At 31.3% G+C, this 72,089-nt stretch overlaps 3 protein-coding genes across 3 annotated transcripts; all 3 read left to right on the forward strand.

Moving 5' to 3' along the window:
• Positions 1 to 374: 374 nt before the first annotated feature.
• On the forward strand, positions 375 to 9,925 carry LOC134711753 (uncharacterized). The gene is made up of 4 exons (XM_063572610.1): positions 375 to 504; positions 5,659 to 5,776; positions 8,050 to 8,070; positions 8,489 to 9,925. Exons 1-4 carry the CDS (start codon positions 441 to 443, stop codon positions 8,637 to 8,639), a joined length of 354 nt encoding a protein of 117 aa, XP_063428680.1. The 5' UTR covers positions 375 to 440; the 3' UTR covers positions 8,640 to 9,925.
• Positions 9,926 to 18,730: 8,805 nt separating this feature from the next.
• Positions 18,731 to 21,548, forward strand: LOC134709515 (uncharacterized). The gene is made up of 3 exons (XM_063569676.1): positions 18,731 to 18,907; positions 20,782 to 20,970; positions 21,333 to 21,548. The coding sequence occupies exons 1-3, from the start codon at positions 18,833 to 18,835 to the stop codon at positions 21,399 to 21,401; spliced, it is 333 nt and encodes a 110-aa protein (XP_063425746.1). The 5' UTR covers positions 18,731 to 18,832; the 3' UTR covers positions 21,402 to 21,548.
• An 8,663-nt stretch (positions 21,549 to 30,211) lies between these two features.
• LOC134709516 (uncharacterized) lies at positions 30,212 to 41,733 on the forward strand. Its single transcript, XM_063569677.1, has 3 exons — positions 30,212 to 30,314; positions 40,882 to 41,043; positions 41,375 to 41,733. Exons 1-3 carry the CDS (start codon positions 30,240 to 30,242, stop codon positions 41,465 to 41,467), a joined length of 330 nt encoding a protein of 109 aa, XP_063425747.1. The 5' UTR covers positions 30,212 to 30,239; the 3' UTR covers positions 41,468 to 41,733.
• Positions 41,734 to 72,089: the final 30,356 nt, after the last annotated feature.

Below are 72,089 nucleotides of genomic sequence, written 5' to 3' on the forward strand. Positions count from 1 at the left end.
AATATCCAGCCAATGTCAAACACAATGTAACTCAATTATAACTAATTTGCAATTTATTTTTAGATCAGTCTTACATTAGCAACATGAGATTGTTTGAGGCGAGTAAAACATTTGCAAACAAAACATGGACACAAAATAGTTTGTACGAAAAATCTAAAATAGAATTATCAACATGGCAGGTGATTAAATGCATAAATGAAGATACTAGTACTGCAATCTTTTTGTGTAAAAAGAGAGAAAGAGACACCTAGCGTACATATCCACTAAACTACCAAAATAGACCATTTAACAGGTACATAGCATATAACACTTAAGTTTTCTATTGATGATTGGTGTATGCAATGATGTGTTCAATACTTCCTTAACTAATTTATAAAATCCTAGTTTAGTTTCCCTGTCCAGGAACATATTTACAGACGTTTAATTTATATTAGTTGAATATGACGACTGTGGGATTAATTTTTGTTTTTTCATTTGTGGCCTTGATTTTTCAGCATATAAATGGTATGTAAATAAACCACATTACGCTTTTAAATTGTGATTTTTATAAACTGAGTTATTTTTCAAATATCAATCTAAATATCTTGTTTAATCTTAAATGGTGCAATTTAAACTTTATTTGTGATGGTGGCCAAAATTGGATTATATGATTTTAGACAATTCTATATGTATATATATTTGTAAACCATTAAACAATTTATCAACATCATGAGAATTGTAACAGTTTGAGATTTGGTATGTGTTGAAGGCATCAGGGTCACATGTTCAAGTGTAATTTTATTTGTTAATGAATAGTTGTTTCATTTGCTGTCATACATCATCTTCTTTTGTTTATATCAATGATCATGAAGTAAATATTACAAGTCATCGGAGTTTCTCTTTTTCAATTGTGATGTCAGTTTTGTGGAATGTGGCGTTCACACAATGTCGACTATGACTCCCGTTTGAAATCAGACAGCGATAAGACAGGAAAAGTGAAAAAGTCGGATTTCAATCCTCAATAATTTCGATATTCTATCATTATCTGAACGTAGTTGCATACATTCGTAACAGATTCCTACAGATCGGTAATGGTCCTGAGAGGTCGGCCAAGCACCCCGAAAGTTAGGTGCGGCCCGTAACATTCGAGAAGACTTGTTTGTCTAGTCGGACTACAATCCTGTCGTTATCGCTCTGCTCAGCTCTTAATACACCGTATCATTATCTAATGCATTCTGGGTAATATTTTCAAAAACGTTTACCAAAACGTTGTGATATGTTTTAAATGTTGCAAACAATTGCCTATTACGACTTTGTGACGTCAAATACGCCTTTTAAATAACTTTAACCACGACATAATGTTTGAACCGACGTTGATAAAGTTGATCCGATCTTATAAAGTCATCTTCAGGTTTGCTGGTGAAAGAAGAAAACACTTCCAAAACACACAAATATAGCCCCATAACTTATAAGTCGATTATCAGGTTATCTGCATATTGATATTGTACATATCAGCTGCTCGACACATTATGAAAACTTTTTTATCTCGATCGATGTACTCACTCGACAAAAAGCTTCATATTGCGACTCGCAGCTGATATTTAACAATATCAATACGCAGACAACCTGATTGCTACCAGATCATGTCTAAAGCGAACCGTCTTTGCCGAAACCGTTGCAGAAAAGTCCCGTTATTTATACGAAAACTGGCAATAATACCTATATGTAAAAAAAATGTGGTATGATTGCCAATGACATAACTCTCCACAACAGATCGAAGTGAAACAGAAATTAACAACTATAGGTCACCGTACGACCTTCAATAATGAGCAAAGTCCATACCAGCTATAAAAGACACTGCAATGACAACATAAAACAATTTTTAAACGAGAAATCTAACGGCCTTATTAATGTTAAAAAAGAATGAACGAAAAACAATTATGTATTTTGGATTTTTTGTCTATCTGATGAGTTAAGCCTTTTTCAACTGATTTTTATAGTTCGTTCTTATGTTGTACTGTTATACCACTGTCCCAGGTTAGGGTCAGGGTTGGGATCCCGCTAACATGTTTAACCCCGCCACTTTATTAATGCATGTGCCTGTCCCAAGTCAGGAGCCTGTAATTCAGTGGTTTTCGTTTGTTTATGTGTTACATATTTGTTTTTCGTTCATTTCTTTTTTACATAAATAAGGCCGTTAGTTTTCTCGTTTGAATTGTTTTACATTGTCTTATCGGGGCCTTTTATAGCTGACTATATGCTGTATGGGCTTTGATCATTGTTGAAGGCCGTTCGGTGACCTATAATTGTTAATGTTTGGGTCATTTTGGTCTTTTGTGGATAGTTGTCTAATTGGCAATCATACCAAATCTTCTTTATATGTAACATATAAACAAACGACAACCACTGAATATCATGCTCCTGATTTGGGACAGGCATATACATAGAAAATGTGGCGGGGTTAAACATGTTAGCGGGACCCAAACCCTCCCCTAATCAGGGACAGTGGTATAACAATACAACATAAGAACGAACTATAAACATCAGTTGAAAAAGCTTAACTCATCAGTCTCAACAATGACAGAACCCAATGCGACAGAGTCCAAACTAAGCCGTTTGCAATGCGATAGAGCAGACTGTGATAGGATTGAGTTCCGATTAACCCCGACCATGTGGACAATTTACTAATCACGAATATCTTCCATCATTGTCGGTTAATTGTCTGGTCACTGTCTGATCTCTGTCGGATCACATTGGGTCTAACGAGACTCTGTTGGAATAGAAATGTCATTTTTTTTATTATGTGAGGGATACAAATTGGATTAATATCGGATTGATCGGGACAAATTCTGCTAGACGATTCCTCCTTAAAAATATCTGATTGTTGTCGAGATTAAACGTTTTTACAAATATTTGCTAAAGTTTTAATGTCAAGCCACGATTTACAGGCTCTTGGTCAGACTTTGGACAAATTCTTATCTGACATGATCTTGTCAAGGACGGCAGTAAATATTGTGAATGTGTGACTCCGGCTGAAAACTGTCATCTTTTTCACATCAACAGCTGCAAAAGACATGTCCAGGTTTGCTGTTACCAACGTTTTCTTATATTCTTGACTTCGGATTAGGTTCGTGAAGAGGAATTCTAAAAATCTTTCATAATTACAAAGAAATTCTATAAAAACTACAAATGGATTTGTTTTGTTTCTTAAACACGAATTCAATCGTAACAATGAAATACAAAATACATTTATGTTACAATTTTAAAACGTTATTTCAATTTCTATATTTTATGATCTAAAAATTCAAATTATATTTTATGGAGGTTCTGAATTGTCATCCGTAATTAAATCCAGATCCTGGTGCAAAGAGTACATTTATAATAGTTATGCTATTTGAGTATACTTCGATTGCATCTTTAAACGAACAAGGATGACTTTGTTATTATAGAAGGTTTATCATGCATGAGCAGGCGATGAAATTAATAACTTCTCTAGTGTAAAGTAATGTTGAGATAACGAATCTGAGGGATAATTTATCTCAGGTATTTTTGTCATTCGTCGTCACAGACCACAGGCACTTGTCTCAGAAAAAAATTCCTATATATACCTTAATATATTAACATTAAGGTATATAAGGGGGGTCTGAGAGACAAGTACCTGTGTCACAGACTCAATTTCTACAGATTGTTATGATTTGTCATTAAATAAGTATCTCGATTTCTCAGGTTCGAGATGTCGTCATATTTTATCCGTGAACACGATTTACCAAAAAAATAAATTCCTTTGATTTGCAAAATGAATCTGAATGGTACATTTCGTGATACCGATTTGTTAAGGTTCATATTCTTCTGGCAAGTAAAGCGATTATGTTTTATGTTGTTGAATTATTATACCAAACATTTAAACAGTGTGATAAGACAATAAATTAGACACTGCCCAATTTAAGTTTTGAAGATGTTTTTGATGGTGAATATTTTTAAAGTGGAGCTGTTTTATGTTATTATCGCCGACATCTTGTTTAGAATGTTAACATAAAGTAGTTCTGCCAAAGTCGGCTATTCAAGAACAAATAAATTCAAGAGCCACTACCGGAAGCACTCTACTATACCAATCATATAGACGAAGTTCCTGATATGCAAATAAAACAAGAATAGATTGTTACATTCTTATGTTATAACAATGAATATATAAGGGGTTAAATTAAACTTTTCGTTTTTTTTCCCTGTACATTCAACGTAACGTCATTTTGATGAACACATCATCAAAGCAAAATATTATTTGAAAATAAAACATAATTTTGCAATCAATCGTGATTGTTTCGGCAAATAAAAGTAATAGAATCCGTTGAAACATAAAAGATATGCATTTTCTATTTGTATGGCTAGCCGGACGAATAGTTCAATGTCTATTTGTCCGGCCAATACAATGCGAATGTCACTATTTGTGTTAGCGTGAAATATAATCTTCAGCGCCACCAGAGTGTCGCAAATTATATATATGGACATTTAATAAGTTATGTTCTGCAATCTTAAAGTGTTAGGCGCCAATCTTGTAACTGGCAATTGGAATTATGTTTTTCTTCAAATATAGTCCAACATGGACAACGTATATTCTTTTTTATAATCCTATATTTTTAATGTATGCATTTCTTTATCTATAGCTTCACATCGTAAAAAGAGGGAATAAATTACTTTTAAAACTAATTTAAGACGTGTTATAAAAAAAAGAAAAAAAAGACGTGTTAGACGCATTTTAAGTTAACGTACGGATTATGCCTGAAGCTCTCAAACAGAAACATAAACCTATTTATATTGAGAGAGTTTTCTATACCTTACTCCCGCTTTTCCACAAGTAAACAACCCTGTAATTCTTTTTTATCAAAATAATGCATGCAGGTGAAATTTTATTTTTTTGTTTGATTGAAGGAGTTGGGTGACAAGGGGTGTTTTTTCCGAAATCCCACCTTTATTGATCCTTATATTTCATATGCTCATTTTTTATAATCCTCAGTTTATCTCACTTTTTTTTTTACCACAACCCCATATCCTACTTGCAAAAATCCGTGTATTTCCCCTTTATTGGGTTCGCGGGTTATTTGCAAGATGTATTTTCGTAATATAATCAAAATCTATTAAGTAAGAAAAGCCTAGGTTTTGATTATCTTTTCCACCCTTAAATAAAGCTATAGCGAGTCAATTATTTTGTGAAATTATAGTTCTCCGATGAATCCTTTTCCTTGTGATTTCAATTATTTGTGAGTCTCTAAAGATGCATATGAAAATTTATGTACAACTGTAAAGATGTATATAAACTGTACATCTGTTAAACTGTATATAAACTCTACATGTACATCTGTAAAACTGTATATAAACTGTACATTTTTAAAGCTGTATATAAACTGCAACTCTGTAAAAATGTAAATTAACTGCTCATTTTAAATTTGTGTATAAGCTAAACATATATATTCTACCACTGCATCGTGCGTGATACGATATATGTCCACAGTTTATATACAGTTTTAAATATGTACAGTTTATATACAGTTTAACAGATATACAGTTTTATTTACAGTTCTACAGATGTACTATTCGTCTAGCCGGACAAATAGCCACTCCGTAAAAGTTAATACAAATATTTGACAGCATTGGGTTGTATGTTTTATAATAATTCACTTGTAGGTGAAATATGCGGCGGAGATTATGCTGCTGAGTACGTGTGTGATATAGGAACATGTTGTAAAGTAGATGGTAGATGGGATTGTATCACTGACGAGCAGGACTCATTTATGTGTGAAGAGTAAGTCAAGTACATTATATGCACCTTGGGCATTTTTTTAAACTTGTAATTTCAAAATGTGTATGTTGTCAATAGAATGAAAAACAATTTAAATACAGAATTGACATGAAGATGATTTATATTTCACAGCTTTGATCATTTTGGTAGCATTCAGAAATACTCCTGTAAAACGTTTTCTATGAGATATTTATGGGTACATGTACCTGAGTTACTCAGAAAACTCTTTCTTAATTATTAACATCTATTTTGTCAGCAATCTTAGACGGGCTTCAAAGTTATTGTGAAACTGCCTATTCTAGAGATGGCGTGAATCAGCTGTTGATACTTAAAAATTCCAAAGATTTTTTAGAGTACATACAATCTTACTCTCTTTCATCTTGTAATGTATTAAAACGTTTGACTTTTCTACATTTTACAGAAGTATTCCACATTCCAAAATAAAAGACAAATTGAAAGAGTTGGTATGGCTTTGTTACATAAAAAAAAGAATAGCCAACGTAGATACAAGTATCTTGTCTTTGGGAGGGATGCATCATACTTTGTTAAGGATCACTCTGATTCAAACAAAAGATTCTCTGAAACTTACATTATCAAGATGCTTGATTCCTTGATAGACGACATATTTTTTACGTTCGGAGGACGTGTTTTTCAACAGACTTCCGATATTCCAATGGGAACAAATTGTGCCCCTCTTTTTGTCAACTTGTTCCTTTATTATTATTAGGCTGAATTCATACATGAACTTCTCAGGAATAAAGATAAGCAGTTAGCAATATCCTTTAATACTACTTTCCGCTATAAAGATGATGTTCTTTCGCTTAATAATTTGGTGACTATGTTGAATGCATCTATTCCATTGAACTAGAGATAAAGGATACTACAGATACAGTTAAGTCGGACTCATACATTTTGACTTACATCTAGAAAATGAAAATGAGGGTCGGTTGAAAACAAAACTTTACGAAAAAAAAGATGATTACAGCTTTCCAATTGTGAACTTACCATTTCTAAGTGGCAACATTGAAGCAGGACCTGCATACGGGGTATATATCTCCCAATTGATACGATATTCCCGTGCTTGCATTTCCTATCATAATTTTCCTGATAGAGGATTGCTGCTCACAAGGAAGCTATTAAACCAAAAGTACCAAATGGTGCAGTTGAAATCATCACTTCGTAAATTTTACGGACGCCATCACGAGTTGGTTGACCGTTATGGAATAACCGTTTCACAGATGATATCGGACATGTTCCTTAGGTCGTAACGACAATCCCTTCCATTTCATGAATGTAACCTATCGAATAAGACTATTTACTGGATTTGTTATCATATAAGCAACACGACGGATTTCACATGTGGAGCAGGATTGCTTACCCTTCCGGAGCACCTGAGATCACCCCTAGTTTTTGGTGGGGTTCGTGTTGTTTATTCTTTAGTTTTCTATGTTGTGTCATTTGTACTATTGTTTTTCATGTTTGTCTTTTTCATTTTTAGCCATGGCGTTGTCCGTTTGTTTTAGATTTACGAGTTTGACTGTCCCTCTCGTATTTTTAGTCCTTCTTTTTTTACAGTTTCAGATGATTCAAATCAATGTTTTTGATTGTGTTCAAATTTATATTTTACTGCATTTAAGAGTTTAATAGAATGAAAGGTACAAGGTACAACTAATTTAAAACTGATTTGTTTTCTATGTTATGATGGGTCTTGTTATCATTATATTGAAAGCAGTCAAACATGGATATTTATATATTAAGTACGATTTTTGAACAGTATTCCTGTGATTTTATTTTTGGTATCAAACACATTCGTTGGGGGTTCAAAACCGATTGCGTGTTGTTTTTTTTTTGTTTTTTTTTTTTTTTGTTTTTTTTACTATTTTAATATTTCCGGTTATAATGTTTTTCAGAACCACACTTTTAATATTCTCATTATATTAAAAAAAATCATTTTATTACAGAAGGCTTGTCACTTATAATTTAAAAAAGTTTTTTTTGTCTTTTTCTTTTTTTTTTATTCAAGCACTTAATTGTTTATTTTCTTTAGTCTTCTATGTTGTGTCATGTGTACTATTGTTTTGTCTGTTTGTCCTTTCCATTTTTAGCCATGGCGTTGTCAGTTTATTTATGATTTTGATTGTCCCTCTGGTATCTTTCGTCTCTCTTCTAATTGAAATATTCTTACAAGCATATGGTATAAACGTTTTTTTATGTATTACTTGTTCATATAAATATACAAAACACTGCTACATGTAGTATATCATTTATATTTTCAGAACTAGTGAGACTTCTGGTTGGTAGGTACATTTTTATGTTTATTAAAGATGAATAATCTGTGTCAAACAAATGAAATAAAATATGTTTTAGACTTAGTTTATAACATGGAGCGTACACATCAAACACAATGCATATAGCTTTCATCATTCTGTTATGGGTATACCTCTTTTTACGTTAAGCATACAGTAATAAAGTATATAGTTTAACAAAAAATATCGAACTCTTAGAAAATTGAAAACGGAAAGTCAGTAATCAAAGGGCAAAATAAAAAGGTCAAACAAATCAAATAAATGGATAACAACTGTCGAATTCAAGACTTTGAACAGGCAATTTCTTATGTAGAAAATAATGGATTAAACCTGGTTATACGGATTTTTCTGAATACGCATCAATTTCATATGCGTGTATTTACTTCACAAATTTTGAAATATATTTTAGGAAACACTGGCACACCATAATCACTGTAGTTGGTGGTATATCTATCTTTGTGTCAATTATCGGGTGCTGTGTACGAATGAGCCGCCATAATAGAGCAGTATCGAGACGCGATGACGAAGAACGTTTTGTCCACCAGGAAGTGCGCTCATAAAAACACTGCGGATGGTTCAAAAACTGACAGACACTGGGGACAAGCAATAGTAGCCAAAAATGTTAACATCTTCCCCTAAAAAAAGTTTGTTCTATCACAATTTTTATTATGTGATTTGAGATATAAATAATCAACGATTGAACAATATTGTATAGATATGTGAGATATTTTACTAATATATTCTTTAAGGCAACCACTACTTAAACTAACTCGTTAATTTAATTCACTAAAATATAAGAACGTAATTGTATTTTGAGAATATGTGTCAAGGAACATGTAGCAGCAAACTTGTCTAATTTTAGATTTATTGTTGTATACGCATTCGTACCAAAATAGTTTTTAATGAAAACATACACTTCACATGTACTTCGAAGGGATTTTTTATTAGAACAGTAAAGACTTAAATCAAGTTATATGACGTCTACATGTATGTACATTTAAATTAAAATTCGATAGAAAATATAATTAAATTAGATTGAAAGTTAGGATATGGAACTCCGAGGAAAATTCAAAAAATGAAATGCCAAATCAAATGCTCAAACACAACACACGAATAGATAACAACTGTTATATTCCTGACTTTGTACAGGCATTTTCTTAAGTAGAAATAATGAATTAAACCTGGTTTTATAGCTAACTAAACCTCTCACAATTGATACTAAAACATTAACTGATTTGCACGCCTTCATATGTACAGTTGTTTGAAAAAACAGGCATTTTCTTAAATATAAATAATGGATTAAACCTGGTTTTATAGCTAGCTAGACCTCTCACAATTGATACTAAACATTAACTCATTTGCACGCCTTCATTTGTACAGTTGTTTGAAAAACAAGGACATGCTTACGTTTCCTCGTGTATATCTCACAGAAATGTTCATTATAGGATTAAGCACATTTTTTCTAGAGGTTATTGATGTGTAAACCGGGGCGGTTAACTCAAGTTTGTGAGTTAGAGACCCGGTTTACACATCAATAACCTCTAGAAAAAATGTGTTTAATCCTTATAATTCTTCAGCCAAACATACGCGATTATTAATTTACATTATTACTCTGATGGCTACTATATGTACCATCAGAAGCACAATGGCATGTCGTAACTAAAGGAGTACGCCGCCATCTTGACATTTTTAAAAACTTAAATGTTCGATAAATGCAACAGAACCTAAAATGAACTAGCACCTACCTCAAAAACTTTATTTTAATTACATACTATCCGAATTTGAAGCGTACAAGTAACAAAATAATGTTCCGTCTGAAAGTTTTTAATCGTATGACGTCGTGTTTTGGCATTTAATTCATTTCTTTTCTTTTTTTATATATGCATTAAAATAGAAACAACTGTTATGCAATTGTTTTATAATCTCAACTTGCTGAAAATCCCAGTATCCCTGCAAGAATGTGTATCGCGCATGAATAAATTACAAAAGTAGTTCCGGAAACATTGTTTATCGAAGTGTAAATCAAGAGAAAAATTCTACTTGACCAATCCAATTCAAGTATTTATAGATATGCAAATGATATAAGAATTATTTGGTTTTTTTTTGTTTTTTTGTTTTTTTCTCTCTACAAAGATCTTTATTGCACTTTTCTTTTCTGAAACAAACAAAAAACATCGATCTACAGCAATTGACCAAGTACCCTTGTGAATTATTCACTGAATAACCAGTGAATTTATCTAATAGTGAATTTATACTTATAAGTAGTAAGTTAGTTTTACAAAATAGAATAAATTGTTTGCAAAGTATATTCATTTGTAAAGGATTGGTGTATCATTTTTTAAATGGTGAGAAATTAGTATTTTGTTATTTTCTTTTTTTTCTGTTCATGAACCATTATTTACAGCATAAAATAGAATTCTTACAAATATGTCTTTTCTTTCGTTTCTTATTTTTTTAATGTGTTTTCTTTTGTGACTGGAGATCATGTTTACAGTTTGTTTTAACATTGACATTGAAATAAAAAAAAAGTGTATCTCATAACTGAAATCAAGAAAGGACTCTATTTTTTACATAAATCGTTTTACATTTCGTAATATAGTGAAGTGGCACTGATTATATCTTACTTTTAAAAACATGTGTATTATGTAAAATAAATGTGCTTCAGTAACAGGATATATTTGTACTAATAAATATTAAATCTTGTGTTAAATTTATATCAGTGTTATATTTGAATACAGACATGAATTACATGTTCATCTCTATCGTATCTGTTATTCATAACACATTTTAATTCATAAATATCATATTACAGTTGCCAATATTAGTTAACAGGTCTTTGTATAACGTATTGACTAAGTGAAAGTCCTTAATTTACATAATAAAAAGTAAAATCACAAAAAAAATGAATTTAGAGGAAAATCAATTATATTTTATATTACACTAGTAACGCATTATAAAAATGTACGTTGGTATTCTTTATGTGTATTTTACATCGTATCAAACTAGATTGTCAATGTTGAAGATCAATATAAATGTAAGGCTCTGAACCATAATAGAACTCCAAACTGCTATGGTCATTCTGAAGTGTGATGATTGGACACTGAAGTGCGTTTTTGATCACGCTGAATAACGTTGCCAATAATCTGTATGATTTTTTAACGTAATTGCAGTATACTTAAACTGCACATCAATAAGTAGCTCCCTATCGTAGGCAGATGTATAAATGAATGTTACAATACTAATCAGCTCTTCATTAATTCATCCATAAAACTTTGGTTTATCCTTTGTTAAAAAAAATAAAATTATTTGATATTTCCGTCTGTAGGTACTTTCTCGTGATATCGGATGCTTTATTTTCTGTCAAGTGCTTTCTTTGTTTCCATTAAACAAATGTCAAAAATTAAGTATTTCCGACAATTGGTGTGAAACTGTGGAAAAACATATCATTGGGAAAAAGTAACAATTACTTCCTCACCAATTTGAATTTATTGTTATCAATTATTTCATGTTGTTTGACTAGATACGATGTAGAGCTTCACACATTGTATAGTTACCTGGCTATTGTCGACAATATGTTTCCCTTTTCCGGGTATGTGTTTTGCTCGGTTGCTGTGTCGTTGGTATATACCTTATATCATTCAAATAGATAGAGACAATAGTAGTATACCGCTGTCCAAAATTCATAAATCGATAGAGAAAAAAAAATCCGGGTTAAAAACTAAAACTGAGGGTAACGTATCAAATATAATGGAACTACGATACAACACAGAAACGTAACACATAGAGAAACGAACTAAAATGTAACAAAGGCCATTTTCTTGACTTGGTACAGGGCATTTTATGAAAAAAATGGTGGGTTGAACCTGGTTTTGTGGCATGCCAAACCTCTCGCTTTAATGGCATTGTAAATTATTACATTAAAATTACAACATAACACAACATGGTTACAACAAATAAACAGATAAATGGGAGAAAATATAGGACAGAGAAACACGAATAATAGCCATTCAAAGGTAACAGATTAAAAAGTATTTTTATATACCAGACGCGCGCTACGTCCACACAAAACTATGCTCAGATGTAAAAAGTTTGAAAACCATAACTACCAATTTGAAGATCGCCGAGGACCACAATTCCAAAAAGTTGTGAGGCCAGGGTTAGCAGCCTGGGAAAAGACATCATTACTATTAAGAATAATACATAGTTTTGCTCACAGTAAATTTTATAAAATGACTGTATAATTATAGATATACATGATTAAACTGAAGTGATGACTAATTATAGAATAAAAAACGGATAAATTACAAAATCACAGCCCTGTTAGCCATAGTCAATGCAACGCCCAATAGTGTCATTTGTTAGCTAATGATTCAAGAAATCAAGTCTCAAACTAACACTATGAGTAGGAATATGTGCAATACAGTTCGAATAGGTATCTAAACAGACGATTAAAACGAGAGGCAACTATGAAACAAATATGTTGTATATTTTTTGTGTTCCCTTGTGCATATAGGAATGTTGTTCAGTACATTTAGGATAATTCAAGATTTATGAGCAGGTGTGTCGAAAAATTATACAATCTTCATAATAAAAATACAAATTTTTTGCAATAGATTTTGCTGCACATCAAACAGTAAGTTACATTAAGACTCCATGTCCGTTTTCTTCATCTTAGCTATAAAAAAATGAAGTTAAAGTCATTCATTTGTATATATAATTATCTGTTCTTTCAAACCAAACAGTTTATAACTTAAAGTTATTGTGCTCATAACAAGTCATTACTCTGCTACATTCCGTAAGTGCCTTTTCATGTCAGGAGCCTGTAAAAAGTAAATTAACAAATACTCCATACAAATTCAAAACGGAAAGTTCCTTATCAAATGACAAAATCAAAAGCTCAAACACACCAAACGAATGGAAAAAAAAATCATATTCCTGTTTAGAATATTCATTTCTTTATGTAGAAAATTATGGATTAAATCTGGTTTTAGAGCTCGCTTAACAAAAATCTTCCATTATATTAAAATTAATAGGTTAAAAAAACACAGAAATAACAGGTAAAATTGTAAAATAAAGTCATCATAGATAAAAGGATTGACATTTTTTTTTTTACGCCAGAAGCTAATTTTTTCTACCAAAAAAAGTCATCAGTAACGCTAAAATCTAAAAAAGAAGACAAAAAGGCAAGATAAAGCAACATAGGGTCGGGTAGGGTACAACAGTCAACATTTTATTATAATCCTAATCACTTTAAAAACAAATAAATATGTCAACAACCGCTAGTTTTCTCAATTAAATTGCTTTGCATTTGTCATTTTTGGCATGTTATAGATGACTGTGCGGTATGCGCTCATTTATCATGGCAATTTATTTCTGATAAAGTATTATCAAAAAGCGGGATTTTCAAACAATTAAAAATGATTTGTTATTTTACCAGTTTTGAGCTTTAGTAGATCATGACATTTTTACTGAGTGTTGATTTGCACGGCGGATGATACATGTATAACAGGAGAAGCTCATCCTGTCGGTGTTTCCGGTGTCACTCATATAGGTTCTTGTAATTTCATCAGATTGTTATTGTTGCCTTGATTTGTTTTTACTATTGATAAACTGATGTCGCCTGAATTTGAACAACATTTGAAATTTGGCATCACAATAATACGTTTGTCTCAATGTTACAAAGTTTTCATAATTTGAAATTAATTATTTATAACCAAATTATGTTCAAACCGTTCAAGTCTTCTGAGAACATTCAAGTCTTTTAAAGAATTTATACAGTTTGCATTTTTATAAACTTAAGTACAATTTATTATGTTTAATTGATTTGAAATCATCATTTAAGTGCCTAACAGTAATATCAATACGTGAACGAACATTGATAATAAAGGTGAATTAATCAATCATTTGTATAGAGAGCAGTTTAAGGAAAAGTATAATTTTTTATTGAATTACAGTTATCGCTACATAGCACGCATAGACGGTTGTCAAAACGGAATTTTACGCTTGCTGTTATGATAGTCTCGAATGGACATCTGCACATTCGTAGCAATTATATCGTTGGTTATATGATTCTTCGAAACACTTACTTTGAAATCGTCTATACATGTACTTTGTAGAATAATGTACATTGTCATGCCTTCCGTCATAATAAAGATCTCTCAATCATTACATATGGTTTATAGAGAATAATACATGGCAAAATCCGTATCATATGTCGTATCATCCCGAGACAATAATATCAGCCCGAGGGCCTTTAGGCCCAAGGGATGATATTGGTCGAGGATGATACGGCATGTGATACGGATTTTGCCATGTATTATACGCTTTATCATATATTTCAACAGAAGAGAATGTTATATGAACTGTTTTCTGATCCATAGCACCGGCTTACCTTCAGTTCTGCTGTTTGTCTGGTTTCAAAGCCTTAAAATAACTGCTCAGTTATTTATACGAAGCACCTGGGTTCTCTTACAATCTGTTGTTTTGAAAATATTTTGTTTATTTTTGCATTTATTTGAGTGTTTTGTATATTTTATAGTTGCATTTAGTGCGCCAAAAAAAATTTGTTGTAAAAACTTGATGTTCGTAACGTCACATACAATATGAAAACTTGATGTTCGTGACGTTACATACCAAACAATGACGTCATTCAAAAAATTGACCTATTTTAAGGAAAATTTTTCTTAAGCAAAAAAAAAAACAACAACAGACGATGTAAAAAAAAAAAAAAAAAAAAAAAAAAGGGTATGCGATACGGGTTTTACCATGCGATACGGGATATGCGATACGGGTTTAGCTATGCGATACGGGGTATGCGATACAGGGTATGTGATACAGATTGGAAAAACGAACCTTTATTAGATATACAAAATAGCTGTATTTTGTACTAAATATATGATAAAGATTGTTATATCGAGTATACTTTTCATATTCGCTCTACTACGTATTGTCAAACCATATTTAAGTTTACACATTGATCATATTAATATCAAATACAAAACTTAACTGTAGACTTTTCACTGACGTAAATAGTATAATAACAAAAATACCGGTAAAATCAAAATTCAAAACGGAAATTTCCTGTCTAAAAAGTCTAAATATGCAATGCAGTATATGAAACATAATGATGTTGCCCTGAATTTCAAATAGTTGTTAGTTTATACAAAAATTTGATACTAAAACATCTATAAAAACTGCATTCTCATATTTTCTCATAAAAAAAACTACTAGATAAACCTCAATGCGACCACATGAATGTATCAATTTCATATCATTGCCTAACTGTTGTGTTTACTAATCATGATGTCTCCGAAATTTATAATTATATATTGTAAGATGTTTTGATTTTATAATAAACGATAACAATCGTAATATTCAGGCATTCTTCAACACATAACGTTTTAAAAAATATTTAGTACATTTACAAATCAAATTTGTTTTAGATTTTATTATACTTTTGTATGATCTTAAACACTGAAAGAAAATTGGTGAAGATTGGTCCGATCAGAGGTCTTGTGGATACATTGTATATTCTACCAGCAAAATTTTACCCAATAACACTGCAAAGCCTTTCTATTGAATATCAACCCATTTAACATTTTAGGCAAAAAAAGCCTGGTTTTCAAAAATATCGTAATGAAGATATTTCTTGTGAAAGAATTGATGACTCACATTTAACTCTCTTAAGATATTTTATTATATAACTGTCTTTATAATGTTTGAGTTACCTATACGCTTTCTCATGATTCAATTACGACAAATGGGGACAGAATGATAGTTCACAAAATGTATAATGTCATCGCAACAATTGTTCACAGCAGAATGAAAAATGAGGGTTCAGAGAAAAAATCGTTTTCAAAAATCGACTTTAATTTACCCAAAAAAAAATTAAAGCGAAATTTTTACATTTATTATGCATGAAACATAATTTAATAGAAATAAAAAATATTTGTCTCTAATTACTTGTTTGATATGATATTAGAATTATCATTATTATTGTTATTTTTTTTATGGTATTTCGAATATCATTGTAATAACTCATCCATTGTGATCCCTGAAAGCATATTTATCGTGTTTTACATATCCTAAACACTACTTCATAAACAAAGGATCTAAACATCTGACAAAAGTTGATGTTTATATAAAAACACAATTCGGCCACATTAGTTACATAATTAATTTCGTTTACTATTGGACTAAAAGTTATCTCGGAGATGGAAAAACCTATGATGACATTTGATGGCCATTTGACGTTTATTTTCTAGTCACGTTCATTCATTGAATCAAATTACCATAAAGTGGAAAGTTTGTTTCTTTATAATTTCACTTCTCCCCACTGTGATTCCATTAAAAGAAGAAATAACTTCAGGTACATTTGTTCCATTGAGACATTTAAAGAATTAATAATAGAGGTTTACCTGAAAATGAATTAAAATTTGAAAAATATTCATCATGCTCATTGTAATAATCATAATAGATATATATTTATTTTTTATTTACCAATACGAGGAAGATATTTTTTAAGACATACAGGTAGATACATGGTATAAATGACTCACTATGTATTTAAGTCGTGGTGATAAACAGAATCTGCTGTCTTAAATTATCTTATTCAGCTTAATTTTCAATAAGCAAAACAAAAAAAGTTTGTCTAATGCCCTTAATTATGTATCGGCATCTTGTAATACACCAGGTTGTATTAATAGGACTACACTGCATAAAATGGAATTTGTCACGACTGATTAGGGTCTTCCGTTTTCGTTTTGAATTTTCCTCGAATTTTTTTTAATCAGTATTTTTGTGATTTTCAGGTAGCTTTAAAACCAGGTTTGATCCAATATTTTTTGCGTAAGAAAATGCCTGCACCAAGTCAGGAAAATGACAGTTGATATCCATAAGTTTGATAAGTTTGAATTTTTTGATTTTCCCATTTGATTACAGACATTCTGTTTTTAATTTTCCTCGGAGTATTTGGTGATTTAATTTTCTCACACATACTGTAGAAATCCACCCCATAATCATACGTTCGAGACACTAATGGTTGATTTGGTTCATTAAAACATACCGTACCTTATTAAGCCAAAGACACCTGTTATGGTACTTTTAAAATCATTCATTTTTATTTTTTTATTTATTCTAGCGCACCTTTATATCACGATAACTGCAATAAATAGGTCTTCAGCATATTATATTAAGTGTATACCAATATAGTCTTTTAATTAATAAAGAATCATACCGACGGGAAATGCGATTTACAATAACTTTAATGACATATCATTAAAATGCAGACGTACAAAATGAACAAAACTGTATCTTTCAAAAGGAATAATAAATACCAGAATGTGGCGGGGTTAACATGTTTGCTGTTGCCAAACTTTTCACCTTATACGGGACAGTGGTGGAAAAGTATAAAATAAAAGAAGCTATGAAAAACAGTTAAATAGGTCGAAATCATCAGATCAAAATACTGACTCTAACAAAACAATACAGTACTGAGTGTACTCAATCTTCCTAAAAACTAGGACAAACAAATAATGCGTTTACTTTTATATTTTCTTAAATATTAAATATTACTGATGAATTCTTTCAAAACATGTGAATATTTGTGTAGAAGGCAAAAAAAAACGTTTTTAAAGTTGTTTTAAAAGCATAAAATCTCCAACGTTACACTTCATTCAAAGTAAAGAAATAGTCTAGTTGTTAAAATATTACAAACGTCGGGAAAAAAGTAACTTCATCGTTTTGTGAGCAATAAGATGTAAATATTTGACGTTTCCTACTATATATTAGATTATGGATTGGTGAAAACCATAAAAACGATGTCGGTGACAATAATAATTTTCATCATTAAGGTGGTACCTAACACTTTCACTAAAATTAATTTGGCTCGTTTAATTTTGATAAACTTTTGACAAAGCATTTACTTTGACCCTTTTACAAAATTATAAAAATTTCAAAAATTTTGAACCAACCGTTTTGTCAGAAAAATTACACTGGTTATATAGCTGTTTGACAAACACCAATTTTGATCTTTTAGAAGCTAATTATTCCCTTTACAACACACTAGAACTATTTCAAGTTAATATTCACTATAAATTTTTTGTTTCATGACAGCATTTTTGTTTGTAATACATATGTTTGTATAAGATCAAAGCATTCAGAAAATGTTAGTGAACATCAATAATTAAATCATCGCTGTGAATTTTTTTTTATAACCTCCCATCTGACCTATCTATCATGAAGAAAATTTATCAATTATGCAAGAAATGAAAGTCAAAATCAATGAATAAACCGAATTATGATGATTTTCCAGGAGTTTTCTCAAATTTGATACATCGGACTGTCATGAAGCATGAACCTTGTCACACGTTTCAAATTTGATAATTATTGAAGCTTGTATAATGAATGAGGTTCTAATAGGTAATTTTGAAATTAGTTTATTTATGACAAGCTTGAAAGATACACAATCTCAAAATTCAAATGATCTAATTTAATATTTATTAAAGAGGATATTTTAATAACAATACTTAAACAAAATGGTATTACTCTTTTACTAAACTCATTGTTCCCTTGTGTGTGTTGGCACTAGATAAACTAATATATTCAATAAAAGCTTATAACGCTCCTAAAACCCACACGGGAGTTTTGTCATAAAAAGGCAAAGTGAATATTGTGAACGTTCAGTCAATTACGTTAAACAGTTTATTTTCAAACACATTTTTGTACAGAAACACTATTTGTTGTAACATTCAGTATGAAGGCATTTGCTCCAAACGTGTATTGTTTTGTTACTGTGATAACTCTTCTAAGCAGTGCCTGTGGATATATTGTAAGTAGTTCTAGTTTCTTCAAATTTATTAGAAAGACAAATAGAAATATGTAAAAAATTTTCTCATATATTTTGGCAATATATATAATTTTCTATTATATCAAATCTAATATTAAATGCATTTTAAATGATAAGAATAAAAAACACGAAATAAATAGAATGATTTTATTAGTAAACCATCACCTATTCTGTTTGATAATTGATATAATAAAATTGAAAATAGTAATAATAATAATAGGATACTACTACATGTATACTTGAATGTATGGGCCTGTTATCACTATCACTGTTTTCTGATACAAATTTCATCGGTCAATTATTTTGATGGTTTGTTTCATACAGACTTTGATCAAGTAGAATATTTTCCTACTTTTCTAAATTTAGATGGACTTATGATTTGACAAAACTATTTATGAAAAAAGGTGACAATCCATAACTTAATGAAGGTTTATCTCGTTTAAGTTTTCTTTGAAAATGTTTTTGATGAAAAACTTTGATAGGGACAACAGATAATGCTAACTTTGCCACCCGGACCTACTCCAAAACGCTTCTTTACGGATAAACAAATCGGTTTATTAAATATTGGTTTACTTCTATTGTCTATCATGAATAACAACTTCGTTTTTAATTTCAATTTTGTTCTGCACAATGCGGACATTTTCTAAAAGTTATATATTCTGAAGTAATACAAATACTTTAAGAGTATATTGGACCATGATGATTATATCAACTTATCATTCTAAATCATGCTATCGGTTTTTAATTATATTATTATTTCTATATTATTTTATTAAAACTGCAGTATTCAGTTAATTGTGTGATTGTGTCATGTGTTATACAACTCTTAAATACGAAGGATTTTTTACCCCACGTATAGATTATCTGAGTTTAAGTTGGCAAAACTTTTGTAAAAATTGTGTCGTCAATCATATGCATATTCATTCATCATTCTTAATTAGTCTATATGCACTGTGTTATGATAATTTACAATCCAAGTTGGTAGAAGACACATAAACCAACTAACTACTTTGATAATAAGAATTGTTTCTGTTAAGTGAATTAAAAAACGCTGAGAACGTGTTTTTTATGCGTTATTTGATAGAAAAATATAAATGGATTCCCTTTTGAGGTATAACTATAATTGTTTTTTAGGTTTTTTTGGGGGTTTTTTTTGTTCAGTAAAATGTAATGTGTGTATATAATCAAAGGTTTTTAATATAATTACAAGGAAAGAAACAGTTGTCTAATGACAATGTTGACTGTCGGATTTGGTTTTTGTTTCGTAGAAATCATCAGTAAGTTAAAATCTCATTCTAGATTGTTAAAAGAATCTTTAAAATCCTTTATTTGCGCAGACGATGATTTTGGATACGCCGCAAGATGGCATACATTGGTTTTTTTTCTATTTGTTTTTATTCTTGACAAACTATTCATTGGACTTAACTAGTTTTCAATCTATATGTTGTTAGTTTTAGTTTACAGAAAACAATTTGTTAAGGTTATAATGTCCAGTTAGAATCATTCTGTTATTATTTTTTTCATGGATGCATAAGGGATCTTGACTTCCCTTCATTTTGCGACATGAAAAAATCCCCTATGAATAAAAGGGACAAATAAAAAACAATTAAAAATATTAATTTGATGCGCCCTATGCGTTTTCATCAACAAATAGTCCTAATTTAAATGTCATATTCATTAAAAAAAATCATTTTATGTGAATTAATATTGATGATAATTTATGAGTAGAATCGGTGTATTTAACAGGTACTTAACAACGTTAACATGTGAACCTAGAAAGTTTAAGATAAAACAAAATATAGAAGTAGGCATAACTTGTGAATGAATGATAAAGTTGTACGTGATTTGCATTGTAGATTTTGAATACAAATAGCTTGGAAGATATGATTGAAAATGATAGCCGTAAAGATGTTTTTTCCACAGCGGATGAGTTGGCACTTTTGAAATTATTGCGCCCTTCCAAATATGACGATTTACTGCTAGCTAATTCAAATGCATTGGATAAACAGATTGACGAGAGTTTTGTGGATGGAAATAGACAAAAGGTGAACAGTATGAGTTATTATTTCATTCACGTTTTTCAAATTTTGAGAATAATCGATACATACATGTTTGTAGGACACAGTTTTATATTTCCCTACACACGTCAAATTATCTGCGGTGATATTTTCTGTAACGAATTTGTAATTGGATCAAAAATACAATGAGTATGAAAGACAAGAAGACCCACGGGATGATAAAAAAATATAGTTTTCTTGTGTTTACGTCGTGTCTTATTCTCTAAAAAAGATACTTTCAGTAGAAATGTAATCTTCATTTGTAAGAGAACTGTTAAAAACTATAAATTATATTGTATTACTTTACGGAGTTATATTATTAAATGAATATCCCTTTTTTTTTATTTCAGATGACGGACTTTGAAGTGCAATCGAAACGACTTGCCTGCATTCAATATGGTTGTAAACCTGGAAAGTAAGAAATATAAAGAGCATACTCAATATAAAAAAAACTATGGAAGAATAATTAATGCCATGTATGAATGTGACTTTAAACGTCACAGAAAAATGACTGTGTATTAATGTGTACTATCATTCAATAATAAAGCAGAGTTTAGTAACCTCAATCGCAACTGTTAGTAAAAATGCCAATGAGAAACATTGATGATCTCAAATCTTGTTTGTTTTGAATATCCAAATTTCCCGAAGCTGCGTACAAACCATGGTGCCTGGCCTACTCATTTGTATGTTCTACCAATGAATTAACATTTTCCCAACGAAAGAGAAATACCGCGACACTGTTAACTGGTGAAGGGACAATACCCATATTGCTTCTTAAAAATTCAAAAGAAAGTTTGATTTTTTTTTTAATTCGGTCATTCTCTTAAATAATTTCTATCAAAATCATCAATTTTTCACATTTTACATCACATCAATGATTGAAACTCTGTCCTCAAGAAATAATCTACAATACTTCCCCCATAAAATGATACTATATACTCTGCAGGTTTATTTTTTTGAGATGTAAAACGGGAAAAATAAATTTGGAGGTAGAATTTTTCAGGGGTTGTCAGCATTTCCATCTTTTCCAACTATACACTTCTTCTGGTCAACCAATTCTTTTTCCAAATGACTCTGAGCTCTTTCAGACACTTGTACAAAACAAGATCAAAGACGCTAAACAACTAATTTGCTAATACATTATATAAATGATGTTCCTTCGATTAACATTCCAATCTTTCTAATGAGCTGTCATTAATATATCCTCTGCCAGTAGGACAACTCTTCACAAACGACCAAGTGACATAGAAATTAACAACTTCAGTCACAAAACATGTTTCAACAATAAGCAAAACCTATTGGCCATATTCAGCTTATAAAAAGACCGTTAAAGAACTGTATAATAATTCAACCAAGAAAAAAACAGCCTGATTTTTGTACAAAATAATAATAAAAAAATATATATATATATATATATCAGTTAACGAGAACTGAATGACAGGCTCCTGACGTAAACATTCCACCGGAAACTTGTTCAGATCACCCGTGATATGAACCTACTATGTATAACACTTGATTGTTAAACATGCGATTGTTATCGATTCAGTGAAAGACCTGTATGCCATGATTCGACACTGTTACACGTTACAACTTTATCGATCATGATTATCCATCTGCAGTGGCCTGCCAATTAAAAGTTCACTATAACACATGTTTGGTTGTTTAACAGACAATTGCCATCAATACTGCCAAATGGCACCTTTTGACACTGCAACAAGTAAGGTCGTCCTCAGACTAAAATATCGGAATTCGACCAGCAATATAGATTATATCATAGCATAACTGCACGCTCTTAGTAGAAGCAAGTTAAAATAGGTCAGTTCAAGATTGCCCCAAATTGGTAGACCAGACCCCACTTCTCAATCCATAGATCGATATATTCTGGATGTTTTTCTTCTATGTAATTCAGTAATCACTTCTACAAAAGGGCGAAAGACACCAAAGGAACAGTCAAACTCATAGATTGAAAATAAACTGACAACGCCATGGCTTAAAAAGAAAAGACAAACAAACAAATGGTTATACACAGGACATAATAAAAAAAATTACGAAAAACGTTAATTTTCAAAATGACAATTTCAACTTCACCACTATTTGTAACTCTTAGTTTAATAGATTCCGTGTTGATAGCAACCCTTTATCAAGAAAACATGATAGGAAATACAAGCCCGGAAAATATCGTATCAATTGGGAGATTTATACTCCGTATGCAGGCGTTGCTGGAATATTGCTACATAGAAATGGAAAGTTTACAATTGGGAAGTTGGAATCATCTCCTTTGTCGTCAAGTTTGTTTTTAACCGACCCTCATTGTCAAATTCTAGATGTAAGTCAAAATATGAGGCAAACTTAACTGTATCTGCTGTATCATTTATCTCTAGTTCAATGGGATAGATGCGTTAAACATAGCGGAAATTAAAGTTAGATAAAATTGAGAATGGAAATGGGGAATGTGTCAAAGAGACAACAACCCGACCAAATAAAAAAACAACAACAGAAGGTCACAAACAGGTCTTCAATGTAGCGAGAAATTCCCGCACCAGGAGGCGACCTTCAGCTGGCCCCTAAACAAATATATACTAGTTCAGTGATAACGAACGCCATACTAATTTCCAAATTGTACACAAGAAACTAAAATTAAAATAATACCAGACTAACAAATGCCAGAGGCTCCTGACTTGGGACAGGCGCAAAAAGGCGGCGGGGTTAAACATGTGTGTGAGTATATTTTCCTATCTTCTTATCTTTCGTCCTTAGAAGTTCCTGTATGACGTCAGCCTCGTAATAATACAGGAACCAAGATATGAGGCAAACTAGAAATTGACTTTAAAGTCACCAATGATTGCCCAAATTTATCTTGTGTCTGTTTTTTGTAATTTTACTGATGTGTCGTGATTGTCATTCGAATTGAAATGAGCTCAGTGTAACCAGGCATTGTTATAAAAATCGATTTAACAATTATCACAGGTTTGGCGCAGCGATGAATCATGCTTTTTTTCGAAAATGTAAACAGAGGTCAAAATTGTTTTATACTTGCTCGCGTGTGGGAATTAAGTGGGTTTTAAGGCCGTAGTGTCTGTTTATTGTGAGCAATCACTTACATTGATAGAACAAACTGATTTGGGACTTTCATTTTTGGATTTTCCCAGGAGTTCAGTATTTTTGTGATTTTACTTTTCATTTTTTTAAACTTGCTAAAAAGGCATAACATTAAAAAAGAGGTGTTTTGTAGCAAAATATTCTCAACAAAAGTAGAAGATATTTCTAAAAGATAACACCATAAAGCAAGGGTATACATATATTTATTTTAATTAATTTAAGAAGAGAGATTTCCATAATAGTTACAGAATGTTCCCCTAATACAACAGCTTTTGGTCGACAAAAATAAGGGAAAATATAACAAGGTGTCATTCAAAACGAAGCATTAGAAGAAGACACACTGACAACGACATGACAAACTAAAAAAAAGACGCATTCTGCAATATATTCTAATCGTTATGTCATGAGCTTAGAAAAGATTTTGTAACTCAATAGTCTCGATCAACTATGCAAAACATGTCATGAATCATACGATTCGTGTCTGTGTCAATTACGATATAAATGATTAATTTTTAGATTAAATATGCTTTAATATGAACCAAACGCTAGCATGGATATCGCATTTTTCTGTCTATATTGAAATGACGTTATAAATAAAATTCCTAACTACAGAACCGACATCAGATTCTGTATATCAGTTATCTTTTATAAATGTTCCGGACCATATGAATATTTGGACCATACTCATATGGTCCGATCATACGCGTTTGGTCCGACCACACGCGTATGGTAGGGGGTAATTAACACTCTGTTACAGTTTACTTTTAATATTTCTAAACTGTTCATATGGTATGACGCTATCATATAGGTAATGTTATTATCGTATTATAATAAAAATATAAACTAAATAAAAATAAGAAGTTTCACATACTAGCAGTTAATTTTACCTAATTGTCAAATTTATAGTAAACACATTTTTTACCGATTGTCATTACCGATGGTCATTACCGATTTGTTATTATGAGTAAATATGGCAATATGTCGACTAAAACAATTAAATTCCAAAAATTTCTTAATGAACTGTTATATAAGAAGTCACTGGAAAATAACATAGTTTATTTAAGTTGTCTTGTGAATATGGTGTATTGCAGTCATTTTATGATATTTGAGATCTAGAGCTTCTTAAAAACATCGTAGACATCATAATGGCCAAATAACTCGGTATCCCTTACGCAGCTGCACAAAGGCTAGATTTTTACTCGCAAACAAAAGGTTTTAAGGAAAAGAATCGTGCTCAATTGTCTTGCATATGCAAAAAAATCTATAATACCGTGTGAAGGTAGTGAATATCATTCCAAGCCTACATGCAAGAATGCAACAAGCGATGAAAACTGTCTATGGCATAAATATTTAATTTTTACGTAGTTTTGGATTATAAAATTAATAAATTGTCATGTAAACATCTATTTTTAGATAAAGTGTTTTGTATTATTGAAATGTTTATAATGTAATTTGAAAGAAAAATACCTATGTGTTCCAAATACTCATATTGTACGGCCCGTTAATTGATAAATGAGTATTATAATCATATGGTCCAACCATACTCGTACGGTTGGACCATACGCGTATGGGGCGACCATACGAGTATACATATATGGTCATGGCCAAATACTCATATGGTCCGGAACATAAACCTAAATTATGCTTGGAATATTCCTTATTTTTAATTTGGTTAGAAGTTTTATGAAATAAACTATGAAAAAACTAAATGTGTGATATCTAACACGTCTGGTCGTTTATTGAGTTCAAAATAAACATTATAGATATTTGGAACTTGTATTTTCAGCATCTGGTGCATTCAGAGAGGCAAAATCTGAACTTTATAAAAAGGGATTTAAGGCTATTTTAAAAATGTAAGAAAATCATGTAGTGTCTCACTTCCAAATATTTAAACATGTATTCTTATATTTGACCACACTGTTCAGTCAAATGTACTGTATGGATCAGAAATATGAGGTGCTTGCAGTCCCTCGAAATTCAAGGATTCAATCTTTCCTATTTAAACCTGATAAACTCTGAACAAAGGCAGGCATTTACAAAATTAAGAATTGGGGACCATCAACTTTCAATTAAAACAGGGAGGCACAAAAACATCCCAGCTCATGAGCGTATTTGTAAACTTTGTGAGGAGGAGATGGAATATGAGATCCACTTTCTCCTACGATGCAAAAAAATAGAAATATACAGACTAACATTTATTAAAAAACTTTGTATTTCTTATCCTAATCTTAAGAAATGTAGCAATGAAAATATGTTTATTTGGCTAATGGGTTGTAAGAATCAAAATGTTCTAAAACACCTATGTAATTTAATAATTAGTCTCCAGACTGAAAGGGGTAATTTGATAAAAAGAAAAATGAAAATGATGCCAATTTGCTGACCCAGTGAATCATTCATAGACCAAATTAAAATTTTATGACACTTATGGTATCCATAAACAGTTAAATATAAACATTTGTATATGTTGAATATATATAAATATCTGCTATTTTAATTTTGCTTTTGTGTTTATTTTCTCTATTCTATATTTTGTCATTGTATATCATTAAGAATTGAAAATGATAATCATTGTAAATTGTTTGTGATTATACTGCTCTCTTAGGGCGTCCTTGATTGACAATAAACATAGTGTATTGTATAATTGTATATATAGTTAAGGCCATCAGTTATGAAGCCAATGAAGTAGGGTATCTGAAAAGTTACGGATTGTCTTTTACAAATAATGGAGAATATTTTCATTGTAAGTAAAGTTGTGGGTTAAACCTGGTTTTGTTGCTAGCCAAACCTCGTATTTTATGGTAATGTTAAATATAACACTGAAATGACACCAATACCTCGAAGGAAGACAGTGCAATTAAATGCAAGAACATTCAAGACAGAGAAATACACAAATAACTAATTCAAAAGTACAATTCGACATGCTATATGAGTTAAATAGTAAAAATTATTTATGACCTTATAGTACATTTCACTTTAGTTTCATTTTCTCAAAATACATCGTTTGAATAATTATTTATACAGTCATTGTCCTTTTTTGCAGGTAACACCTACCTCATATAAATATTAATAATTCTAGGTGTAGCTGAAAGAAAATTATTGAAACATGTTATAAGCATTATTGTGAAATATGACAAATTCAAAATAGACTTATACAATGGGTTTACGCGCTGATCATTTATCTAACTTTAGAAATATATAGTAATGTTCTGACTTTTTACTAGAAGCTTTCATTAATGAAACTAAATATTTATTACAAAAAAATAAAAAGTTGTTTAATAGGGAATATGTAAAGATCATTTTTTTTTATTTAACTTAAAACAATTGTTTAAATTTTTCTTATGTGTTTTTTTTTAGAATGAATAATTGAATAGTTTTAATGGTTAGTGATCGTGTTATGCCTTCAAACTTGGTATACGAAATTGTTTTGATGATGATTAATTGTATTTAGTCTTCAACCTAACGATGTTAATTTCTGTGTCATTTGGTCTCTTGTGGAGAGTTGTCTAATTTGAAATATTACCGCCTCTTTTTATTTTTATATGTTATAACAAATCGCAGAAATTTTTATTTCTATGTTGTGTATTGTGTACCGTTATATTTCTGCTTGTCTTTTTTTCGTGCTTCTGGTATCTTCCGCTTCTCTTTAATTAAGTTTTTGTTTGAGCGATTAAAAGTACCTTCCAGAACACGAACTGTTTTATTAATGTTTGGTGTAAATGCCTTTATAAACAACCTTCAGACTAATTCTACTCTGCCTATTATATATATAGCTATCTGTCAACTCGCTATCTTTTTATGTGAAATAATAAATCTTTGATTTGGTTGAAATATTTAAAAGCTAAAATGAAATCAAAACAAAAGACTAAGAAATAGACTGATAACGAATCTTTCTTTTTAGATTATATGACCATGAAACGCTCTAAAACTAGGAAACTATCTAATTACATTTATTTTGTGTAATGAAATAAATATTTTCTACTTGTAGGTATAATACATAATATAAAATTATACTAGTAACGATTTCTTGTATAATTACCAATGAGATATCCATCCATTCAAACCGATTAATTAAAGGCTGGCATTTCAATTTTATCATGGGTGACAACATGTAAATCTCGCAGATAGAACCAAAATTCTACAACAATTTATATAAAAAAAAATAATGGCAGACAGCCAGAAATTTGAACCAATTGATTACAAGCTACTTGATAGGGACAGGTACATAATGAATATTGCAGTTTTAATAGTGATCAAAGGTATCAGGCTTATAATTTAATACGCCAGACGTGCGTTTCCGATTCGTGTACATAAGACTTATCTGTGACTCTCAGATCAAAATAGATATAAAACCAAACAAGTACACCGTTGAAAAGTAGTGAGGACCCAAAGTTATAAAAATTTGTGTCATATATGGCTAAGGTATTTAATGCCTGGGAGAAGAACATCCTTAGTATTTCGAAAAATGCATACTTATGTGAAGTTGAAATTTATAAAAATGACCATATAACTGATATTCATTTCAACACCGAATTGCTGTCTACTGGGCTAAGGTTACCCTCGGGTACGAAATGTCCACCAGTAGTGGCATCGACCTAGCGGTGTAAATAGTTATCAAAAGGTACCAGGCTTATAATTAAAATCCAGACGCGCGTTTCGTCTACATAAGACTCATAAGTAACGGTCAGATCAAAATAGTTATAAAGCCAAATATCAATATTTGGATCCATTTGTGAACACTGGACATTATCCTAGCTTTTGACAGTTGTGTAATACCACAACCTAAACATCAAATAGATATACTACAATTGTGCTAGTTTTCGCAGTCAAATTGTATTGACGGCATAACAATTTATAATATATACTGACCGGTTATCGCGTTACTGAGTTTTGTATATCATGTCATTAAAAGGACAGGTCAACGGAATGTTCACGTCGTTTTCTTCAAATAAAAAAAATATGGTGTTCCCTTCAATTTAGAACAGTTGCAGGAGTTTCAGTAAAAAAAGAAGAAGGATACATTGTCTCGAAGTATAATTTAATTCCTACTCGGCTCAAATCAGGATAAAAATGCTCTGTAAAACCTTGCTTTCTACATATTGCTTAGCCTTTTACAAATGAAATTTATATTGGATAAAACAACATGGAAAATGACAAAAGGCACGAAGTTCCAATATAAGGGTACTCATAGACTTTTTGTTGATTTTCAAAAGCTTATTGCGTCTTTCCTTTTTTGTTACCGAACTAATTGTCCTCTTTCTTTTTAGAAGATTTCATTTTTGAAAAGAACATACTGCTTATTCGGTTTATATAAAAAAAAATGGGGTAAAAGAATAAAAACATTACCAGTCATAGAAAAATTCTTTTTACATACTTTGCTAACATTCTATTTGTATAAATATTATCATTAGTTTTTAAAATACTAAAGGAATTCGTTTTTTTCAATAGGATTGTTACTTTCAAAAATTAAAATGTTATTAAGCTGACTACAATTAGTTTAATTACGAACAAAAACACAGGGCATATTTCGCAGTAAAGTATTTTATATTGACACCTTTTCAATTAATACATAATTTTGTAAAATATCAAAGCATCAGTGAAACGTGTTAAACATTAATATTTAATACCTATACAGGAACATTTAATGAACACCTCCCATCTGATCAATCCATCAGAATGTATATGACCAATTATGCAAGAAATAGTTATCAAAATTAATAAACAACCTGAAATGCGGGACTTTTTCAGCATTTTTCTCAAACTTGATGCATGGCTCTGTTATGAAGCATGAACTTGTCACACTTTCAAATTTGGCATTTATTTAGTTCGTGTGAGGTTCCAATAGGTAATTCCATGTAAAAAAAATATTTTCTAACCTTCTTTTTCAATATTCAAAGACAAGTTGTCCTACACTCTGCTTAAGAATTTATTAAATTTCATTTATGAGTAAATTATTTATCCCTAAATATATTGATTTTTGCATAAACCGATCTTCCCGTTTGAGCATAAGCACAGGATAAACTAATATATTAACTGAAAGCACAGACCGCTCATCTAACCCACCTGGGAGTTTCATTATAAAAAGCCAAAACCAACATATCGAACGTTCAGTCAATTAAATTAAATAGTTTAATTTAACACTTTTTGTTGTAAAATTCAGTATGAGATCAGTGGCTCTAGACGCTTTTTGTTTTGTTACTGTGATTATACTCCTTGGCAATGCTTGTGGATATACTGTAAGTACTATGTGTTTCTTCAAATTATATTTGTTTAAAATCTCAAAGAATCTATAATTTTTTGCCAAAATTTATGTACAACCAATCTTATCAGAACAAAATTTAAGATAAATATGACACTCATACCACATCTTCCTATATATATGTTTTAATATTTTTAACAGTACAAATTGCTGCACCCGATGCGCATTTCGACAATACGTGTATATTAAGTTAGTTCGATGACTAAGTATTTGAAAGACCACAATGATTACAAACGTGGGTAAAACATGATTGTAATTATTATACTTATTATGATAAAATGAAAACGACAACAACAGTTATAAAGGATGATCTATTATTTTTGAGTCTTTCTTTGAAGTTAGATCAAATCTTTGATACTTTTTTAATCCGTAATTTTATAGTTGACATTTTGTGTCGATCTAAAGAAATATAAATATCTACTTTAGCCTTAGCATGTAGGTTTTGAAGCATATTATATGTGTAGTTTTTCTCTCTCAGAAATTGTAAATTGTCAAAAATTCACACTCGTCATTTGGATATCACACTCCGGCCACTTAGTGCGGTGTGTGGATAGAAGAAGTTTAAAGGTTGCACTTTGTAAATACAGCTGTTTCTGAAAACCCTCCTATTTTGGGGATAAATTAAATATTCATAGAAAATTAATTTTGTTTACATACTGGTTCCCAGTTATGTTCTCTGTGTTCCATATCGCAGAGACAGAACTTGGGAATGTTACCAGTAAATAAACACGTACATATTGTTTACATTAAAATATGTGGTAACCTTTCATTCGGGGTAGGGGTAGTTAAGAAAATTAGTGTAAGTTTTAACTCTGAGAAGTTCAGGGCATTTAAACGTTGAAAATATGCCGCACAGCACTATATTTTGACCTTTTCAATTATAAAATAAAAAAAAATTCAAAACTTCTTAGTAAAAGTGGAACAGTTTTAGCCGTAAAAGGAGTTCCTATGGGAAATTGCATTGTCAATATTTACAGAAATGCAACCTATAGGCTATCAATAATGTTGGTAAAATATAATTTATCAGTATTCCACTTTTTATAAGTAAATGCTATTTCATAATTATGAAATTGTATCTGCAAATCTAATTTTGAGTCACTCAAATCTAATTAATCATTGATATCTTAATTTAAGATTTGTAAATTTCTATACATGAGTATATAAACTTTTTTTGAAATGTCAATTTGTAGTTATTCAAAGTTGTTTTACCTTATCAGTCTTTTGAAGTGTGCGACACTATACTGAGATTTTGCAACATTAAAACTTGAAAGAAATTAAGAATTTTTGCATTGTTTATTAATTATTTTAGTTGATGATGTCAAAATTAACAAGAACGTCTATCATGATCAGTAGTGGCGGTTATATTTTAATAGATGGGGTTTTTTTTTCATTGTAACATCCGCTTCCAGTGATGCCCCATTTACAAGAATTTACCATTTACAAAAGTTTTTACTTGCGCAAAAAAGGTAAACAAATCTGTTATAAACGTCATTTGTTTTTTCTGCTCGAGATGAGACATAAGCGGCGAACTGATTGATAAACCAAAGAGCGAAACCTAATCGTTTTACACCAATTTTGACACATAGTTCTGTTTATGTTTTGTAATACAAAGATCTAGAAGGGTAATTGATATAAAGAGTAACTAACCAACATAAATGTAAGGCAATGTCATAAAGAAAAACATCAAAATGTATTGATACTTATGTATGAAATAATTAGTTGAACGCAAACCCGTGGAAAAAAATGTTACAATACAGGCAAACTGTTTATCTTTATTTTATTAAACTTTTTCAAAAAAATTGTTATTGATAATTTAATCATTTCAAAATAAGAATTTTTAAAAATCTAACATATATTTAATTATTCATGTGACTGTATCTAGCATTTATTTGTTGGATCCTTTACAATAGATATATCAGCTGATTTGAAGCAATTCCATCTTCATGCCTTATATAATATGTACGTTATTACGACGCTAGATTAAACGTGACAACGAAAGGAAACATCCGTCCACCGAAAGCTTTATTGTGAGACCTAGGGGTTGCAGAGTGGTCTAGCGTGTCGGGTAAATTGCAAGGCAGTTTGTCGTCACGATATCTAAGTAGCATGAGTTTGAATCCCGGCGAGGGAGGAACAAAAAAATTTGCGAAAGCAAATTTCAGATCTGACATTGTTGGGCTGATGTTTAGATGTACTTGTATATACAGTGACGTCGCGTACGGTGTTGGTGTTAGTTTTGGTAACGTTATTTTGACGTTATTTTTAATGCATTGTATAAATAACGTCGTACTCTTTTTTTTATTTCGTGCAGCTCAATCCTACAGCATAATTTATATGAGCGGTTTGCTTGACTTACTACGTATAGAAACGAAATGCAAAACGCGGCGGTACATATTTCAAAGTACAGTTAAATTAAAACGGAAAAATAATATTCATTTAAATTAGTATCCCCTTGGAGCAAAGATATTTTCTGCTGCTTTTTCTTTTAGTTTAAACATATCTATTTATAGTGGATTGTGAAACAAGTTATTACAACTTATATTAATCAGATTCTACTTTGAGGGTTCGAGTGCTTGCTCGTAGCCTGAGCCTGTTTTTTTCGAAATCTAAAAGGTTGACTTTTATGTGCAATAGATATTGCTCTCTCTTAACACGGGTCAGCCATTTATCGCCCCCTTCCGACGGACTTTCATTGTTTCACAAGACCATCATACTTGCAAATGATGTCAATGGCTTATTCTTTTATCCGCTTTTGATATTTCCGAATAAACTTTTTATTAGTTGAATCGTTTGTTTCATCGCCTGTATTAAATGTTAAAAGAATCAACAGTTGAAAGCAAATTCAAAATTAACCACAATAAAATTAATGTAATCAAATTAGCAAATTTTATAAAAGTTATTTATTCTCAACTATGAACAAGAAAACAGATAGGCGCAGATAATTTTAGCGAAAAACTACTAGGGGACATTTTAGCGCAGACATTCGAGGCCATTTTAGCGCAGGATTAATCCATTCAGCTGTATTTTCGATAGTCCATTTTAGCGAAAACTTTCCTAGTTGAATAGTACTAATTAGTTTATTGAATAAATGAACATTTATACCCCAATGGGGTTGAAGGCATATATAAATCAACACAATACATCATACAAAAAAAATCACAAAAGAACAAAACATTATATACATATAAGTATCTATCATGCAGTTGTTGAGTCCACCCTCCTCAGTGACCATGACTTTTTAACAAATGGAGCCATATACTGCATAATTGACGGACACGAAAGACATAAAACCAATTTATCCACATTATCCATATTATCTATATCAGAATAGATATTTCTAACTTTCTGCAAAAGTTCAAGTCTCAAATCTTTATTTTTAATACATGTAAATAAAAAATGTTCTTCATCATCTATTTTATTTAGACAACAATGTTGACATAGACGTTCTTCCCTTTTTATATTTTGTATCTCCTCCTTTCAATTTCCAAAATATGGTCACTTACCCTTAATAATACTAAAACCACGAGCATTAATTTATGCTGGTTTAATATTAAAGTTGTATGTATATATAAATGTTCACTTTGGTTCATCATGGAAATAAAAATAATTCTATTGTTGTTACTCAGCTATTTACGTTTTTCTTGATACTATCATCAAATTGCAAACAACAACACACATGTATATAGAAATACAATCTACAGGCGAATGTGCACCACATTCTAGACAAGATAAAGAGAAAAATCAGTTCCTACTGCAACTTTATCAACAGTATTGTACTGATTGTGCATGGGTTTTCTCTTCTAGATCTCGCGCATGGATCTTTGTTTTTAATAAAAAGTGTGCAAACAAAATAAATATGGAAATAAATAAATAAAGGAAACGCAAGGATAAACTTAAGGATGTTTCATTAAACCTTGTATGTGCCCATCGAAATTGATAAAAAGCATGCCAGCATTTTGTATCCTTGCATGTTCCTATGTCCCGAGAAACACACTATCCATTCTTTCTGATTTGAAATTGTGCAATATAAATTGATCCTTTTTCTATTATAATCGTTTGTTCTAAGACACCAGGTCCCATGTACTGAATAGAGAACATTCAAACTAGTCCCCCAAACTGCCTCAAATAATATTAATAGAGGGAGGGAGAGGGTTTCAGAAACATTAAACCTGTTAAGAAAGTTTTGAATAAGCATTCAATGACATATTTGTCGCTGGATGTCAGATAAACAATGAATCAATACACAAAAAAATGCGCCAATTTGGGTTAAGCAATGTTTCAACCAATCTCCTTATTATAATTAAATCATACTATTGGTAGAGAAATACACAATTTGTTATATCAAAAGTTGACAATTTGTTATATCAAATTGACAATTTGTTATTTCTAATTAATAATTTGTTATACCAAATTGATAATCTGTTACATCAAATTGATAATTTGTTATATCAAATTCATAATTCGTTATATCAAATTGGAAAAGGTTAATTAGCATGGCACGTAAAGGCTTCCGCAATTTTCGACGTTACTCACTACATGTCAAGTTTTACAGAACGTAACGTCAAAACAAGTTTTAAAAAAAGCATGGTGTGACATCATGACTAGACAAAAGTAGTCGCTGACTGTGTCGTTAATACTTCCGACATGTGATCGAAAATGGGTTCAAAAAAATCCCCGAACAGTAGATTTTAATGTTATATAGTATTTTTTGTGCTATTATAATTTCAAAATTTCCCCCCTCCAAAACTGTAAAATATGACTTATCATACTTGTAACAAAAATTTAAAAACGGCGTTTTGTGACATTTTGACTAGACAAAACCAAAAAGATCACATTTATTTTTTCTTCAATATTTTCTCTTAAAACTTCGACACATTCTTTTTCATACACTTAAAATAAAAGTTTTCACGTTTGAATAAAATTTCATATCGTAGAAAAGACTGCAACTGTCTATTACTTTTCATAAGACGCTTAACAAATACGCCAAAACGTCAGAAAACGGCGAGTGTGACATTTCAATGGATTTTATAAAATGAACAAATTAGGACATAATTTAAACAAAACTTACTAATTGAAGTCATAGAACGTTATATATTTATTGCATAATTTTGACACAGGAAGGGTGGATATGTAAATTGTGGTTTGGATCTGCAGCATTCGTTCGAATTTTGAAGAACTCCAAAAAATATGCGAGATTTGGGTTTTGTGACAGAAATACAAATTTCAAAAAATCATTAATTCTGCCACGATCTTTTGAAATGTCGTAACAAAACTTTTTATTTATTTTTTCCTTATTATATATGGAATAAAAAGACATATCATTTTTGGAATAATCTATTTGAATTACCTTTAAAAATCGCTCTTAACTTCACCCATATCCATATTTTTTTTCAATTTTCGGCTTGACCACAAAACAAAGTGAACTTTTCGTCCTGATCAGACGCGTCCAGTTAACGATGACGTCATAAAGAAAACATACACCATTAACACCAAAGACTATTCTTGCGTGAAGTACAACTTTTTGTTTAATAAGTTTGAAAAATGACAAGTATAACTTCAAAGCAAGGCTGATCATATTTCGCGGTGTTACTTGTCTACACGCTCAAAATCAGTGTTATTTGGGATCATTCGAGTAACAAAATGAATAAAAGTATTGATTTTAAGGCATATTCCATTTCTACTTTTAATTACGCACATTTTGATATATACATTTATATAGTTATCAATTCCGAAATATCTAACAAATGCAATAAAGGCGAACTGGATTTGCAAAACCCGTATTATCACCAACACCGTACGCGACGTCAGTATATATATACTAGCATATAACTCGTCTACACATCAATTATAAAAAAGAAGATGTGGTATGATTGCCAATGTGACAACTATCCACAAAAGACCAAAATGACACAAACATTAACAATATTAGGTCACCGTACGGCCTTCAACAATGAGCAAAGCCCATACCACATATAGTCAGCTATATAAGGCCCCGATAAGATCAACCCAACAATGTAAGTTCTGTAAATTTGCTTTCGCAAATTTTTGTATCTTTCCTAGCCGGGATTCGAACACATGCTATGTCTTGACACCAAATCGACTGCACTGTAACCGGCGCGCTAGTCCACACGACTACCTGTGTTTCATAAAAAAAAAGATAAGCCTTGTGTTGCCGGATGTAACCTTTCCAGGTCAGTTTCAATCAGTACATGATATATAAGGCATGAAGAAAATATGTGATCTTATGGTATTATAGCTTCCAAAAAAAATTCTGGAAGCCTTGTCTCCATTTAGCGATCTTAATATTACATCGACTATATATAATATTGTAAATTTGGTTATCTTCCAAAACCTTTAGAATTACAACAACTGTTTTAATCATTATTTTTCTGTGTTTTTTTAACATGTTGCTTTTTTATCGTTTTTTGTCTGTTTTATAATTGGCCTTGGTTTTATTGGTTTGTCATTGATTATTAGAATATCCCTTTAGCAAATGTTCTCCACTTTGGTATTGTTAAACCAATTGAAGGAACTTTTGTCCTCAGGGAGTTGGACACTAAGTTTCTCAATTTTGTTGATCTACATCTATTAATAGATAATTCAAAAACTATATGTTATAAATCATGTTAGTTTCATTGCACTGACCACCATCGTATTAAACTCTATCATGAATTTAGCATTTTATTTTGTTCTTAAATTCTTTCACATTCAAATCTACAGGAAACCAAAGCTATTGAACGATTTGACAGTTTCTTCACAAAAAATTGCTCAAAATTGAATACAGAAAAAAAGAATAATAACCGTTACCAAAATTACAGCTAAAAAACCAGCTCAAAAACACTAAGTGTCAAAAATGAGGACAATGGGGACTGTTCAGCAAAAGAAAATCTAACCTAGTTTATGATCACCATAGATTTTACATGTCAGCACTTCGGTGTTGACATGAATATCAATTATATGGTCATTTTTATAAATTTTCTGTTTACAAAACTTTGATTTTTTCGAAAAACTAAGGATTTTCTTACCCCAGGAGTAGATTACCTTAGCCGTATTTGGCACAACTTTTTGGAATTTTGGATCCTCAATGCTCTTCAACTTTGTATTTATTTGGCTTTTTAACTACTAGTATTTTGATCTGAGCGTCACCGATGAGTCTTATGTAGACGAAACGCGCGTCTGGCGTATAAAATTATAATCCTGGTACTTTTGATAACTATTTACTATAGGGTTAATTGAAGAACACAGACATATCTATCAATCATTTTAAGCAACTGATTTTCTTTTATTGCTTTATTGTACAACAAAAAAAAGAGCCTGAAATATAAAAAGAAACCATACAAAACAAAATTGTAAAACATTCTGACATGATATAATCTTCAGATAAAACAAGTGTAAATGTATCTCAATATTTGAAAAACATAAGTTTAGTAAACACAAGTATGTGACTCTACATTTAAAACGTTGACACAGTTAGCCATTTCAATATATATCCTAAAAGACAACTGCGTCAAATATTTTGACAAAATTATCACGATTTTAATAAAGACTCTCTTACAACTCTAGGCCTGTTATCGACCATTTCCATCACCATTTATTGTAACGGTAGATATTTTGTTGGGCTAGCTATATTTATAAACAGGCTATAAAGCATCATATTCCTTTGCTAATGAACTCACATAAACACTTACTGTAAATAAAATTTGATAAATCTTATTTCATCCTTAATTATGATTAAAATTCATGCTTAGCAAATGATCAACCAGCCCAATCAATTTAAACTAAATGTTTGCCCCCTGATATACTACAGTTGTTAGAAGAAAAAAAGTGATATCACAAAACAGAACAGAACAAAAAACCTCTTATTATCATTTAAGAATTGGTTGTCTGAGGACTCCTTATTGTATGCAAATCTTATAGATCTCAAAGGATTAAGATATTGATAGCCATAATATTTGGTATATACACCAAATTCTTTTTTATCTGCCTTGTAACTATGCTAATTTTATAAGATATAAATTTAGAAAATGTTTTTTTAATTGTTAAAAGTTTTATTGTTAAATTTGGGGATAATTGGATAACTTGAGAAAAGCTTTTACAAAATTCACGTTTTCATTACATCGACTAAAAATTGAAACTTGGAGATCTTCAAAATTAGAAGTTCATCAAAGAATTTATACTAAATGCGATTTACACAAAGTGGAGATAAATATAGATTCCACACCTGCAACAAGTGTATTACAATTTTTCTCAATTTTGACAGTTAAATTTCAATAACGAGCCGAGCTTTTTAAATACTTCAAACTAAGTGTCGAGAGTGGAGAAATATCGTAATACACGAGTTACAGTTGTGGAATCTTTTTCTCTAATGATTTTTATCCTTCCTTTTCAAAGGTTTGAGGAAAGTTGTGTTCATTTGATGTGACCTCATCAGACATGGTCGCCTATTATCATGACGTTACAATAAGAAAATTTAAAAGAAAACAAGAAAAATTAACGTCACAATTAAATTTCACCCAATCATTTGCCGAGTACAGATTTTTCACTATTTTTCTCACACCAGTCAGGAAATGTGAAAATAGCACACACATTAGAGAAATACAGATTCCACAACTGCAACAAGTGTGTTACGATATTTCTCCACTCGAGACAGTTAAATTTTAATATTTAAAGCGCGATGCTTTGTCGAGCTTTTTAAATAGTTAAAATTTAACTGTCGAGAGTGGAGACATATCGTAACACATGAGTTACAGTGGTTGAATCTTTTTCTCTAATGATTTTTATCCTTTTTTTCAAGATTTGAAGAAAGTTTTGTACTTTTTATGTGACGTCATCAGGCATGGTCGCCTTTTTTCATGACGTCAGAAAAAGAAACATTCATAAGAAACAAAGAAAATTTAACTTCACAATTAAATTTTGACCAATCATTTACTGAGAACAAATGTTTCACTAGAGATTAGAATATTTTTTCTTACACCGGTCAGGAAATGTGAAAATAGCACGAAAATCAGAGAAACTCCATTTCCTTATAGAAAGTCCATCATTCTCTCAGATAGAGATTTGTTATTTGATCTGATAATTAAAGTATATAAACTTCTTAGATACAAGTATCTTGTCTTAGGGAGGGATAAATCGTACTTTGTAAAGAATCATTCTGATTCAAACAAAAAATTCTCTGAAACTGATATTATCAAGATGCTTGATTTATTGATTGACAACATATTTATTACGTTCGGATGACGTGTTTTTCAACAGACTGTCAGCATCCCAATGGGACCAAACTGTGCCCCTCTACTTGCTGACTTGTTTCTTTATTATTATGAGGCTGACTTCATGCAGGAGCTTCTTATGAAGAAAGATAAGAAGTTAGCAATATCCTTTAACTCTACTTTCCGCTATATAGATGACGTTCTTTCACTAAACAATTCAAAATTTGGTGACTATGTGGATCGCATCTATCCCATCGAATTGGATATAAAGGATACTACAGATACAGTTAAGTCGGCTTCATATCTTGACTTACATCTAGAAATTGACAATGAGGGTCGGATGAAGACAAAACTTTACGACAAAAGAGATGATTTCAGCTTTCCAATTGTGAACTTTCCATTTCTAAGTAGCAACATTCAAGCAGCACCTGCATACGGGCTATATATCTCCCAATTGATACGATATTCCCGTGCTTGCATTTCCTATCATGATTTTCTTGATAGAGGGTTACTGCTCACACGGAAGCTATTAAACCAAGAGTTCCAAATGGTGAAGTTGAAATCATCCCTTCGTAAATTTTACGGACGCCATCACGAGTTGGTTGACCGTTATGGAATAACCGTTTCACAAATGATATCGGATATGTTCCTTACGTCTTTACTACAATCCCCTTCCCTTTCATGAATTTGACCTACCGAATTAGACTATTTACCGGATTTTTAATCACATAAGCAACACGACGGGTGCCGCATGTGGAGCAGGATCTGCTTACACTTCAGGAGCACCTGAGATCACCCCTAGTTTTTGGTGGAGTTCGTGTTGCTTATTCTTCCGTTTTCTATGTTGTGTCATTTGTACTATTGTTTTCTGTTTGTCTTTTTCATTTTTAGCCATGGTGTTGTCAGTTTGTTTTAGATTTACGAGTTTGACTGTCCCTTTGGTATCTTTCGTCCCTCTTTTATATGGTAATGACATATATCTGGTTATTAAACTGCGAGGCTATAAATATTTGTAAGCAACTTAGCTATTTTTATTCAAGACAACTGCTTTGAGTAAACATTTATTATGTAACACTGTGACGCTGTTAGCAATATTTATAACGTCTAGTTTTACTATACTATTTTACTTAAATTCTGTATTGTATTTGTAATTGCAACTTTATATTATAAAATATGTATATGCACTTTACCCCTTTGATGGTAAGTCCTTTGAAAATAAAAGATATTCTATTCTATTCTATTCTATAACAAGAAGTCGGTCAATGATATATGTTGTACCTTTATTAACATACTATTGACAGGTATTGTGTAAACCTTACGTAAATTTTTCAATTTCAGTTTTTAGAGAACTTGCAGAACATGATTGATAACGAAAGACGTAAAGACTTTTCTACATTGGATGAATTTCCTCTCTTCAAACTCGACAATTTTATGCGCACAAATCTAAATACTGAATATGACCAGGCTGACAACAGTATTTTGAATGAAAAAAGGCAAATGGTAAACAATATATTTTTCAGTTGGAAAATCCATTATACACGTGTAACATCGAAATCTGTTTTTTTTTCCTTCGAAGATAGATTAAGTTGTCTTCTATAATACATCGTCACACATTCTACGAGTATATAATGAGCATTATAGAAACAAATCCCACTTGGTTTGGATGAATAGTAATCTTGCTACTTTCAATTAACGTTGTTACACTTTGAGTTCAGTATAAATTTTGTACGTAACTGAACATATTAGAATAATGTTAAATACTTAAACATGAATTCATATAATTATTTGTTATGACAATGATTTTAAATGATTTTTTCTTTTATAATTGCAGATTGAAGACTACAAAATGCTATCAAAACGGGTTGTTTGCACTAAATATGGATGTAACATTCTTGCTTCAGTAAAGAAAATGTCGGACAACTAATCTCAAAATCGCCAACCTTCATGTTTTATCAAATCGAATAAAACAATTAGGTTTCATTGCATTCGAGGAACAAATGTCCACATAGAATTATGTTCTCTTCTCCTTTACTTTTAAACAGGATGATAAAAAAAATCTTGACACTGAATACAGCAACCTTTACAAAATATATATCAAAAACGATATGAAGCCGTGTCGTCAAGTTGTAAGGCGTAATAACTTTCGGAAGTTCTTACAACCAGTCTTTGAACATAAATTTTAGTGATGGATTTCAGAAAAATTGTAATGACATATGGATTTTTAGATAGTATAAATCAATTAAAATATCTTCAATTGCAATATTTGCATAAATATAAAAATATCTGTATGCTTATGTTGATGTGGTTCATAATTAAGAGTTTATCATTTTGTATGTATGTGTCCATAGATTAGACCGATGGTTCTCCGGTTTGAATTAATGGTTTTACACTCGTCATTTTCGGGCCCTTAATAGCTTGCTGTTCGGTGTGTGCCAAAGACCTGTGTTTATGACCGTATTTTGACTGATAAAGGTGTTTTTTTACAATTGTGACTTGGATGGAGAGTTGTCTCATTGCTTATCATACTATTTACAAAACTTTTCTCTATACTCAATTAAATAATCGAATAAATCGTCTTATTAAACATATCATTTTCTATAAAAATTGGAATCATAGACGCATATTTTTCTGTTTAAAATGATAAAAAAAACTTGAATTGTAAAGAATATCAACAATTTCATAAAGTAAAAACATGTACTAGTACACTGAGGATAATTCGAGATCTTTGATGAACAGTATTGTTGTTTGAACTGTAGTTTTGCCAACTGTGTCCTATTCCCGATTGTGAAATTTTCTGTTGGTATGAATTCACGTCGGGGGTATTGCATGCAAAGCTTACCTTAAGTTATCTACAGAGCAGATTTTGTAACGTTTGATGGATTGTTTTTCAACGGTCAATATTCAAATGGGTAATATTTTTGCACCACTTCTGCACTATTTTTTTTGTACTGTTATGAATAAACTCATCATGGATAACAGGATTCGAATTTCATATTTACGTCAAATTGCGCGTTTCGTCAACAGAAGACTCGTGAGTGACGCCCGAATAAAAATTAAAAAAATACCAAATGAAGTACGAATTAAGGCAGACGTCATTCAAAACCATCACAAAACAGACAAATCTTCTGTCAAAGGTTTCAAAAATCCCTTTTAGATATTTTGATTATGTTTTGTCATTTTATAACCCATATGTGAGTGTGTTTTTGCATCTGAAAAATTCCTGTCAATTTGAGATACTATCGAAGGTCTGCTTCATATATTGATTTTTTCTTTAATATTAATTCAGATATACATTTTCCAACTATAGTTCCTTTGCCAACGTTATAATTTCACTTACCGAATATAAATCTTATTTTTTTTAGCAGGAGCATACATAAACCCACTGGCGTTTACATATCTCAATTTTTACGTTCAGCTATATCTCAATTTTACGTTCACTATGACAAATTGGTTGGCCAATAACATATGGCTTAGTCATACCTCACTAGCGACTTGGTTTACTCAGTCTTAATTTTTTTTTGTAGAAGAATAGACGTCTAATCTGTAATTTCATCGATTGTTTTCTATTCTTAATTTAGACAAATAGACTTATATGAATTTGCTTAGCGGGTAATATAAGGAGGCGCTAACCATTACCGCACATCAAGTCTTGGTACTCTTGAAGTTTGAGCAATTTCCTAAGTTATAAGAACTTTTGATTTTTTTTTAACCCTGTATACCACCATTTCCCATGTGAAATTATATTTTTTTGGAAAATACCAAATTTTGTGTCGTTTACATTTTCTGACGTCAGACACGCGAAGCAATGAATGTGGCGTTTAAATTTGACAAGAAGTTTTTTTGTTAAATGTCTATTTCGAAATTGTGATACAGTGATGACTGATGTACCCATATTTTGACTATATTATCTAACTCGGGACTTTCCGTTATGAGTTTTCCTCGGAGTTCAGTATTTTTGTGATTTGACTTTTTTGTAACCTTTATTGTCTTTTTGGTCGACAAACTAGATTTGAACATCGTTCAAATACTGTTGCCTCAATATGATTCAAATTAGTTGGAGCGCCAAATCAAATACAAGGATTAGGAGCATATATTCCTAACTAAATTTCTGCTAACGTCTTCGTTGTCTGACTTTACAAGTGATTTTACAATATATGATTGGTAAATATAAATCGGATATGATACCTTTAGGGACAAAATTGAAAGAGCATCGATCTAGTGGTATAAACCAAATCGTCAAACATACTCGGCCTACCATTTAGTACTCAAGACACATATGTCGTCAACATTAGGCTCGTTACTTTCCCCCAGTTGAAAAACATTGGCAGACTTAATCAATTTGATACACGTAGCTCGGGAAAAAAATCAGAAATATTTTTAGCCCAATCTGCCAGTTGAAAACGAGAAGAGATTAAAAGAAAATAATAGTATAAACGCGGTTATGTATTTTTATAGGCTAGTACTGAGGTTGTTTTATGATATGCATTTGGCACAACCTTTTGGAATTTAGGATCATCAATTCCCTTCAAGTACTTGTTTGGCTTTATAAATATTTTGATATGAGCGTCACTAATGAGTCTTATTTAGACGAAACGCGCGTCTGGCGTACTAAATTATAATCCTGGTACCTTTAATAACTATGTATCTGTTTTTATTCTGTAGTTAGTCACCACTTCAGTTTTATCATGTATATCTATTATATAGTCATTTAATAGAATTTCTGTTTGCAAAAGTAAGAATTTATCTAAATAATTAGGATGTTCTTATCTCAGGCAGAAAAACCTTAGCCGTATTGATCACAACTTTTTGGAACTTTTGGTCCTCAGTGCTCTTCAACTCGGTACTGGTTTTGGATTTCAAACTTTTTTCTTTGAGCGTCACTAGCTAGTCTTGTGTGAAGGAAACGCTCGTCTGGCTAGTTACATTTTAAACCTGGTACCTTTTGTTAGCAATCATTTGTGTATTTCTCTGTCCTATATTTTTTCCCATTTATTTGTATTGTAGTCCGGTCATTTAATGTTGTAATTTTAATGTTATATTTAACATTGTCATTAAAGCGGGAGGTTTGGAATGCCAAATAACCAGGTTCAACCCACAATTATTTTTCTTACAATATCCTTTACCAGGTCAGGAAAATGGCCATTTTTATATTATAGTTCGTTTCTGTGTGTGTTACATTTTAATGTTGTTTTTCTGGTGTTTCGTAGATCTGTTATATTTGATGCGTTTCCCTCAGTTTTAGTTTGTAAAAAGTTTTTTTTTTCTTAGTCGATCTATGAATGTCGAACAGCGGTATTCTATTGTTGCCTTTATTTATAAAGAACATAACATAGCAAACTTAAGACAAGACAACACAAACACAGCCAAAAACTAACGACCAGATTTATGCTAAAGAAATGATCGTAAAAAAATGTAATACGGAAATGTTACTAAAATTAGAATGTGTCGGGGTTAAGCGTGTCTGCCATCGATGAACAATCTGCTTACCATGGACGGTGATTAACACTTCAACATAAGACTGTAGAGGTCAATTTGGAAGGAATTTTCTCATCACATTTTCCCAAATCCAACTTGAACGGAATAAGTGTCTAGACATTACAGTCAGTCCGCTCAACATGACATTGTACAGTGTGAATATAAGTGTCGACTGGATGTAGGATCGTAAGTGTTCATAACTGTAAAGAAATACATATGTTTGGTTTTTTTTATATCCAATAATTTATTCAGAAAAAAGATAATTTCAAATATCTTTCATTAAAATGAATCCACGTGAAACATAAAATCATCCATGTGGTATTACTGAATTATTCCAAGTAATCTGTAGTACTGATATCTACTTTTAATATTCAGTACTATTGTGTTACTTTCGAATTAATGTAATATTTAAGAACCTGTAATTTACAGAACATGATTTGTACTTGAAATTTAAGTACTACAGTTTTTTGGTTCCACGGTTACATTTTCAGCATTTTGAACGTTTGTCTTTGTCAAATTTTATGACGTTATGATGTTCAAACATAGAATACTGTGATCATTGTTGGTATAATTTTTGTATCAATATTTTGAGTACAAATCAAGTACTGGAAAATACAAGTACCTAATTATTAGAATAATTTTAGAGTAAAGAAATAGTACTAAATATTTCATATAAATTTCCAGTACTGCAGATTTTAAGTACAGAAATAGTACCTATGCAAAAGCAGCTGTGGAGATCACAACAATCCTATAAAACTATGAATTTAATAGAAACTGACAAATGTGCTTTATACTTGGAAATTTTCAATAAGAGTCGACTAAATTTTACAATACGACGAATGAGATGAATTTCTTTGTCGCGCTCATTCTTGTAGCAAGATTTTTCGGAATTATATTTGAATCACTAAGTGTACCGCTCTTTACTGTGTCTAAACCACACCGGCAGAATTTGATCGGACTCGATGGTATCTAACATCCGGCACAGTGACGGAACATCAATAAACAGAAGAAAGATAGGTTTCTCCTTGTTTTCTTAATTTTTAATGATATCGAAGAATAGATATACATATACAACTATTTTCTATTGTGAGATGCAATATTTTCTACAACCGTTCTATATTAACAGAGAAATAAGTCAAAATGCATGTCAAAATGACGAATTGAGTGAACCTTGCCTCTAAATTGTTTAATTTCTCTTTAAATTGTTCACATTGTACGAAAAGAAAGGTACGGGAAGATAGATACTGACACAGAGATTGCAAAACTAGTCATTATGAGCATCTCAATACTTGTATTTATGTGTATGGAACGAAAGAAATGGGTCATGTCAAATAAAAATACACCGGTTTCGTCATTGTTGTTTACTACACAACACCCGGTTTCGTCTATATATATCACCCGGTTTTTTTTATATTTTTTTGAAACCAACAATTTATGAAAAGCAACGTTAACACGGATCTGAACATTGTCTTTCGAAAGAATTTAAATATATATGTATTATAAAGTAAACTTGGCGTGTTTACATTTATTTACATAGGTAATTATAGTACTACACATTTTCCTATTGAAAGTCGTATCCGTTATTTCACTGATCTTCAAACTAATTTTAAATGGAATATAAATACTCAATAGCAAACACTGATATCTAATTATTTTTTTAACATTAACATTATGATATTTTTTTATATAGGTTTTGCGATACATCGCAGTATGTGACCCCCCTTTTTTTTTACAAAGAAAACCTAATTAACGCTTAAAAAACAAAATTTAAAACATCACCTTAAAGTATGCAGAAGTTAAGATTAATATTACTAAGAAGTGTGTAAAGTTTGATGCAATAATGATAAATCATTTTGAGATATGGCGCGACATGTTAAAAAAAACACACTCCTGTTTTACTTACAAAGTTCTGTAACTCAAAAAGATTTAATTTGATTTTCACTTAAAGGTTTACAAATCGTTTGACCATTTCAAGAAATAACTTTGTAAAGTTTCATGAAAACTAGATAAGCTGTTCTCAAGTTACGGTGCGACATGTTTACGCTGGACAGAAAGATAGACGGATTGCTAGACGGACGAACCGAATGACTGATAGATGGAGGAACGGACGGATGGAAGGACGGACGGACAGACGGGTGTATACAATAATACGTCCTGTCAGAATTGGGACGGGCGTGTAAAAACGCAAAGAAATGAACAAAAAAATCGTAATTAAAGGTCAATAAGTTTTATTAGGATATCGGCCAAGTCGATTTATTTGTATATTTGTCTGTCTTATCATTTTCCTATATAACTTTTATATATATTTGAGAAAAATGTATAGAAATCGATAAAAAGAACTTGATATTCGGCATTTATTATAATAAACATAATCCAACTCACATTCCCGGGTGTCCCTGTTTTCTCATTTCTTACAATATTTTAATTCGGTATACACTTTATAAGATAAGTGGCGAATCTAGATGACGTATATGTTGCACGCCCCGACCCCACCTTCGGTTGCCAAAACTATATTGATTTAGTTTTTTGTATTGTTTTGTTAGTCTATTTGTCTTTTTTTATTTTTTAGCTATTGCATTGTCAGTCTGTTTTCGATTTATGACTTTTACTGTCCCTCCTGCTATCTTTTGACCCTCTTTTACTAATAATGATTGTTAACATAATAATGATCGTTTCAACAAATGAAAATACGTTTGAATATATATGTTTTCTTAATTTAATCATATTTATTTATTAGTAACTTTATTATTAACGGAATGATAAACATTCAATGAAACGATTTATGAAAATGTCTGATGAACGACAGCTTTCGAGCAGAAGATTGATGTATATTGTAACGAAAAAAGACTTATGAATGCTTTTCTAATTGTACATCATCACCTTTTGATTAATTCATGATATATCTAGACTTGGGGGAAATTAACAACCTAACTATTTGGAAAAAAATGGGTTTTGCACTATAGGTATTCATTTTTATTGATACGTTGTATATCTCAAGCTGAATCATTGACGTGTTTGTACTAAAAGCAGACAGGAAAATAATCATTTCACTTTTTAAATTATAGGTAAATTAAAAACAGTTTAAACTATTGCCATCATTCGTTTTCTTTTATTCTCCGATAACATTTGGAAAGTTTATCCTCTAAACCTACTTAAAAATTCTAGACTCAACGTTAGTCATACTAAACTTTTTAAGAAATTCGTTTCAATTCCTTCGGGTATACATAACATAAGATGGAATTGACTCAACTTTTAGTTTATATAACTCATACATTCCTGGCTTTTAAATACTGGACTTCAGCTTTCCAAATAAAAGATCTTCGGAAGAATCAAATTTTTAAAGCCGTATTTTCTTTTAACATGTTAACTATCTGTTTCGTAGTCAGTGCAAATGTACTGCTTTGACTATTACAGACCTTTCCTAAATTCTACGTAAAAGAATATAGATAGTATTAAGAAACTAAGTATCTATCATAATATGGAACGCAAAAACTGTCTTGTTATGACCATTTTCATTATATGATGTACATTTACCTTTATATGATGTGCACTCATAATTATATGATGTGCACCTGTCATTATATGATGTGCATTTACCTTTATATGATGTGCACTTGTCATTATATGATGGGCAAAAACATTTATATGATGTCAAAACATCTTTATACATTGTATGATGTGCAAATATACTTATATGATGTGCATACATACTAATATGATGTGCAAATATATTTATATGATGTGCAAATGTACTTATATGATGTGCAAACAGCCTTATATATGTGCAAACATTCTTATATGATGTGCAAATATCCTTATATGATATGCAAATGTACTTATATGATGTGCAAATATTCTTATATGATGTGCATTTTCCCTTATCTTATGTGCAAACATCTTTATATGATGTGGTTGTGTCATTATATTATGTGATTGTAATCTTATATCATGTGGTTCGATTAACTTTATTATATGGTATTGAAACGTCATTATATGATGTGCTTTCATCGTTGTTATGGTCAATGAACATGATTAAGATTAGAATGAAAACTGTCTACGTCATAATTGATTCCGATCCGCTTTTGCGGAATAAATATAAACCCGGCTCAAATCTGTAGCTACCGTTAGGAAAATGGTTACGATTTAATATGAGAAGAACCTTGAAATGTTCCTCGATTTAAGATAAAAAAAAATTACACCAAATATTGATGGAAAATTGCCAAATTATGAATTTTAATCGATGGGTCTACAATAAGGAACATAAGGGTCTGTACTTATGAGCATACAGTTGAACATAGGTTAAAGAAATAGTTCATAAATCTGTTGCTATCGCAAGTGAAAGTCCATTTTCAAGATCAAGTGAGGCAATGAAGTTTTACATAAATTAACGTTTAAAGATTAAGCTCAGTTAATACAGGAGCTAATTGAAGAATTTCCCGGCTGCGGAGAAAAAATGATAAAACAAATTGTAGGGCTCTTTTTTAAAGCTTGCGGTTCGGTTTGAGCAAAGACTCCGTGTTGAAAGTCGTAATTTGATTTATAATAGTTTACTTTTTTCACATTATGATTTTGATGTAGAGTTGTCTCATTGGCACGCATACCACATCTTCTTATTTCTATTCATTGCAAAAGACACCAATGAACTCAAAGTCAATTTTTAAAATATTTCATAATGATAGCTACAAAATTTTCTACTGTTGCATAATTATTCCTGTGTGGATGATTGGTTGATTAAATTGTTGATTGATTGCTTTTTAACGCTACTTTCAACACTATCATGCTATTTCGTGGCGGTGAGTTTATATTGATGGAAGGAGTCAAAGTCCACGGAGAGATCATGTTTTTATGTTGTCATGCATTTATTGCACAGCTTCACTTGCATTATTATGAATGGACGCTCGACGTCCAGCAAAAAATTGATATATATATAAATAGAAAAAAAGAAGATGTGGTATGATTGCTAATAGGACAACTCACCACAAGACACCAACTGACACAGAAATTAACAACTATGATAGGTCACCGAACGGCCTTCATCAATGAGCAATGCCAATACCGCATAGTCAAATATAAAAGGCCCCGATATGACAAAGTAAATTAAACGAAAACTAACGGCATAATTTATGTACCAAAATAAACGAAAAACAAATACCGATATGTAACACATCAACAAACGACAACTACTGAATTACAGGCTCCTGACTTGGGACAGGTGCATATTCGTACGAGACCACATTAGTGTGATATTAATATTAATCCTGTTTTGTACTAGATCGAAATCCTGAGCTGGATTTTTAACATGGTAGTTTACATAGGAATACATTTCACATTACCCGGACACAATATTCTGATTCCGAACTAAGCAAGTCTTTTCTTTTACTCCTCAGTTTTACGTGCTTAGTAGTGAAGCAGCATTTTTTTTATTTTTTTTTTAACCCGTCGGGATTTGAACCCACGACCAGCCACACTTTAGGCGAACATTCTGCCATGAAACCACCTCTACTAGACTGTTACCAGTAATATGAAAGGAAAGCTACTCAGATACATCATCAGACTCTAGCATAGTCAGCTTTAAAAGACCCCGAAATGATAATGTAAAACTATTTTGTTGTCCAATCTGGGTTTGTTTTCTCTCAATCGATTTATGACTTTTTGAACATTAGTATAGGTAGCATAGTAGTAATTGCATTCTTGAATTTAGGTTGCTCTTTTGTGTACCCTACTAAAGTAAATGTATCTGCAGAGCGTGATTGGACAAATAAAACAGTATTAACTAAACATACTTTCCCAAACTGAAGAATGAATCAGGTGTAGAAAAAATATGAAAAAATGTTACATACAGGTAGGTGAAAATTATTTTTTTGTCATTTTTTGTCATTTTTTATTCATTGCATGATAAAAGACCTAAAAGTACTAGTGGTCGTAGGTTTTGAGTGATAGCAAAACAGGTAAACGGTCATGATACATATTCAAATTTATTTCTGAATAGTATAATGAAACAACTTCAGTTAACTGTTTGTAGAATTTGTGGCGGTGTTAGAAAGTGGTGAAAGATAAAAAAAAAAAAAAAAAAAAAAAAAAGTTATCATTAACCTTTTTGAGCCAGAAAATACTTCCGTGCGACCTATACTACCATTGTATTTATCTATAATATAAACAAAAACTTGCATTTATCACTACATTGTAATTATTCTCCGTTACCATATGCAAAGGTAAATAACTCTAGCTAAATCACGACACTTGAGTTGAGATAAAAAATGAATATAGAGATAGACTTAATTAAACTTTTATGTCGAAATAGTTCGGTAACGGCCATATTTGGCTTCGATAATAAAGTGTAATGTTACAAGAAAAAAAAGTTTTTAGTTGACTTAAAGACGTGTGAGAAAGGTATAAAGAATTATTTCTATCATAGTTTTCTTTTGAAGCGTTGATTTTTTGCGTCTCAATTATGTCAACATAAGGGCTTTTGACAAAATTTAACGAAATCGGCTTATTGCAGCCACATTTATGATCAGAAATAGAGCGCAGGCGCAGGTGTCAACAAACTAAATATTTTCAAGTAAGATATGTAAAATGTCACTACAAACATTACTTTTTTGTTTCATTTCCAATAATCATTGATTTTTCGTGGAAAGTCAAAATGAGTACAATTTGCAATGTCATTTTTAAAACGCAGAAACGTTAATTTTGCACAAAAATACTTTATTATAATGGAATGTAATGTAATCCATTGTTATCTATAGTTATCAAAAGATGTACAATTAAAAGAGTCGTGATATCAATTAACAATAGATCAACAAAATCTAAATTGCACAAGGTACACTTCCTGGTTTATCTTTCTACGGTTTTGTCATCTCAATTTTTAATTTCATATTCAAAGTTCAAAATTTAAAAAAAACATATCTGTCATTTAATTTTAAAATGTTTCTATCTTACAAGCTCTTTTACCTCAGCTGATTGTTCTATATCTATACTATTAAACGAGAAGACCTAATTTTTGGTGTCGCTTCTCTTCTTTCCACAATAAATTAATCAACACGCCTCTGTGTCCTATAGGTACAGTGCATAGTGCCATTTGTCATCCATTTATATGATTATTCAGATTGAGTTATTTTTGGAGAAAAACGAGAAAAAAGGCATCCGGATATTGTCCCGTCATTGGACGAAATTTTAAGTCAGATTAGACTTCCGGTTTGCGTTTTTCTGTATACTTTGAACATACATATATACAAAGAATAAAGTATATTTTCAGAATTCTATCTGCTATCATTTTCAAGTTTACTAAATTATAATCCTGGTACCTTTGATAACTATTCCTATCCACGGCAGTCACAGAAATTATTAAATAGAGAGGGTCTGCATACTATATCAATGACCACTATGGATCGATTAGTAAACTTAGAATTGAAAGTAAACACACTATATTTATATAGACTAAGTAATGAATGTTCATAATAAACAGATAAGCGCTAAAAATATTCATGAGAACTTTTGATAGTAAACACACTATTTTATATACCTTTATCGGGACTGTGGAATCGGGTGTTTATAAGCTCTTGATTTCGGAATTAGCCGTTTCGAGATCCGGGAATTCCTTTTTTTCGGATTTCGGGACGTTAGGATTTACTTTGTATAAATTCGGGACCTCGGGATTTCGTTTTTTTTAAGTCCGGGATTTCGGGATCAGGACCCTTCCTATCCCCCCTCCAATATGACACAGATATTGACAACTATAGGTTACGGTACGACCTTCAACAACGAGCAAAGCCCATACCGCATACTCAGCTTTAAAAGGCCCCGAACTGACAATGTAAAACAATTCAAACCAGAAAACTAGCGGCCTTATTTATGTACAAAAAAAATTAACGAAAAAAAAATATGTAACACATAAACAAACAACACCCACTGAATTACAGCTCCTTACTTGAATGTTCATAACATACTAATGTATGTTCATAACATACTAATGTATGTTCATATTGAAATTGATAGAAAACCAAAAATGGGAATATTGGAAAGGAGGAGGGATTAAAAAAAATATTTTCCTGTCCCCAATAACCTATGACTTATGATACTTTTGCTGAAATTCTCCAGTCATTCAATATTTTACAAAATTCTTCCAACGACAATTAAGATACTTTAAACTACGCTCTGTATGCCCGCGATTTCGCGGGTGTGTTCTAGTAATTAATGATTATTTAAATCTTCATCGAAGTATACTTATATTGCAACATTTCAGCTTTATGTGTTATATGTGTCCCATGCGATTGTCGTATGCCATATATCAAACGATGTATATAAGAACAATTAGCAAAAACAAAAAAAGTAAATGTTACAACATTTTAAAGTCTCACGTGTGACATTATAAACCAAATACAAATTAATATCATTATTTTTTTTATTCATATTTCATGTTTAGTAGCACTTTACTTATAAATAATTAGTTTTCAAAAAGTGTACATATTTGAAAAAAACACAAAATGGTGCTGTTTATAAAACAGATAGTAGTGTTTGTTATTTTAGGCTTATCTGTTACTATCTGCATGGGACATTTGAACAAGGTAAGACGATATCTAATTTGTTTTTTATGCTTTTTTCTTAATTGCACAACATAAACACTTTTCAAATTTATCAAAGAGTCGGGATTCATATTCAAAGTTCGTGAACTGAGCATTTCGTTACAATAAGACTTATCATAAGTAGTTAAAAAAAAAAGCATTTTAGAATAGTAGGTAAATCACAAAGTTGGCGAGCATATCAAATGTTGAACAATGTTATGTAATATATATTTTCATGTGCTTTGATAATTAATTAGTTTTATTGCAAAGCCTATCATAGTTTTCCACAGATTCACCTGCAAGTTACCTGTCCATTTAAACTTTTGTAAGTTCTATTGTCCCATCTAACAAATACAACAGGTATTGTTCTCTGTGTAGTTTATTCCGGCGTTTTACATTTGCGCCGATCTGCATTTCATTTGCGCCGATTTTTTCTTTCATTTGCGCCGATTATTTTTTTCATTTGCGCCGATTTTTTTACAGGTAAATAACAGGTAAATTACAGGTGAAATGATATTAAGAAGATGTGGGATGAGTGCCAATGAGACAACTCTCCATCCCAGTAATGTTATTTTCATTTATCATTAAAGACCTCTAACGTTAGCCAGCTGTACATACACAATGTATGTTATGAATTGTCAATCATAACATGTATATAACTGTTGTCTCCTGTTTTAAATCAAGAAGTAAAAACCTAAGATAAAAGCACTTTGTTTATACTAAAATGACGAATTAAAAATATATGTACAGCATTCAAATCCATAAAAACGGAATACATTCAAATCATAAATCTGTTTTTGCCGAGTATGTATAGGCAACACATGTAATAAATATATTCCTTTCTTATGATTTCGTCTCTTCTATATTTGGCGTAATTGTCGATAAAGAAGGCCGTCTTTTCTTTGTCTGGCATACGTACTGGTGGGGGCATTTCTAGAGTTCGCATTTTCTCACAAGGGAGCTATTAAACCAAGAGTTCCACATGTCCAAAGTCAGGAGCCTCTGGCTTTTGTTAGTCTTGTATTATTTTAATTTTGGTTTCTTGTGTACAATTTGGAAATTAGTATGGCGTTCATTATCACTGAACTAGTATATATTTGTTTAGGGGCCAGCTGAAGGACGCCTCCGGGTGCGGGAATTTCTCGCTACATTGAAGACCTGTTGGTGACCTGCTGCTGTTGTTTTTTTCTTTGGTCGGGTTGTTGTCTCTTTGACACATTCCCCATTTCCATTCTCAATTTTACCTGTAACTTACCTGTAAATCCAATTAGCAACAAATATAAAATCGGCGCAAATGAAAAAATTAAATCGGCGCAAATGAAAGAATGAAAATTTTCAAAATCGGCGCAAATGTCATACGCCCGTTTATTCAATGGGACCTTAAAATTTCTTGCAATAGAAATCTATCAGTCACTGATTAATTTACCGGACCAAAAAATTAAACTGCCAATGATGGAAATACATGTAATAAGTAATTATTAAACTGCATGTGATGTTGTATTTATTCAATCAATAACACATTTTCAATTTGTTTGATGCACTGATTTAAAAATCAAAATTTGATTTCTAAGCAAATTTTAACATTTTACCTTTTAAAATTTGCTATTTTTTAGTCTGTTCAGGAATAAAAACTTAAAATGATAATGTTTAATAAATTTCTTCATAAATGTATTCTTTATAACTGAAGAACCATGAAAAACATGCAGATTCTTTGAAAAATAAATGCATACAGTAGTTAATAAAAAATCAGAAATAAACTTTTTATAATTAAATCAGTGCTTATATTGAACAAATTGAATATATATTATTGATATTAAAAATAGATACTGTATCACATGCAGTTTATGTGAGTTTATACATGTATTTCAATCAACAAAGAAGATATTTTTTTGGTCAGGCAAATTAATCAATGAGTGATAGATTTCTCCTAGAAGAAATTTAAATGTCCAAGTGAATAAACTACACAGGGAACAATAGCTATTGTATTGATTCAATGGGACAGGTAAACTTGCGAAAGTTAAAATACCTTGGTAAAGAGCAGACGACTCTGTGGAAAACGTTCATTTGGTTCGCTATAAATGCATATTTAATTATCAATTCGATCGTTATGCCTTATATATCTTATGTACTGTGTAAAAACTCTAGAATCTACTGACGAGGAAAGGTAACAGTTGGCCATCGAAAGCTGAATTGATAATTAAGTGTAGGAGTCCAAGTGGTGTAGAACGCTTTACACAATGCGGGCGATGTTTTCTCGATATCCCAATAGCATGAGTTCGAATCCCTGCGATGGAAGAACAAAAATTTACATCTGGAAATTTAAAAGATTTAACATTGCTGTGCTGCTATTTGGAGTAATTATGAATGTTATGTGTGTTTTCAATCATATATCACCTTCACATATGATTCAATGTATAGATCTGTCGTAGATTTGTCACTTGTGTAGACATACTATTATAGATAAAAAAGAATGACATCAGCATAAAAGTCCAAACTTGTATTATAGGCTATGTACGATTATTTGCTTGACGATCTGACAGATACACAACAACAGCCAAGATACTCAAAAGGTGACCAGACACCAGAAATAATACCCAATCATAATCAGGTGAGCATACTGTTTGATTTCAATGTGCACATACGTACACTCATATGAGTGACCATTAAAGAGTGCATCAGTTGGTCCTTTAAAAGATATGTCATTAGAGTTGGGAAATATCAAGTATAAATGCTTTTTTATAATAATATGATGGTTCATATTTTAATATATCACACTAGAGATGTATTTAAGTTTTGGTAGCTTCTCCGGTTTTTTAATCTTTTTCGAGTTCGCGTATTGATCTGCAAACAGCCCGATACACTTATGAAATTTTAATTCGATGAATCCAATGGTTGTAAAACGTTTTAATTGTTCCTGTATTTTTGTAGTTACAATGTCAATCATTTCATAAAATCTTCTGATAATTTTTGCAGGAAATTTGTTCTTTGAACAAAATATAATACCAAAGATCATTTCATAAAATTTTCTGTACATTTTCAACCCCGCTACAATATAAAAAAAATACTTATGGAGGCTTCCCCAAAGTAGAAAGAGAGATAATTATAGGTAGATCGATGTTATGTGATATTATAGAATTTAAAATGTTGTTATGTTGGAATAAGTTTGCATTCGAAAGTGACTTTTCGGATAATAAAATAAAGAACATGAAGAAAGTATTTGTTACCTGTTCTATATTTCTTTCAGTTGGAACCACGCGTTATTCTGAAGATAAAAACTCATTTGGCATTATACATAGCCATCTGGCAAAACGTTCGAATTCGTAAATAAAAGAAAAACATAAGTTTCTCAATTGTCATCTAAAGTTAAGTATGTAATTTATTCTGTAAAGTAAAGTGGAACCTTGTATGATACTTGAATAGCAGGAGGCGTTTCCTCTCAACGCATGCAGTCATGTTTTGTTTTTAGTTCATACGACTCCGCACGTTTTTGGTTTTTAGTTTGATTGGTCTTCTTAATGGATTTCTTCGGAGTTTTTGTGAGTTTACTTTTATTAATGAGATTTGAACATTGGTAAATTAGCGAAGTTGTCCATTTTATCATACGACACCAAAGGTTGTGTTGACACCGAGGCTTTAATAAGTTTATTGATTTTTTTAATAGTTATTATGAAGTATCAGAACGTTAATCAATGATAGAGAAACACAGATCTCAATGCCACCCTTCGTGTTCCTTAAGACAAATGCAATGCAAAAATACACACCAGGTCCAATCAGAAACGGTGAAAGAAATTCTGGCATCTACCAACACCAGATTGCCAGTTCGTTTCCGAGTTTTGTTGCCAACTCTTTGGTATCAATCGCCTATATTTATCATAATTTATGTTTGTGACATAAACTGTATTATTAACTGTTATTAGTTCATCGAAGAAATTAATTTGAATAATCTTGGAAATTCATTAATTATGATTATAAATACAGTCAGGTATTTGTTTCAGAGTTATACATTTTCGCTTAATGACGGTTTCACATGAAAGTAGATTCATGGTATCTAGCAGTATGATCTGCAATTAGAGAAATACGGTGTTAAATAATTCCCAAAAAATGAAAACCAGGATAAAAAAAAATAATGAAAAAGAAACACGCGAAAAAAACTAATCAAACTAGATAGTATTGACTTTAGACTTATGAGTTTGAAATTTCCTTTGCAATCCTTCACCTCTCTTTTTGCTGTTGGTGTTTCAATTAAGTGTAGTTTTTAAATTATGATTGTGCTTTTTATCAATGTGGATATTCTTTCATAATGTAAAGTCAAACACAATCTGTCGAATGATTAAACACATACACTACAATCAAATTTTCTTAATGATTAGGTTACATGCAATTATGGGAAAACAATGAAAACGCGCGTCTGACGTAATAAATTATAATCTTTGATAACTATGTAAAATCCCTCACCTTTGCTTTGCTAGATACGACACCACACACTAATAATAACATATCAAAAAAATATGTTTAAACTTTAAGACTTTTCTGCCAATTAATGTATTATTGTTTATTTTCAGTATTTCTTAAAAAGAAGAAATCGTAGAATATTCGGGATTAATTATAAAGGTATATCTGGTTGATACTAAAGAGAAATCAACGATGATGTGTGTTTAAAGAGTAGCCATACGAGTTAATAAAAGCAATGAAATTATATGTGCATTCTTTTTATATTGTGTTCCAAATATTTATAGTCAAACCTTACGACTTTAAACTGAATATACAACTTATATTTCAATCAGTGTTGGTACTGGTAAGTTTCGAACAGTTGCATTAATAAAGCTTTAAGAAATATGAACAGCTACCTGCGTTTTTGCTCATCAAATTAAGACTATTTACGAAACAAATATAAATCATTTATCTGCAAATAACGAAACACAAACATACATCGTTTATCATGCACACCTCCAACAATCAAATCACACCATCTCACTGTGTTTGTTTAATTAAGTTCTCCACCAAGACTCATTCCGGCAATTGTAATATATTCGGCAATAACAAACTGAGGAATTCAAATAAACTTTAAAAGTAGTGAGATCGAGTGCGTTGACAGGGTAGCAGTCTCCTTTTATGCATGAATAATCAGCCATGAGAATCAACAATGTAAAATTCGGTAAAAAGACACCATACCTTTCTTTATGGTGATGTTACACAGGAAAACGTTTAAACCCGCTGAATTTGTTGCACCACTCCAAAGTCAGGAATCTGATGTTAGGATTAAATTAACAATCTGGTAATCCTACATACAAACGCGTATCCTTTGATAAAGATGACATTTGGTAAAGCACAAGTCATTAAAAACAAATATACGGACCTAGTTTGCCTGTATAGAGTACCTAGTCTGTAGAAAGCTCCGTACAAACAACAGTAAGTTTCCGGTCAGCTGCATTTTCTAATAATGACATTTTACTAACCAAAATATTGTCCGCAGTGAAAGCAGGATTTAAGAAATACTCTGACACTGTTTGCTCAAAAAGTGCCATTTATCATATGAGGAACTCAAAACAAATCATGGAAAACTTTAAATTTAGGTCATTTTATTAAAAACATTCGATCAAAACCTTCAATTCTTTCAGCCATTACACTACCAAACACGTGAAAAAATAAAACCCAATCCTAACGAAAAAATCCACAATATATTTTTTGTCACAAAAATGGAACCATTTGCTACAAAATTTATTGTTTTGTGTTATATGACACTACATATTTTGTTTGAATGAGACGGAAATTATAACAAGCTACACCTAAAAAGTAAAATATATAAAAAAAAAAATAACGGACTCCGAAGAACATTCTAAACGGAAAGTCCCAAAGCAAATGGCAAAATCAAAAATTCAAACACATCAAACGAATGGATAACAACTGTCATATACCTGACTTGAAGAAAAGGTTATCAGTATGGTGGGGTTCTCACTGACAACATCTCTTGTTGAAAGCGCAGTAAAAAAGAACAAACTGTGAACAGGTACAAATGTACATTGAATATTGAATAGTTATTTCCATTAACTATCCAAACTTTTTGCTTTTGCTTGTCCGTTGTTTGTCTTCATGATAGTGCGTTTCCTTTGGTTGTATTACTTTTGTCTTGGCTCGGTAGTTTTGCATTCCGCTATCGTGTTTTTGACTCTGTTGCAAGTGAAGTTGGATAATGGTGAGCAATTGGGACACATAACGGTTTGAATGTACAGCGCCGTTTCTATTTCTGTAGCATTGTATTTTATGAATTATAAACGACAAACACTTTTTATCGGCATCTTTTTCAATAAACTATCGAATAAAAAAAGAATTGTTAGCGAAATTATCAAATTTAATGTCTTCCACAACACCTCTTTTTTGCGTCTTTGATGATTTTTGTTGTGTGCTTGTTGGAATAATTTTAATTAGTTGTGTTGTATGCTTCCACAATTTGGCATCTGGGTTCCAATTTTTGTCACATTAACATGCATGTATGTTGTTTTGTTTGTCTTGCTCACATATTTGTTTTCAATTGGAAGGAACTATACAGAACTGTCATTCAAGTAGGGATTTTACCGAGCTATGAAACACGTTTTACCTCCAAACAAAAATTTGGAAAATAATCTTACCAGGTCAGGAATCTGGCAATTGTTTTCAATGGTTTCGTTGGCTGATAGCGTGCAATTCCGTCAGTTTTACTGGCTTCCGGTTATTTGTGTATGCATTGTTGTAAAGCACTTTTGTTATTATATGTTTTATATTACACTGGTCTGACATCTGAAATCCTTATTTCGTGTTGGCTGAACTGAATATAAGTTTGCACAGCAGTACCTGATTGTAATTTGGATATCGAAATCAGAAATATGTGGTGACGTGTCATTCGATTAAATGCAAATGTTTTATTTGTAGGGTTTGCATATCTATTATCATGTTCAGTCTGAATCCTTGGAGTCTTCTTTTTTATAACAAAAAGGGTACTCTTCATATAGTGTAGAATAACATGTTGTAACAATATTTCAAATATTTGTTGTGACGAATGACGTTAAGATCATATTAAAAAAATCTTCTGTCATACTTTATCAGGAGTTTTATTTGGTGAAAAGTATTGTTGTTAGGACAGCGCGACAAAAGTCAGGCTTACTTGATTCTTTGCTAGTACAACTTCATTGTAAATGTAAAAGTGTATTACGAGTTATCAAGTTATGTTTGCTTTTAGTGACAAATAAGTGCCTGTATGAAATTCATAATGACTTGAAGGGGAAAATAATGATCAGATACAAAGAGTCCTTTATGTTCTTGTTACTAAAATATCTTAATGTTTATTGCCCTCATTCTATTACTGTTGCTTTTTGAACAAGTTAATTGATATAGGCATTTCTCCTGAAACAACCTATTTTTGTTGAGCCTCAAGGGGACGTATTGATTGAACCAGTTAGTTTAGTAATCTTGTTGATCAGTCATGGATGTGTCTTTGAAAGCGTCGTTTTAAGTGTGAAGACCCAATTTATTTTTTCTTAACAATTCATCCATACATTCTCCCAACATATTTTAAAAATTAACATCTAGGTAATAAAAGGAATTGTTAGGGTTCCAGAAGTTGTTATTATATCTCATCGAGTATCTAAAGGGTTTTTAAACACTTTGTTAGTTGTTTTGTTTCAAAGAATATATATTTCCTTGATCAATTATCTAAAGATTCACGCAAATAAGCGGTTATTTTATTTTTTTAAATCAGGAAATAGAAGAAGTTTGATAAGTTAATCAATGATATTGATTGAATCCTTTGGGATATGCCATTACAATAATCTACACAAAAGACATGTGATAACATATGTGTATTATATGTAAACAAAAGACATGTGATAAAATGTGTGTATAATATGTCTCTCCTTAAACATAGAACATAGTCACCATAGCAAAATATGATCTCTAGTTATAAATATTATTTTCATTTGCCGCTGGATATTAAACAGCAATTGATTGACATCATCATTATCATATTGCTAAAGGCTTGTCCAACCCCATGACATATAGATTGTTGTCCCCAGAGACGAAGCCTTTGTCCCCTACAGAAAAAAAGCCTTGAACACCGTCGTTTGTCCTTCGGGACAAAATATTGAAGACCGTCATATGTCCTCGAGACAACGATTTGTTATTAATATTTTGTTATCAGTAAATTAAATGTAATTCATACTATTGTTATTTATATTTGCAAATTCACCGATCTACATCTGTCAATACCATTATATTGGCCCCACACATTGTCATGTTTATCTATGACGTCTTTTTCACTTAACCCACTAGATTTTGGATGTGGAATGATTGATATTTTAGCCGTAGAGTCATATTTTTTGTTGTCAGTAAATGTGAGTGCTCTCAGATATGCACTAGAATAAACTGAAAGTATCTTTTTCATGGATAATCTGTTCGCCTGTTCTTTTGGTTCTCTTTATTTAAACTGCTGGAAGGAAACAGACAATCAGTAGTACACGAATAAGTATATTAAATTTCATAAATGCTCTTTAACAATTGAAAAGAAATACATATTTGTGTAATATGATGTTAATTGAATCGGATAAAATATTTTTTTTATTTTTTATTTTTTATTATAATGGAAAATAATCGATCTAATTACTGAAATTTTAGCAGGTTCTTCAGTAAATATCTGCACATGCCAAGAAAAGCATCTTTGAAATACGTTACCCTTTTTCACATCCCACTCAAAAACAAATGACTGTTTTGATAGAAAGATATTTCTTTATCGTTAATTGCTTACATTTAAAACATATCAATAATAAATTGTTGTTATTTTCGTCGTAGCCTTCATATGGATATTTGCCAGAATCTAGAAATCCTGAGAGCAACGTAGATATGGATGTTATTGATGCCCCTCAAATGATGCAAGTACTATCAACAGATAGACAGGTAAACAATGCATGAATTTGATTTTAAATTAAGCATTTATCGATGAAGCTAGCCAACTCTCTTACAATTTTAGGACTCCAATTCATATATTATGATTATAATTCAATATTTTTATATTTGTTTATCTATTTCTTTTCAAATATTTGCTTATCATTTTATATTTTACTTTCTTCAGTTATTTTTTAAGAGTGTCTTACATTCAATAAGATATGGTTCAACGAATGTGTGGGTTTTTTTTATATTGTTTTTATTTTATTTTCCACGTAAGTGAAAGTACCAGTTGCAGTACTATTTCCTGAAACTTGCAAACCTGTTAAACTTGTACCAATTATTAAATTTATAAAATTAAAGTTAGTATTGTAGTCAGTGGTCAGTTCTAATTCTAATTTCAGGGGTTTTCTCGAGTCAATGGAGGACCTTTTGATACGGACATATATGGAGGATAATTCTGCAGTAGAGGATGACGAAGTTAAGATAGGAGTGGATAATTGTTTTCAAAACAGATCAATAAAAAAATGATAGAAACAATTCAATGCAAACTTTATATCTGAAGTCCAGTATCTGTTTTTTAAGAATAAAGTTGGATTGGGTATTTTCGTGTGTTTCTTTTCTTTAGTTTGTATAAAGGTTTACGTTTATTAGGCAAGACTTTACCTCAAAAATCTCTAATTGCACATCACAGCATAGCTATTATGAATGTGTTTTCATGATTAACAGAGGATGGTATAACATAGATGCTAAACTCATAAGACGAATACAAACTGATAATGTCATGCCAAAAACGAAATACAAACAATAGTTGACATAACACAACAATGAAAACCAAAACCTGAGCAAAACAAACACTACCGAAACCAGGGATGATTTCATTCATTTTTTGGGCGAGAATTTATGCGATAGAAAATTTTGAATGCTACATGAAATTGAGGATATGTCGGATCAAATCAGAATGTACGGACTGAACAAAGAACTGCTGCAATTATTGTATCTTTGGTGATTGTTTCAGAATTTGTTCTCTTTCTTTAAAATGACGATGTTCTGAAATAAGACAGGCAGTATTGGTATCATTTGACTAACAATGCTAACGCTTAGTATAAACTTCGAATCTCATGGCCCAGGCTATGTGTAAATTTCCAACAAATCTATGGCTTCAATGAATTATTACTAAAATAAAACACCTTAAGTAAAACGAACTCATTTGATATATTATATTTACGGACGCCATCACGAGTTGGTTGACCGTTATGGAATAACCGTTTCACAAATGATATCGGATATGATCCTCGCGTCGTAACTACAATCCCTTTTTCCTTTCATGAATGTGACCTACCGAATTAGACTATTTACCAGATTTGTAATCACATAAGTAACACGACGGGTGCCACATGTGGAGCAGGATCTGCTTACCCTTCCGGAGCACCTGAGATCACTCCTAGTTTTTTGTGGGGTTTGTGTTGTTTATTCTTTAGTTTTCTATGTTGTGTCATGTGTACTATTGTCTTTCTGTTTGTCTTTTTCATTTTTAGCCATGGCGTTGTCAGTTTGTTTTAGATTTATGAGTTTGACTGTCCCTTTGGTATCTTTCGTCCCTCTTTTATACATATATATCATTTAGTACACCAGACACGCGTTTGCCTACATAAATTCATCCGATTCTAATGAGCAATAAACTATTGCACAATATGAATCTCTTAAGATTCTAGGAAATGGAATTACGCATGTTTTAAAAAAGATATCAAAAACTAGTTTAAGAATGTCTTTTTTTCCGAAATAAAAAAAAATGAAATGGGTTATGAGTGTTTTAACAATAAACAACACCCATGCCGTAACGTAAGGTATAAAAGACAACATGTTAGGACATTTATCAAAACAAAACCAACGTGTGAATGTATAATAAAACTTTGATGCAAACAGTTACCATTGACAACCACCAAATTGCAGGTTACTGGATTTAAACATGCATATGAAGAATGTGTCGAGTTCATTTTCGTAAACAACTTAACTTCCACCTAACATGGAACAAGACTCAGACTAACTTGATTCTCTGCTAGTACGATGTTATTGTAAATGTAAAAGTGTATTACGAGTTATCAGAAGAGTATTGTGTTTAGTGAAAAAAAAGTGCCTTTATGAAATTCATAATGACTTGAAGGGAAAATAATGATAATTTTTTTTTTAAAAGTCCCTTATGTATTTGTAACTAAAATATCTTAATTTCCATTTCCCTCATTTTATAACTGTTGCTTTTTGAACCAGTTGATATAAGCCTTTCTCCTGCAACAATCTATTTTCGTTGTGACTCAAGGGGACGAATTGTATTGCGATATTGATTGAACCATTTAGTTTAGTACTCCTGTTGATCACTCATGGGTGTGTCTTTGTCAGCGTCGTTATAAGTATGAAGACACAATATATTGTTTCGAAACAAGTTATCCGTACATTCTCCCAAGATATTTTCAAAATTAACATCTAGCTTATATAAGGACTTGTTATGGTTCCAGAAATTGGTATTATATCTCACCGAGTTACTTAAGGGTTTTAAAACACTTTGTTGGTTGTATCGGTTCAATGAATATAAATTTCATTGATCAATTATCGAAAGTTTAACGTAAATAAGCGGGTTTTTTTCTAAGAATCAGGAAATAGAAGTAGTTTGATATGTCAATCAATTATCTCTATGGATAAATATCATTTTAATTTGCCGCTAAATATTAGACAGCAATTGATCGCCCTTGTCATTATCAGGTTGCTAAAGGCTTGTCCAACCTTATGACTGATATATTGATGTCCCCAAAGACAATGCCTTCGTCACTGACGTTTGTCCATACAGAAAAAGTCTTGAACACAGTCGTTTTTACATATAGAGAAAATGTATTGGTATTATATTTTGTTCGGTGTTGACATGAATATCAACTATGTGGTCATTTTTAAAAACTTCCTGTTTACAAAACTTTGAATTTTTCAAAAAAATAAGTATTTTCTTATACCAGGAATGGATTACCATAGCCGTACTTGGCACAACTTTTTGGAATTTTGGACCCTTAATGCTCTTCAACTTCGTACTTGTTTAGCTTTATAAATATTTTGATATGAGCGTCACTGAAAAAAGTCTTATGTAGACGAAACACGCGTCTGTCGTACTAAATTATAATCCTGGTACCTTTGATAACTATTTACACTACTGGGTCGATGCCACTGTTGGTGGACGTTTCGTCCCCGAGGGTATCACAAGCCCAGTAGTCAGCATTTCGATGTTGACATGAATATCAATTATGTGGTCATTTTAATAAATTTCCTGTTTACAAAACTTTGAATTTTTCGAAAAAACTAAGGATGTTCTTATCCGAGGAATGGATTACCTGAACCGTATTTGGCACAACTTTTTGGAAATTTGGACCCTCAATGCTCTTCAACTTCGTACTTGTTTGGCTTTATAAATATTTTAATATGAGCGTCACTGATGAGTCTTATGTAGACGGAACGCGCGTCTGTCGTACTAAATTATAATCCTAGTACCTTTGAAAGTAAACTAAATATTGTTGTTATATACATGTAACAAGAGGCCCCGCTCGATCAAAGTCACAATTTATAAAAGTAAATTATAGGTCAAAGTACGTTCTTCAACCAGAAGCATGGTGCACACTGAACAGCAAGCTATAAAGTGTCCCAAAAAAATACTAATGTAAAACCATTCAGACGGGAAAACCAACAGTCTAATCTTTTTAAAAGACATGCAACGAGAACCACGTATAGACCACATAAATAAACGACAACTACTGAAAATCAGTTTCCTGAATTATTACAGGTGCAATTAAAGATAGTACATTTCACCTTAGCAAAGTATGATCTCAAGTCTTAAATTTGCCAAAACTTGATGACAAATAGATTGTTGTCCCCGGAACCAGAGCCATGAAAACTGTCGTTGAATCATAAAAAATCACGTCACTGACTATAGCATTCGAAGGGCGATTTTATATTCTTTATGAAATTTACATAAAAATGTAGATATAGGTCTTTATACAGCCTACTGGTTATCAAATAAGAAAAGAAGGCTTACAAACGTATTGTCACATGCTACATGAAACTTTTTCCTTTTTATAAACATGTAAGAGGATTAAAAAAATTAAAACAATAAAACGATCGAAATAAAACAGCGCCTCATAGATTGATGTGAAGGAACGTCTCGAGAAACGAAAATACAAAAAAAAATGTTACAGTGCTTACAATCCATTCCCATACAATGTTTACCATACTTAAATTAGTCCCATTTTGTTTCATAAGCAGAATGATCGGCGCAGATCGATTTATGTTCTGTAATGAGGTGACAATCTTTTGTATTTTTTTGTATTTCTTTCTAAATATTTTATATCTTTATTTTTCTGTCTTATTGTTTTCTTTCTTTCCCCACTTATCTGTCTATTCACATAAATCCGTTTATATATTTTAAATAGATATACCATGCTCATACATTTATTTTGTATTATATTACTATAAATGTTGAATGGAGAATACTACATAAGTCTGTTTGATTGTGTCTTGTCTAATTTGTACTTGAACAAGTAAAATATGTTTAAACTAGTTATACAAAAACAAATATGAGTCAATCGAATAGCTGACCGAAATTGATAAGCTCAACATGCTAATTTCAGCATAGAAATGATATTTTTCAACAAACATTCGACAATCTTATCATAATCTACCATTTTGATTATCTTTATTCGTTTAGAAGATATATTGTAAGTTGTACCTGTATTTTAAACGGAAAAGCACATTTTAGTTTTTAGGGAGATCTGTTTACCGCAAAATAAGAAACAATCCTGGTTAACTGTTCGATTCTTTGAATACACTTATTCTAAAAGGTTACACATTCAGCACTGTAATTAGATCTTAGATTATTATTTTATTGATATTGATAATGATTTTGTAATCAGAAAATTAAAAGCAATTCATATTATTGTTATTCACATAATTATGCACATTCACGTATATATAATATGTCAAAACCTGCATGTATATAGGCATTGCACAAGGTCATGTTTTTCTCTGACTGTTATTTACATCTTTACACTTAACCCACTAGATTTTAAATGTGTAATGATTGATATTTTAGTCTTATATGCATTTTTTTCTTAAGTTGTTATTTGCTGTGACCTAGTTGTCAGTAACTGTTAGCACTCAGTGTCTCTTTGTGTGATTATGATGTACAAGTATATGCAATACAGACCACGTCAACTCTGTGTTTTTGTTTCATGGATTTCAATTTGTATCCATCTGATGAGTTATGCTTTTTACAACAGATTTTTACAGTACGTTCTTATGCAGCACGGTTACACCACTGTCCAAGGTTATGAGAAAGGGTAAGGATCCCGCTAACATGTTTAATCCCAAAACAACTTTGTTTGTATGTGTCTGTCCGAAGTCAAGAACCTGTAATCAAGTGGTTGCCGTCTGTTGCTGTGTTACATATTTGTATATTGTTCATTTTGTAGTACATATTGGCCGTTAATTTCATCGTTTAAATTGTTTTACATTTGTCATTCCGTGACCTTTTATGGCTGACTATGCAATATGGGATATGCTCATTGCTGACGGCCGTACGGTGACCTATTGTTGTTAACTTTTGTGTCAATTTGTCTCTTGTGGAGAGTTGTCTCGTTGGCACTCATACCAAATCTTTTTTTTCGTATCAATCATGTATCTGTCATATTTTTTTATTGTTGTGATATGTATTTCGAAAATGTCACAAATGATATAGAACAGCTGTTAGCAGTCACATTAACATTTGCCGTAAATGTCACATTTTGATTCTGAATCTTTTTACAAAATAATTGTTTGTCATTCGGTAATTGTGTTTTGTTTATTAGGTGATACTATTTAACCTACAAAACGTAGGATTGTCAGTACTCTCTAAAGTTGCACACATCATGACGACAAAATGTGTTTTATCCATCGTAACATTTCTTTTTGCAATTGCGTTTTGTAAAGGATATCCTTATTACGTAAGTCATATTTATAAAACATAGATTATCTTTTAATTTGCGAGAATAACAGTAAACGATATTAGAAGCAATGTATTTACTATGCATGCGCCAACAATTTATTTAATTTTTATTTCATTGAATTTTTCACTGCCAAAAGTAAAGTTACGGGATAGTTCAAAATGACAAAAACTTTTAAATAAACAAAATAAAATGATTTTCTTTTTTCGTTTTATAGGTTTTAATTCATGTTTATGTCTAAAAAGATCAGTTATACATCTCGTTAGGTAACATCGAATCTAAACAGAATACTCAAAATTAAAACAACACATGGATATTTTTCTTCGGCGGCTAAACGGAAAATACACCATATTTTCATAAATGCAGCTCTCACTCGTTTGTCCTTTAACTTTATCGACATTGTCTCAATTTTTTGGTGGTTTTTATTCAAGAAATATGTGGAATTCTGGCGATACGTTTCTGAGGAAATCTTCATCACATATCGTTGATTGAAAGGATATTTCATGCATTTAATTCTGATATTAAATTTTTTGCTCACTTTCTTTTAAGTTTTTTCTTTTTTTTTCTTTTGAATTTCCTGAAAGATTACTTATTATTGGATTATCTACCCACCTGTTTAGTTTAGTTGGTTATTTTTTGCTTTTTTGTAAGAAAACATGCTGCGTGATTTTCTCGCTGCGTTGAAAACCCGTTGATGGCCTTCGGCTGGTGTCTGCTCTTTGATAAGTTTGTTATCTCTTCGACATGTTCCTCAATTGCATCCTAAATTTTATTAATCAGTAGTACATGCATAAATATATTCAGAAAAGCGAAATTTAACCAATAAAAGGAAATGTATATTTATAGAACATTATGTTAATTAAATCGGATAAAATGTTTTAATTTTTTTTATTTTCCTATTATTATAAAGGAAAAATATCGGTGGAAGTACTGAAACTGTAGCACTTCCTTCCGTAAATATCTGCATGTTACCCGAACATAATTTAAGATACGTTTCACAAGGCACTAAAAATAAGGCTGTACAGATTGATTATTAACTTCGCTAAATGAAGGTTTTCAATGAAAGAAGATTCATGATAGCTTGGAATTAACTAAAATAAATTGTAAAACAGGATACAAACATTGCTTACGTTTCACACTAAGCAATGATATAGTTACAATTCATTTTAATTGCAGCCTTCATTTGGATATATGTCAGAACCTGGAAATCCTGAAACCCAGGTAGATATAGTGTATCCTGTTAGTAGTGTCAACAAAATGATGCACGTACTGCCTACAGATGGACAGGTAAACAATGCACCACTTAACTTGGAATCAGTGATTTCAAATGAAACATTTATGGAGAAAACTAGTTAGCTCTCTTACAACTTTAGGATTCAATTGAATTTCAAGGCTCGTTTACAAGAATTCATAATATTAATATTAGAATTATTTTTTTATACTTTTTTATTTAATTCTTATTTAATATTTGTTTCAATTTATATTTTAATATTTGAGGGTTTTGCAAAGACTGTCTTAAATTCGATACGATATTGTTGACCGAATATTTTTATTTTGTTTTGTTGTTTTGGTTTTGTTTTTATTTTCATTTTCACGTAAGTGGAAGTACAAGTTACAGTACTCCTACTCGTACCTCAACTTGTAAACCTGTTAATTAAACTTGTAAACATTAAAGGTTAATCAGTTTCACGGTTATAAGTTAGAATTCTAATTTCAGGGGTTTTCTAGAGTCAATCGCGGACCTTTTGGACTGAACAAAAATGGAGGATGATTATGCAGTAGAGGATTACGAAGTAAATATAAGAGTGGATATTTGTTTTTTAAACAGATCAATATAAAATTATTAAAACCATTTAAAGCAAACTACATACTTGGAGTACAGTATCTGATTTATATTTGGATGATTCTTCGTGAGCTTATGTTTGCTTGTGACTTTGTTAATAAAGTTTAATTGGGTACTTTCATGTGTTTCTTTTCTTTAGTTTATATCCAGTTTTACATATTCTCGGCAAGATTTTACCTCCTAAATATCTAATTGCAGATCATAGCCTAGTTATTCTGAATGTGCTTTTTATGGCGAACCTTTATTCAGCGAAAATTAATAATTCTGAAACAAAAAAAATGACTTTGTTAAAAAAAATCATGATGAAAGCAGTTTATTGGATGATTTCATTACTATTCATAATACGATTTATATAAAAAGCCAACAGATGTAAGAAGGTACCGAAGAGATAATTTAACGATATGACGGAAACAAACTGATAAGTTCATGTCAAAAACGAAATACGACCAAAATACATACAACGGTTGACACAACACAACAAAGAAAACTAAAAAATAAGCAAAACAAACACTTCTGAAACCAGGGATGATCTCAGGTGTTCAATAAGGGTGGAAGATTCTGCTTTACATGTGGCACCCGTCGTATCATGATCATTTAAGTACAAACCAGATCATAAGTTTTATTCGGTAGTTCACATCGCAGGAAAAGAGGGCGAGATTGTGTTTAATATGACAATTCGAACATATTCGTTGTCATTTCGGAAACAAATATTTCAAAACGACTAATCAACTCGCGATGGGATGAATTGAAAGGACTAGGGGGCTATAAGGGCCATTTTTGGACCCACCCCCAAATCCCATTTAATTTGTCATGTTGTAAGTCTATACCATGGACCATCTGAAAATAATCGAATTTTGGGTCTAGCTCGTTTATTCTGTTGCCTAGCAACCGCTAAAACGGCGGAGTTAAACTCATCAAATATGATTATTATACAGCTTAAATATATCTTTATTTGAAATTGGACCTGTTTAGCATGTAGTGAACTTTACACTTGTACACTATTTAAATATTACATAATTAATTGCACATTTTTGCCAATTCACTATTGTTTCTCCCTAGCAACATATCTGTGCCCATGGCAACCGCGATTTGTTTTCTATTTACAAGATTTAATTTTATATATAATGAAACAGAAAGGCAATTTAAGATGTAAATTGTAAAAAGAAACAAACTCCAAGGTAAATATTAAGGGGGAAAGCAATATTGAAACACCAACAAACAAAACAAAACACCGGGTATTGCTGATATATACAGATTGTGCATCTGATGCTGGGTGGGGTCTCACTTATCAGCGACAAGAAGAATAATATAAAGACAAGACACATTTAGCGCTTAGAAATCTTAATATTGATTATCTTTAATAAATAGATACAGACACATGCATTAAAGGGTGTTTTCAAAAGTCAGTGTATTTCCATGACAGTAGTTATGTTTCCGGAAGGGGTTGGGGTTGAAGGGGGGCACTTCTATTTACACATTTTTAAGCTTGAATAAGTGAAAAGTTGAGAAAACTATCAGATATATATGATATAATTTTTTCCCACGCAATTTATGAAAAGGTATATATTTTTGAAATGTAAAACTGGGTAAGGTGACAAAACAGCGGCACCCCCTACCAAAAATTCGGCAGATTTAAACATGTTATTTTTGCGATCTCAAACCCCCTCTCCCTTTACCTCTAGGCAAAGTAGAAAAAAATCAAACACACAATACACACAGTATAGACGCATAGACCAAAAAATATAA

Source organism: Mytilus trossulus, chromosome 3 (assembly GCF_036588685.1).
Source record: "Mytilus trossulus isolate FHL-02 chromosome 3, PNRI_Mtr1.1.1.hap1, whole genome shotgun sequence".
Taxonomy (NCBI): domain Eukaryota; kingdom Metazoa; phylum Mollusca; class Bivalvia; order Mytilida; family Mytilidae; genus Mytilus; species Mytilus trossulus.

Excerpts from the sequence above, each read along its gene's own strand:
- LOC134711753 (XM_063572610.1), top strand. The coding sequence starts at position 441 with ATGACGACTGTGGGATTAATTTTTGTTTTTTCATTTGTGGCCTTGATT. Across the intron at positions 505-5,658 it reads GATTTTTCAGCATATAAATG|GTGAAATATGCGGCGGAGAT; the intron begins GTATGTAAATAA and ends ATTCACTTGTAG. Across the intron at positions 5,777-8,049 it reads GACTCATTTATGTGTGAAGA|AACTAGTGAGACTTCTGGTT; the intron begins GTAAGTCAAGTA and ends TTATATTTTCAG.
- LOC134709515 (XM_063569676.1), top strand. The coding sequence starts at position 18,833 with ATGAAGGCATTTGCTCCAAACGTGTATTGTTTTGTTACTGTGATAACT. Across the intron at positions 18,908-20,781 it reads GCAGTGCCTGTGGATATATT|ATTTTGAATACAAATAGCTT; the intron begins GTAAGTAGTTCT and ends TTTGCATTGTAG. Across the intron at positions 20,971-21,332 it reads TGGATGGAAATAGACAAAAG|ATGACGGACTTTGAAGTGCA; the intron begins GTGAACAGTATG and ends TTTTTATTTCAG.
- LOC134709516 (XM_063569677.1), top strand. The coding sequence starts at position 30,240 with ATGAGATCAGTGGCTCTAGACGCTTTTTGTTTTGTTACTGTGATTATA. Across the intron at positions 30,315-40,881 it reads GCAATGCTTGTGGATATACT|TTTTTAGAGAACTTGCAGAA; the intron begins GTAAGTACTATG and ends TTTCAATTTCAG. Across the intron at positions 41,044-41,374 it reads TGAATGAAAAAAGGCAAATG|ATTGAAGACTACAAAATGCT; the intron begins GTAAACAATATA and ends TTATAATTGCAG.